Source organism: Semicossyphus pulcher, unplaced genomic scaffold (genome assembly GCF_022749685.1).
Source record: "Semicossyphus pulcher isolate SPU_LCO1_2020_fin unplaced genomic scaffold, fSemPul1.0.p SCAF_7, whole genome shotgun sequence".
Classification (NCBI taxonomy): domain Eukaryota; kingdom Metazoa; phylum Chordata; class Actinopteri; order Labriformes; family Labridae; genus Semicossyphus; species Semicossyphus pulcher.
Window position 1 is genome coordinate 7,357,680 of NW_027211748.1, and position 60,075 is coordinate 7,417,754.

A 60,075-nucleotide genomic window follows, 5' to 3' on the forward strand; every position below is an offset into this window, starting at 1 on the left:
CTCTGAGATGATTCAGTTGGTTGATAACGAGCTGATCACTCAATCCAGGTGTGTTAGAGTACAGAGAAACCTAAAACATGCAGGAAGGTAGCTCACCAGGAGCAGGGTTGGAGACCCCTGAATTAGACAGAGCCAATAGGTGACGACACACCAGGTCCTCCTAGAAATGCAGATACTCTTTATAATCTACACATTTTTAAGCACATTCAAAGGTTAAAGAAAGCCTTCACAACTCATGATCCTCTTACCACTTTTTTTTATTTTGGATCAAACTATAACCTGGTTACAATGTTCATCTCTAGAGCTAACTTTCATCAGGAACACACAAAAATATCTAAATGTCCCAGAAAGGGAACAATAAGTGCTTTTTGCTTAGAGAGGGACTCGACCAGACTGGCATTCACACCCTCCAATCCAAAACAGGAAGGCGAGCCTGGAGCTTTAAACAGGATGTCTGAAAACCTTTCAATATAATAAATATAAATACATCTGAGGTTTTCTACAGATCGTGAAAAGGACATGACAAAAATAGCTTTGCTTTCAAACTCAATCGGTCGCATAAATAAAGTGTAATAATAACATTAATTACAAGAGTGATGAGAACGTTTAAGCTTTGGGGAAACCAAAGGATGCCTGGCCCTGTGACACATAAGGCTCCGGCCTCTTCGACGTGTTGAGTTTGTTCTTTCTTCACAGTAGACGCACACAAAGTCGAGTACAATCTGAAGACGTGTCAGAAAGTGACCGGGACGTAATTTCATTTCTTTGGGGTAAAACTCAACACAGCTCTTGATTAATCAAATGGATGAGTCAAATTATTAACAGCTGATTGGCTCAAAGTTGACAGTCCTGCCTTTGTTTGACTTCATGAATCAAACAGACCAAAGATAATGCTTCCTTATAAAACCTCAGTCCTACGCACTATTTTCCTCACTGCAAAATATTTATGATAAATTATGAAAAGCAACTAATATTTCAGAGCAGAAATATCACTAAAGAAGAGAAACTGTCCATAGCTTGATGTGTAAGTTGTGTTTACTTAACAGCTGCGTTATGATGGCGGTAAAGAAAAAAACGTCGCGCTGCAGTTAGATAGCCCAACCTGTCCAGATTTGATAATTCACCGATGGCTTCTTCCTGAGAAACAAAAAAGAAATGCAATGGCGGAAGAAAATCCACTGAATATGATGAGAAATGGACTAAGAATATTGTTATTCAAAGCACACAAGTCTTTTAAAGTCCCAGCCGTAGTTTATAAATATGTAGCCTGACAGGCCGTAGAAGAAGGAGGAGGAGGAGGGGAGGTTGGTGTTGGTCATTCCTATCAGAAACAGAGAAGCCAGACCAAGAAAAGGAAGACCCGGCGCTGCACGTCTCTGTGGTTGTGGGTGAGTTTTTGGCAAAGAGGGAGAGGTGGAAAGCAAGAAGGAAGAGAGGAATGGACGTCACTCCATGATGGCTCGGTAAACGACGGGCTCGATGTAGTCCTCTCTGTAGCGGGAGTTGATGACCCGTTGTCTTTTCGAGGTCTGCTTGACTTCGTTCTGTGTGAAGAGCTCGAAACGCATGTCCGACGCCACCGACTGAGGACCAAACACAACGTGGGGATTAGAAATCAGCGATTGCTCTGCTTCTGCTATCAAACAAACAACACCCTAGCGACTCTTATTCTCAGCATTCAAGGTTCAGAGAGCTTCAGATAAAACAGGATTAAAGGTTACCATGCGTGACTTGACTCGTTTGGGCAGATTCTCGTCTAAAGTGTAGATGTCTTCACGTTTAACAGAGATTTGCGATCCATCCTCAAACTCCACCTAAAACACACACACGTAATTAGTAAGTAAACACGACAATATTAACTCAAATCATCTTCCCTCTTTAACCGATCACAGAACATAATTAGAGGAGAAACTGTGTAATTAGGCCGACTACATGAAAGCTCTTCACTTCAGGAGATCAGTTATTGATGAGTTAGCTCGTCTATCTTTAACGAGTCCCAACATTTTTTACTTTTAACCTCACAGACCTCCGAAATGTTGAGGTTACGGCGAACGACCAGCGTCCTCTGATGTGGTTTGCATGTGAGTGCCAGAGAGACAGAGAGAGAGAGACAGATAAAGGGAGGTTTACCAGGTACATAGGGATGGAGTGTGACGCTACAAACTTGGCTCCATATATCAACCCATCCGTCCACCGCACTTGAACGGCATCGCCTTCGCAAGGTGGACCGAGCCGGATACAGTCTCGGCTCTGAAAGAATGAAGAGGTCAGGATACACGTTAGATAAGGAGACTTCACTTATTATCTGATTTTTAGCTCTCACTGAGTTCATCTGTGTGCTTTTCTACACCTTCATCCCTTCACTTCTTTTGAACTTTCTAATGATTGGAAGCAAAATGTATTCACCTCGATGTCCTCTGGGAAGAGGTTGTCGCTGTAGGACCCGTCGTCGAACACGACCTCGTAGAAGATGGCTGTGGTCAGCTCCGTCACCTCGCTGTGGTAGTAACGGCCGTTTTTGTGTTTACAGATCACCCTCTGCCCCGCAGTCAGCTCTCGCATGGACGCCGTGTTGCGCTGGGAGAGAGACACGGAGCATTACTCTTAAGAGCTTATCACACCACAGCCATAAATAGAACATCAAGGTTAAGTGTTTGGTAGAGCACAAAGCGTGTAGAGAAACAAGCAGTCGGGATTAATCAACTCTTGTGACTGAAACAATATTTTGTCTGTAATGTTTACACTGTTCTTCTTCGTGGTAAAAAAAAAAGCACTGGAGTGTAACAAGTGAGGCTTTACACAAACAAGCCCAGACTTGTCATCACATAGCTCAATACCACAACAGCAGAGGAGAATGCCCCAAAGCAAGTTCCTCTTGCATAATGGTGTCGCTGCATATTTCTCGACAGGACCAAACAGATGTCTGTCTCCCCCAATTAGAGAATCACAGCAGCATGAACACGGACAAAAGTTAGAGTCCCTGTGGTAGTTTGAGCTCAGAGAAGTTTTCCAACTATTACTTTGTCGCAAAAGAGGAGCTGAAAGCTGAGATGCAAGGCTGATGATGCTGTTATCATGAATATCCTCTGTGTCAATAATCAGCAGTAACACAGAGAGACCTAAGCACCAAGACAGGTTCATAGGTTAGCGCTGTCGCCTCATAGCGAGAAGGTTCCTAGTTCAAATCCCGGTTCGGACATAGTGGACCTTTCTGTGTGGCGTTGGCATGTTCCCTCCAGGTACTCCGGCTTCCTCCCACAGTCCAAAGACATGCTCGTTAGGTTCATTGGTGGCTCTAAATAGCCCGTAGGTGTGAATGTGAGCGTGAAAGGTCGTCTGTCTCTGTGTGTCAGCCTGTGACTGACTGGTGATCAGTCCAGGGTGTACCACGCCTTTTGCCCATTGACAGCTGGGATAGGCTCCAGCCCCCCGCGACGCTTAAACAGTATAAGTGGTGTAGATAATGGATGGAAACTTAAAATGTGACTGCCATTATATTCAGAGGCGTTTCTAATACTCTGGCCCCCTCATTTATGTAAATAGGGAGGGCAAAAAATTAGAGACACATCTCAATATAATGTAGTTCAGTACAACAGCACCTTTAACTACGGCCTCAGTAATAAACATCATTGAACTTACACACTTCTGACTCTCAACAAAACAAAAACTCATCTTGATAAAAGCAGACTCCACGGCAGTGCTGTTGTGTTGAACTGCATTAGATTGTGCAGGTGTACCTAATGAAGTGGCCGGCGAGTGCATGTTCTTTATTTTATTCTATGCAAGTTCCTCGACAGAGAACTCCCATACAATTAATTTCTCATTAAATTCTATTTCTGTGTTTAGGGTTACGCACCAGAACAACCCAGACAAATGGGACGTTTGTGTAAACCTACCTAAACCCAGATTCTGATTCACACAAAGAGCTAGAAAATTCAGATTAACTGAGCAGCGAGAGGAAATGAAACCATATTTCAAAGTCCAAAAAAGCCCTGTGATATTATTTCAGGTCCCCGGAAAATTATAGAAGTCTGTGGTATCAGGTTTTTTTAATTAACTCTCTAAAGGATTCATGCGTGGCTTAGTGTTACTTGGCGTCTGACTGAGCTATTTTGGGCCTGCTGATTATGCCACCTTCCTGCTGCCGAAATCCCTTAAACTCTGATTCTACTAAAGGGAACGTTCCTGAAATGAGGAACTGCAATTGACCCTCACTAAGCTGTGTTTACACAAGGCATTCGCTTAAACATTAGTGCAACAGTGGAATAAAATATTCAAAGTAAGTATCACAAAAAAACACCCCAAATGTACACAGAGCTTAACAAGACAGTGAATGCAGACAGTGTGTGACCTGGGACTTTCCGCCTGACTGTGTTCCCGCTTGTTTACCTCAGGTATGTTGGGCGTCCTGTGTCTGTGGCAGGTGATGTAAACTATGAAGGGCCAGTCGTCTGGGTGCATGAGGACGCCGGCTGCCTGAGCGCAGGTGGGGTGAAACGCAGTGGAGCAGCGCCCGTGGGAGCACTGGACACAGCAGCCTTTTACGTCTCTCTTCATCCGTTTCCTGCAGTACGCACATTTCTACAATGACAGAGACAGGGGCGCGGAGGGGGAATAGAGGTCAACAGGAAAAATTACGAGTGGCAGGTTGAAGTAAAGGAAGCAGAGGGGGGAGAAAAGGGAAGAAAGGAAATAAGCCAAGTGGGGAGTATGAGAGGGAGGAAGAAAAAGAAGTTGTCAAAGGGAGTAAACACAGGCAGACCCAGACACAAACTGGAACACGCTGGAGGGAAATGATACAACTTCCTTTTGATAGTTTAATACACTTATGACACCATTTGTACTGATTTAGAGGTAGTGAACACATGATCCTTTGAGATAAGGACACACAACAATGGAGCAAAGACCAACTGTTGAACTTAATCCTGCATTGCTTCCAGAAGTAGGCGACTCGCTGACAACATAAGCAGGGCTCGATAAAGCACTGGCCCGCTGGTCTGGGGGTGCGTTTGTAACCCTTAGGGTGAGCCAACAGGATCCACATGCACACAGTGTATACAATATAGTAGCCCTTCTGCCACAGACTGCTGTGACTGCAGCGAGTCTTACCAGTCTGAAGCGTTGCAGTGGGATGGCAGAGAGGTCGATGGGGCACCGCTCGGTGATGTTGACAAAGCGAGCTTCCAGCACAGTGATGGCACACAGCACATGAACCCACCTGTGTGAACAGCAAACATGAGGACGAATCAGACCAAACAGTTCAATGTTCAGGGGGCAACGCCGGACAACACGCATTTATATCACGCTTCTTTAAACAGAAAAACAAAGCGTACAATTTAGGACTGGAACTACACACCTGTTAGAATGACATATTTACTGAATTTATTCTAATAAATACATATTTCTTCAAATGAAAAGAATCAGAACATTTCAGAGAATCACAAAGAAGTGACACATCTCCAGAACACAACAAGGATTCCTTTAAAACAAGCTTGTGTTCAGTCCTCAGTTAGACTGAAAGCACAGAAAACTGCTGTGACTACAGTGAGTCTTATCAGTCTGAACAGCGGCAGTGGGGTGGCAGAGCGGTCAATAACAGGAAGCAAACCTGGAATCAATAATTAATCTTAACTCAGTGCCCACTTGCTTACGATTTCTATAACCCTCTGCAGCTTGCTCGGTTCTCATGGAGTTAACTATCACTGCTATTTGATTACGTTTCATCCCTTGAGGAAGGTAATAAAATCCAGCTGAAAGCCCTTAAAAGCTACTAAAAAGAGCGCGAGACATTTTTGTCAAGGGTTGTTGTTGTTGACTATCTCTGAAGCTAAATACTGGTCATTTTAAACCTCATATCTTCACCACAGTCACTGCTGATGCAAAACAACAGAAAAAAGTGAAATAATATAATATAAAAAACATTATTTTACTTTTGAATGGCAGTTTATGTTGTAGCCGGTGTTTACAATAAGGGGCCTTAGCCATAATACTATCACATATCAACAATAACAACATAAAGTTCACTTTAGTGCAGCCTGTAGAAACAAACTTTTGTAGAAGTTGATACTGACAAACACTGTTTGTGTTTCTGTTATCAACAATAAGAAGAGGACGAAACAGTAGATCCCCTTACGCCATAAGGCCTTCAAGATAGAGAGCGGCATTTCCTGTCATATCAACACTGACGATCACAGTTAACCGCACACACAGCTACTGCTACTGGGGAGTCTGTGTGTACTCAAAGAGTGCACTTAGCTTGAGGGGCTCGACCCACCAGATGGATTTCAGCAGCAATAGACTGAAGTGTACCAACCAGTCAGAGCCGCCATGCCTGGGCTGTTTGGTAAACATCATAAATCCTTCTTCAGTACGTTCCTGGCCTTTTTTTCCCCAGGTTTATGAGCGTAACCATGACGACATTATCATGGAAAGAACAGGATCATATTTTCAATGAGAAGGAAAATGGGGCAAAGCTGAAAAGAGGGTTTTCTAAAAATCTACTTCCTTCTCAAAAAAAATTTCACTTCAACTTCCTGGAACATTTGATCTGGAAACATAAGACACCTTTAAACCACCGATAGATCATGCAAAGGTACTCAAAAGGCTGCTTTCCTAAACAAATAATTTATTAAAGCAACAGTCATTTACAAAGAAATTCTCACGAGTACCACCGTCTGCCCTGCAGTGATACTCTGCTCCATAACCATGCAACATAACCATGTAACAACGTGAGACAAAGCACCGTTTCAAATGAAACACAGCATAGTTCCCTCAGTAATTTGTGCTATGTAATGAATTTTATATCAGAGGACTCCAACAACTACTCAAAAGTCCAAACAAAAACCATCTTACTTCCGATCCTATGAACTCAAACCGTCTTTCTCTCTGCCTCTAACAGCTCAATGGCCTCAACACAAGCCTGACCCCTGACTGTCTAATGAATCCAAATCCTTTTCATTGTACATTTAAAAAGGTGCTTTGATTTCTTTCTGAAAATGTCTGTTCTAAATTAGGGACAAGCTGAGATTTAAGATGACTCCCAAACATAAATGATAAAACTTGTGTCTGTAAAACATCTCCTGGTGAAGCTGTTGACATCACTTACTTGTCGTCGTTGGCTCTCTGCAGAGCTCCGCCTCTCAGTGAACACAGACAGCAGTCCTAGAGGAACAAACACACATCAATGTGTTATTCTTTATAATATCAACTGACTCCTTGACCTTTATTACATCTAAATCATGATGTTTATGGTGTTAAGCTGTGTATAATCTATAATGGGGATTGCCCAATCTCTCGACTAGACCACACAGATCGCTATCAGCTATATAAAACTCTGCTGCTCCTTGTAACCAACTGCACACCTGGCGTGGCAGCTGTCTGAAACGCCTCAATGATCTCGCTTAAAACCTGAACCTAAGGTTCTGCACTGTGCATATGTGAACCGCAGTGTGGCATTTATAGACACACAGGAGCCAGCAGGTTCAGCAATACAGACCGAGAGTTCCTGTTTAATCAACAAACTTTGCTTCACAGTTTATAGAAATAACGCCCTAGGACAATAAAAGAATATAAAAGGAAACCCATAAAATAAATGTGATTCACTCAATACAGAAGGCAAACATCTGCTCAGACTATGAGGGAGAATATCATTTGATGAAGAAATCCTGAGCACCAGTTTATTTCTGAATCAGTTTATAACTTGGTTAATAGCTGGACCTATTGGAGGAAATCTGGGGCATTGTATGATCTAATGTAAATACTATGTTTATGGAATAATAAGATGTCTTCAGTAGAGATAGACCGATATGGTTTTTTCAGGGCCGATACCGATTATTAGTAGTCAAGGAGGTCGATAACCGATATTTGAAGTCGATATTCATTTGCAGTAAAAGTGAAAATATTGCAGTGTCTCACTGAAGTCTAAAGCAAAGCATTGCCCACTTGTGGTCAAAAGGTGTTTGTGCCCAAACTGGGCCACATTCCCAGAAGGTTTCCCCAACAACAATCTATTGTTCTGAGCAGACAGGAATGTTGAAAGCGGAGGAAATTTAAAGAAACATTTTACAAACATGGTTAAGAAAAACAAATTCTTCAAACAGACACAGACCGAGGAAGGAAACACTCTCACTGTCTCTGAACAAAGGACGCAGCAGCACGCAGAGCATAGTTTATTTGTCATGTGTCATGTGTCATTGTATTTAACTATAGCTGAGCACAGGGCTACTTTATGTGCTGCTGCTGGGTTACAGAATGGTTTATATTGTGCTTTTAGATTAAATTAAGAACAACATTAGGGGTTGCATTAGCCTCCTGACAGGATGCACTTGCACGTTTATTTTTGTTGGATAGATTTAAAAGGCAAACTAGAGCTGAAGAAAAACAAAGCCTACAATGATACTCACAATGCCACTATTGTTTTAGCTGCAACAACTGAAACCGACTTTAATTCCCTGCATTGGATTATTATAGATGATCTCATATCATTGCATGCTGCTGACAGTAAGCTTATTATTGATTATAATCAGTGACACTAGACTTATTGATGTTACTGAACAGTTCCCAATAATACTGAGCGACATAGCAAAGGGATACAACAACTTTTTTTTTGTTAATGATAAGCAGTTTTAATTATTTGTTTGGAAATAATAATTAAGTCTTATAACTAACCTCTGTGACGGCATCAGCTTCACAGCGGGCGCACAGCCAATCGTCTAGTTCCGCTCCGTCTCCAGAAACGCCATAGCAACCTGAAGAGGAACAGAAAGGACTCACACATTCACTTCTCACATGCTTCACATGATAGGCCGTGTTGTCTAAAATTAACTGGTTCCCTTTCTCGTAAAGTTATCATAGATAGCGAATACCATGTGGTCAAAACAATGTCATGCCTTCTTTAAATTAAAAAGTAGAACTCTGCACCCTGCTCTTATTTCCCTTCCTCTTTAAGTCTTAAACATTCACTGTACATTTGCAACCAGTGGATGTTTTCCAATGACATCCAGTCATCACAAAAAAGAGGGGTCTTACTGGTGTGTACGCGTACGCAGCATTGAGCACAGCTGACCAGCCGGCTGGTCCCGTCCTCGGCCACGTGAGGGTTGGACAGCTGCCCCTCACCGTCGTTCGACTTGCTGGTTTGAGTGTTAAAACACATTTCAGGGATGAGAGGCTTGGACCACTGGCGCCCCCCTGGACGGTTCACCAACGTCACACATGAGCTGGCACTGCTGGACTCGGACTTGAGGGAGAGAAAAGAGTCCAGAGGCTTGTTAGCAGATTATTGAATATACGTTTTATGTAAATATAACAGATGGATCCAATTGTATTCTATTATTAGTGAATTTAAAGCCCAATTTAAATAAAAAAGCAACATTTTATTCTGCAATAGATAATGCATTAAAGCTATAATTTAAGTAATGTCCCTGAATGATTGATCAGGTATTTTAGCTACATCAGAGTTGAGCTTTGATGGGCAGCAAACAGAGCATTAATTTACTTGATGTTTTAGTATATTATGTATTATATGCTTTGATATTTATAAACTTACGTTTTACTTTTTTTGCTTTACAACTATTGTAGTGTTCAAATACTTCTGCATTGCTATAGTTCTATTTCGAAAAGATAAATAAACAGATCGTGGAAAAATAACATTCATAACATCTGTAAAAACTTGCAGCTGTCACCTGGTGGTAAGTGTGGAAGAGCAGGCAGATGGAGCAGTAGGGGGTCTGCTGGCCCATGCTCTTGTTGTACTCTCTCTCTGCCTGAGGGTTATATGGCCGACACTGCCACAGCTGGGTCAGAGGCTTTGCCCACTCCTCTTTCTCCTCCTGCTCCACCTCCACATCTACGTACCAATCTAGAGACACACAGACATGGGGGAGAATAAAGGAGGAAGAGGAAGCGTCAGGATTCAAAGAAGTAAGCCGTGGTGAGTTCATCAGAAAAAAGGAATTGAAAGTAGAACATTTGGTAACTAAAAAAAACACCTAATATTTGTATCATTTGTATGCAGATGAGCTAAAAAGCTGCGTACCATCGTCACTGTGCAGCTCTCTGATTAGAGGGTGATGACGGGGCAGCTTGGGGAGCTGTTCCTGCTGCTGCTGTTTCTTCACTACTGACTTGCAGTACGATTGCTCTTCTGACACCTGCTGGAGAAACAAGAGTACAGCAAGACAAAACTTCAGCACATTATACTGTCAATGAGCATAACATTAGTTATAGGGCTGCACGATATTGGTAAAAGTTTTTGTTATGTGATATTCATTGTGATTTTAAAATATACAGGTAATTATACAAGATTAACAGTTGTTTTCATGTCCATATAAAAAATTAACGATCATACTTTTTATTATTTGGGACTTTGAACCCTTCCTACTTCCTACTTTCACCACACTTGGTTCAGACTGACATCAGCATGAAAAAGTAGAGGGAGTTGAGGAGGAGTGACACATTTCTTTATAAAACAAATACAAACAGACGTGTGGGCTGCAGTTGTGTTCAAATGTATGTTTAATCAGCGTCATCAGCACTGTGACAGTAGCCTTTTGAAAAGAAAGCTCACATCTCCTACTTCCTGGCACACACAACCTCATGCCGTGTGTGCTGCAGGTGTAGCCTCTAAAATTAAACACTCTGCGGCACTTCCGCTCCTTTTCTGTGGTCACAGCGTTAACCAGCACCAGAAAGATGTGCAGCTGATAACAGGAGCAGTCTGACTAATAGGACACCTCACATTAATGGAGCGTCGTTCGTCCACCCGACATGACCTGTGACAGCAGCAGCATTGCATGCTTGTTTACAGACAGGTGACACTACTGCACATCCTGCGATGTGACTACTGCACATGCGCACATCACAACTGCGACTGTTAAACCATATATTGTGCAGCCCTAATAAGTGATCATGAATTATCAGGCATATTGGTGGCTCTGTACTGGTATGCAAACATTTCCAGATACACAAAGGGTCCACTGATCCCTTTAAGAATTTGGTCACAGCTAGTAACTACTTACGTGATGATTGTGAGCGATCACCTTCATCTCATCACGCATTGGCTGCCTGACAGGAATGGTGTCTTTCAGGATGACAATGCCACTATCCGCAAGGGGGCATTGGTAACTCTGTGGTTTGAACAGCATCAATAACATTGAACACACATGGCAGACTTTTAGAATAACGTCTGATAAAGTTTGTACTGCCACCAGAGAGATTACCGAGAACTGTTCTGTTAGTGAGATTAGTCATAATGAAAACAGCATGCAGGAAAACAATGCACCAGTACAGAGCTGCCAAGAGTCCTGATCTTTTAGTGACTTCATGCACAAATAAAAATGAAGCAAAGAAATGCAAATATAAACTTAACAAGTTTATATTTGTTCAGGAGTTTATGGCTACAAGATATTTTGGATAAATTGGGGTTAGAAAAACTATTCATGCAGCGTAGACGAACACCTGTGCTCAAACATGCATACGTCACAGTGTACAGAGAGCCGACAATGACTAATAGATTAACATTATATTCCTGAATCTTTAGCATGAGTGTTAGGCGAAGAATAGTGCAAGTAAACACAAACAAATATAAACAGACCTTTCGCTTGTTGTTCTTTGGGGCGTTTGTCTCTGCTTTGCTCATCTCTCTGTGTTGTTGTGTTAGAGCCTGAGAGGAAGCACACTTGCTGATGGGATTAACTTCAGGCTTCTTCTCTTCAACCTTAACCTCCACAGGCATCGACATTTTAGGTTTCTCCTCCTTTTGGTCCTGCTCCACAAGACTCTGTGCTTCTGATCCGTTCAGTGCTGCTTTGGGAGGAACCATCTTTGATTCTGGCCGAGGCTCCGTCCTCTCACAGCTTGGCGCCTGAGGCGAGGATTGAACCTTTGTGTGCGATGGTGTGCAGGTTTTGTGCTGGAGATGACGTGGTTGATGCTCTCTGGCATAGCTGTGCACCTGCAGCTGTGTGTGCGGCTGCTGCTGCTTTTCCAGCGTGTAGCTGTGCACCTGAAGAGCATCTTTGGGACTCAGAGTCCTGTGGAAGAGCAGGCTGGCTACACCCATTTTGCGGGTAGGTGCAGCACCGACTTCTGACCATGACGGTGCCACTGAAACTGACAGATGTCCATTCCTGGGCTGGGAGAGAGAGGAGATTGCTGGGGCACGAGTCTTGGTATAATGGGGGGGACGGCTGACATCACCGTTGCTTTGGGTCAAGCTCCTGTGGAATGGATCCAATAAAGTGAGCTTGGTTGGCGTGACGACCAACTTCGGTGGGCCTGTAAATTAAAGCAAAGGAATTAGTTTAGATGTGATGGTGAAAAATGCACACACTCACAAATTTTATTTTAACAACAATACAATTCAAGGCTTAACTACTACCGGAAAACAGTAATGTAGGAAGGTGGTTATACCTTTATTTCTTTTTCCATCTTGTGACACAGTGCGTGGAGGTATAAGGCTAAGCCTGGGGCGCTTCCCATACAGCTCCACATCCTCGTCATCTTCATCCTTGGGAACAACCTCGTCAGGCACATCCAGACACACTCTGTGTCTTTTGGTCTCTATCCTCTGTGTCGCGCTGAGGGTTCACCGAACAGAGAAACAGAGCAGCTTATTAGAACCAGCCGAGAACTGATGACCTTCAACCCACTATCTTTCAACCGACCGACCGAACGTTTTTACTGGCACTATGTGAAAAACGGCGGAAAAACATGAAAAAATTGTTATGATGGAGGGATGAAAAAAGGAGTGATAGCACATAGAATGATAGCAATGCTATCATACATTTTACACTAGGGACATAGACCTTTATAAAAGTCACTATGACACATGGTCCCTCCAAACTGGCACAACGGCCAAATTCTGGGGTGTGGCTCATGGACTAAGAGGAGGTTCAACATCTGGCAGAGTCTTGTTCCCATAACAACCTGGACTTAAACACAACAAAGAAATTATAATTGACTTGAGGAAATCAAGGCACACTGAACACTGATAAATGGGGAGGAATTAGAGAGGGTTGACAGTTTTAGGTTCCTGGGAGTTCACATCACAGCTGACCTCACTTGGTCCACAAACTTCTCCCATCAGGTGGGGAAGGCCCAGCAGAGACTCAACTTCCTAAGGAAGCAGGCTCTCCTCCCACAACATGTGCTTATCAACTTCGATCCGGCCACCACTGAAAGCCTCCTGGCCTACTGCTGCACAGCAGAGGACAAGAAGGACCTACAACGGGTGGTGAAGGCGGCAGAGCGGGTGATTGGGACCACCCTACCACCCCTCAGTGACATTGGCCGTTCACCACTGGTCCAAAAACCCACTAACACCTGGCTTTTTTGCTTAATGGGAAAGGTTCCAATTGGCATTCAGGCCCGGGTCAAATGACTCTGCAGTAGACCCAGGTAATTATCGCCTTGGCTCCAATCGGCATTGATGGGAACACAAAACCTGTGTCTCCTACTCCTCTCCGGCGTGACGCTATGCTCCGTCAGCAACTTCTGCGACTCCTCGTCATCTCAGCTACAAATTCCTCCCGTCTCCGTCCGAGCAGCGCTCAAACATCGTAACAAATTTGTCTGCAACAAGTTTGAAAACCGACTGAATGAGTGATAGATACAATAAAGACCTAACCACCGTAACTGTTTACTAACCCTGTTTCGACGTTGTGGCGTCAGACGGTGACGCAGCAGAAAAGAGACCAAAAGCAGTGTACTCCACTGGCAATGGGAACAGAGACTATCTGCATTTATAAGTAAAAGGAAAAACCTGTGTCAACGTGCTAAATTTAGGTGGGAAAGGGGAATAATTTGTAACAGTTGGCTTGCTCTTAATCAAGCAGAAGCCCACAACAACCCATGTATCCAAAAACGTACATTTCAGTCCCTTAGATGGCAGCAATACACCTACAAGCTAATTTGCCGAAAATCAATTAAAATCAAAGAAGAAGACAACCATATATCCCTGCGTATTAATGTACAGAGGGAGGGCATGCACAAAAAGAACTCAGCCAGAAGGCAAATGTCTGGTTTTTAAAAAATATTCCCTTGAAAATGATTGAAATATGGCGCATCTTCATACTTTTTGGGCTTCGGCTTACCCAAACAGTGTGAGCATGAGTACTTAATCACCCTCTGCATGAGCCAAAACTATTCAGAACATAAACCATTTAAACAAAAACAAGACCCACCTCTTCCTCTCTCCGTCCTCCCCACAGCTCTCCGTCGAGTGATTGTTACTGTTGCTGGTGATGTCATTGTAGGACTCTCCCAGGAACTCCTTTGCCTCCGGGGTGGGCCTTGAGTGATCAATAGGTGCCACGTCTCGCCCTGCCAGCCACTGTTCATACCGATCTGGCTGGAATTTCTTCACAAATACGTCCATGGAAATCTTCACCATGTCTTTACGGCAGGAACACTACAGGAAGCAAAGGCACAAAAAGACCATGATCCAAATCATAACATGAATATACGTGTTTACATTATTAATAGCATGATTCAAGTGAAGGCTTTCTGTGCTGTCACTGCTCCTCACCAAAATTGCTTGCTTGCCGTACTCAATCCATCTCTCTGTGGCAAAGTTGGTGGATTCTGCACAGTTGTAACCATGGTTGAAACCAGCATGATATGCATAGGGGAAGGTTACCATGAACTCACCGGCCTCTTGGGTAATCTTAGGGACAGGTAAAAAAAATTATTACTTACTGCAATTTATACATTTGGCTTGAGTTTGGGGTATTGAGGTAAAAAAAAAGCTCTGTTTGAAACACAGAGGAATAAATACTCTTCTCATACCTTATCGAACGGGATGCCATACTTCTTCAGTATAGAGGGAGAGAGGAGAGTCATCTTGTGCCTCAAGAAGGCCTCACAATTTTGGGAACTACCAGGAAAGAACCCTAAAAGATGACAAGAGATAGATGTTAAGAGTTTATGGTGGTTAATAGCTTTATACCTTCAACACCTACAGAAAATATTTCACTGGTGTCTAACCTTGAGCCAAACGTTCCAATCTTTTCCCATGCTCTGGAGGAACACAGTACCTGGAAAAATAAAAATAAATGTATGCATGTATTATAAAATGTGTATTTTTAGATCAATATCACAATCATACAAAAACCTGCAAAAAATCAAAGGTTTAACAGTTAAATAAAAAGTTTGTGTCTTTACCATGATTTGGGCTCTCCAAAGTGCAAGTAGTTGATACTGTAGAGGTCCATGTCTTCAGTGTGCCAGGCAAAGGTGGTCTTCCACATGCCAAAGTACAAGTAAGGTGTATTAACACCCTCAATGGTGATGCCGCTTTCACGCTCAACAGTATCCAAAATGGTGTCCAGGTGGCAAATATTCCATTCTTTGATGTCCTACAGAAGTACAACAGAAAACAAAAGATCAACAAATCTTGAAGTGGTGTTACACACCATAAAGACCAGTGTTAATTACAGCATCCCTTGGGTGTCAGCTCAATGGCTACACAGACAGCAAAAGGTAAACCTATCAGTACTGATAAATATTTACTTCAGCAACAAGTGTCAACTCACATTGTCATACAGACTGCCGTTAACATCTGCCCCATATATGGGAGGATTAAATGTCACATTCTTCCAGTATTTCCGTTCCAGCTCCTCAAAGTCATCATAATGTGGACTGCAGAACCTACAATGGGAAATCAAAATAGTTAACTACCACCCACTCTATATATAAGTTTAAAGATTACTTTACAGGGTAAAAATGTAGATATAACATATTTAACAGAAAGCTTAAAAAGGTGTTAATTCTCACTTGTCACTGTTGGCAATCTTTCTGAACTCTCTGACGGTCATGGCTTTCTTCTGAATGTTGTATTGCTGAAAAAGGCCTGACTGGCCTGTCACCACCTGCTGAATGGGTGCAGGTATCACCAAATCGTCTATATCGTCGTAAGAGCTTCTCGGCTTCCATTCCTTTGGTGGGACAATCTTGAGAGAAGGGAAGACAGGAAAGACTGTGAGTTACTGATTTCTAAACACAGTTTGTTATTAAGATTCTGCAACAAAGCTTTAAGGGTATGTTTGTATTCATTTTGCTGACAAGCTAATGTAAACATGCTTGCAACGTATGGAGGAATTTTGCCTGTTGTTTGTTCAATCATTTTGGTAAAAAAAAAAAACATTGTAATTTTTGAAATTTGTCAGGGATCATTTTAATTTTACATTTATTCAACATTTTACGCTTCAAATAAATGAACACCAATAATCTAAAAAAGTGTGCACGTATGGCCTGTGTGAACACATGCAGTCCATCAATACTTACTTTTGCAAGGCCCGCTTTATGTGCTCCCTGGGACTCTATATAGGCAATGTAGCGGGTGAAGTTCTTGAATTCCTCAGCAGTGGGATAAAAAGTCATGATCCCCTTGGAACCATGGTTTTGGGAAACCGCATCTGACGCCATCCCAAAATTCAATAGCAGCTTCTGTTGATTGAGAATGGAGAAACAGTGCTATCATGATCTGACATTTCTTTTCAGTATGGTGTAAAATTTAATGAAAGCATTCTATGAATTTTCTACCCTTTCTACCCGACAACTTAATCAACTCGATCCTGCGTTTTAGAATTAAAAAAAAAATCACAATAAATAATTGATTATTTCTACTATTTATACTCTTAATATTGCCGTTTGTGAATAGTAGCTAAGGCATAACGTTACTTGAAGGTGTATACTAATATCGCACTGTTGTGTGTTACGTGTTTGTATGTTGTGTTTTCCCATTGTGGCGGGGGATAAGCGAGCCTGTGACAGGGCTGGGAAAAGCTATAACCTCCTCTCATTGGTTAAACCCGCGTCTCTTTAAGCGTCTCTTTAATTCGGCCCCTCTGTGGAAACCCAGTTAGCTAGCATTAGCTCATTTGCTAACTTGCTAAAGGAGCATGAGCTAATTCGTACTAGGAAGAAGCGTTGACACTTAGCATAGCATTAGCTAGCTACTAGCAAAGATGTTATGACTGGTATCAAAGTCCCACTTAGTTCTGGTAACCAACGTGACGGTGCAAATTACCAGTGAGAGTGAACGTGCCATCTTGTTGTCATGGTGTCGAAAGTGAACAATAATTATTCCAAGATAGTTAGCGAGTTCACGTTAGCACTGTTATGGGATGAGACTATTTCCTGAATAACAGAAACCACCATATCCAGATTCGAATAGTGTGCCGTTAGCAGACCTGAACAGAGCGCGATTTAACTTTCTCATAAAACTTAATAAATTTTAAGATTAAAGCTAGCGTATTTCTTGAAGCGCCGTTAAACAAATGTTTGAGATAAGTTTTGCAGCCAGCACAAGCACTGAAACTATCTTCACCTACCCAGTGAGAGTTATTTCAGGAAATAGACTACACCGACACCTAGCATCGACATGAGCAGTTCCGGCTAGCTTAGCCTTCAGTTAGCATTGTGAGTTAAGAAGCTAACATTATGGGACGGACGTGGGCTAACTCGACTTGCAAGTACTTACCAGCTGCTCTCGCTTTATTCAGACGTTGTTCCCTTGCGTTGTATATACCTATTACTTAACAGAAACGGCAGTTTTGAGCAGAAGAGAAGGAAGACAGCTTGCTAACTAAGCCCCCTGTGAGTAGATCACTATCCTCCATTACCACTTCTACGCACGCACACGCACCTAGGATTTTGTTTACCACAACACGCATGGGACACGCTCAGCCAATCAGAGGGCCGCTCTGATGGCTCGTCGTATGATGATGAAAACAATAGTTTTAGTTTTTTAAAGAGGGGTAATATGTTGTGCTAGTAATTAATCTATTTTTACTGATTTTTTTATGTATACTTATGGTGAAAAAAAAAAAGAATTATTTATGAACATTTTAACGTTTAACATCAACATTTGTATGCTATAATATTCTTTTAGTTTCTGTACTTTGCATTTAAAAATCACATGCAGAGAGTTTTTTCTTTTTATATTACCAGTCCAAAAAATGTCCATACATTTTGTACATACATCCAAATATTAGATTAATAGTTCCTATTCAACTCAACCATCCAGTCTAAATGATCACAAGGGAATCAGTTTCCCATTTCACTCAATGTCTTTGCCATTGACCAATAAAACTAAAACTACTGGGAATCAACATTAGCAATTAATATTGCAGAAAAGCCTAAACAACATTTACAAGTAGGCTAATTGATTACATTAGGTAGACTGTAATGACTATAGGCTAATAGATTGCATGTATTAAACTAATTAGGAAAGATAACATGATTAGAATAATGTTGCTGTATCCTGCATTAATCTAATGATGTAATTATCATAGTGGAAATAATATTGTATACCTACTTTCTTTCTAAGAATACCAGTAATTGTTTTGTGTAAATTGCACTACTGTTCATATGTATAATATATCTAATATTCTTGTAATCCTGTCACATTAAACACTCTCAACTATATTACTGCAAATGAAACAAAATGCAAAGCGAAACCACAAGTAGACTGTGAACATTGTTTTATTTCATGCCAGGAAAGGCACACTCATACACTGAATCCAACAGTTTTGATAGGCTATATAATGTTATATGCATCTACATTCAGGCAGTGCATATATTATGATTCCCTTGAATAAATGCAACAATAACATTAACACATTTTGTTAACCACAAAAAGATATAGCACATATGAGCACTGACAATTTGTATATGCACAATTTTTAGCATAAGAGGAAGTACATGTGCACCCTGTAGTCCATACAGTTTAACTGACCTTTCACACCAAAGGAGACACACAGTACGTTGCATCAGCAGCACTTGTTGGTTTTTGAAAAGTCCATAGAGAATATGTTTCATGTTTCTGAGGTGTCAGCTTATTTCAACTCTTTTTCTCTCTTTTTTCTTCCAGTTGCATAAGACCAGTCGTGTTGCATCCGCATTCTGTCAAAATGCATATATAACAGACCAGCATGGTGGGTACAAATGTCCCTTTTTTAGGGGACTTCCTCCTTTGGCTGACTTTAAGCTTTGGACACCCCAGTCCACCATCTTTTACTCATAACAGTATTTAACTAACCACCCATCAGAGAAGCACTACCAGAGCACACATAAGACTGTGCTTTAACTCGCACCTTAGTGTCCCATTATGAGACAAAGCAGCACCCACGAATGAATGTCTCTCAGCGATCATAATGCGTAGCTCATCCTTTAGTCTGACACTGTTAGATAAATAGGATGCACTGGAGAGTAGTAGGGCAGCACACACTTGTTTTGCATTTATCAGCTTATAGACAAAATAGCTTAAAGCGGTCAATACAACCACATTTTTCATGGCAGTTGCTGTTATTTCAGAATAAAGGCAAAATAATACTTACACTTTAAAAGGAACACTTTGATAAGAGAACAGTGCATTGGGAATTTTTCAATATGAGAATATATTGCGACTGTCTGACAGAACCCTTTGACCGTTTCATGTTCTGACTCATGCAGGGCCTCAGTACTTTGTATCCGTAGGATATTATAAACTATTGAAGAAATGGCTGCAGGAATAAAGGAGGAGAACCTTTTGGCATCCATGTTTGTTTACATCTGTTTTTGCAACCAGTTCACATAAATGTCTCATTGAAGATTATTTAATTTTCATGCAGCTATGACTTGATGGTTTGGTTACATTGTGCTTAACACAGACACACAGAGCTTTCTGATTTGATCTCAATATATGGCAGAGTTGTTGCTCATGGCTTTAATTTGGAAAGACATGAGCCAATTTATTGAAAATAGCTGTGATTGTTTGAGATGGTGTGTACAGCACATTGTATGGATGTGGTTAGGTGGCTGTGGCATAATGTCATCTATGTATGCATGTGGTGCAATTATTAGTTACATGTTGCATGTGCATTGTTGTATATTTAATGCCTTTAAACCATCTCCTACTACCTTCCAGTCAGTGTTTCATGATAAACTATTTTTATCAACGGTAAAGTTTTATTATTAGCTCTCCTTAACCATTGTACTGCACAATCCAACCTGTAATTCTTCAGTAAACTCCGTATTATTTTGCCACTTTCCAATAAAACAGATGTAAGACCATAATGTAAAGACAGAACAGAAGCTCTGCAGGACTTTACAGAATATTTAAGATAAAGGTGAGGCATTTCACACACCATTTCATGGATTTTAAGCTTTTTGCATCTCGCAGAAACATTTCACACACCAATCACAAATGGACACACCGTCCTTTTGATCCCCAGATATTGTGTGGTTTGCAAACATGACGAGATGGAGCACAGACTGGTATCAAAAGCGCAGCACAAACTGTGTATTTGCATCCATTCCTGTCATCTTTACGACAGTTCCATCCTTCTCTGGTTGGCACGACGCCTTAGTCCTGCTTTATCTTTGAGCACCAGTGGCCGTCCGCATCCTGAAGATGTGGCCCTGTTTATAACAGCTCTCAGCCTGGGAGCAGCCTTAAGAACACACGCCAAAAAAGGCCTTCTGCTGGGTTCCGTGATAAAACTAGACTCTCTGTTGGTTATTTGTCCAGAGACTTATTGACTTTCAGTGTGCGGAGAGTGTCACTGAGAGCAACTGTCTTCTCTGTGTCCGTCTTGCTGCAGTCTTTTCTGGACATATCGGGCTCCCATAGAAAGAATTCATGGAGGAGGGTGTTGACGGTGTCAGGACACTCCATCATGACCATGTGACTCCCCTCCTCGATGACTTTAAGGAATGCAAACAGGAGGATCTGGAAAGGAAGCAAAATGTGAAACATTAGGAAACATTTTAAATAAGATATCACACTTAAAAGCTCCTGTCAGGAGTTTTTCGCTGGTTTGAAACAGACTGAAATTAATTTTGATGCCTTTATATGACCCACAAAAGCAAACCAGACTATCAGGAACAAGACTGATTATTTCTATATAGTTATTTTTAATGCCTGAAACCGCTGGCATTAGGTGTCAGACAAACTGCACGCTGCCTTTGTTTACATTTTACAGGGCAAACATTTAAAGTGAGTGATACATGTGACTGTTAAAGAAAGCAGGATGAGATTTTCTGTTCAAAACCATCACTTAAGCATGAACAGGACAAAATCAGTAAAGAGATAAGAGGTAAAGCTTTGTCCACAGAGGGCGCCAAAATCAGTAGCTTTAAATCAGCACCTATAGATATGTCATACCTCTGCCATGCGCTGGTCCTCATCCATGGGCACAAACTTGTCACACATGCCATGGACCAGCAGGATGGGCGCAGTGAGCTCAGCATGGTAGACCTCGTCGCCCTCAGGCCAGTACTGTCCACTCATCATGGCTCGCAGGACAAACGGAGACACGTTGAAGGCGTTTCCCTGCTTCAACAGCTGCTTTTCTTTTGCACCCTGACGGGCAAATCCAGCTCTGAATGTCAGGAAAAGAGAGGATGAGTTACTTTTTGAAAGTTTTTCTTTGTCATATTTGAACAGTTCTCTAACATCAGAAAGCTTTTCTGTGCAGGGGTGTGTCTTAGGGGTGGCCTGGGGTGGCATGGGCCCCCCTTAAATCAGATTTTTCACCACAGGGGCCACCTTATTATCCTACACATCTATCTGCCGGTCAGAGGTGTGACTTACTTTCAAAAAAATTACTGCGCTGTGTTGCAACAGGCTGCTAGAAGCTTTTCGTTGCAACACATTTTTTGCTGGACCTGTACACCTTTTATTTAGAGATACGTCGTCTTTATGATTTCTTAAAGAGTCAAGCATTAAAGCTTTATATGTTGCCACTCTCTTGTGTTATTCTGCTATTTGGACAGGTATTTGTGCTCGACACATACGTCATGCCACCCCTTTATAAGTCAGTGCTCTAGTTTGGCAACACGTGTAAAAAAAAAACAGTCTGCACATGCCTCTGCTCCTGTTCTGTCAGTGGTGGGAGAAGTTACTATGACGTGTCACTGTCTCTGTTGTCAATTTTGGCACTATACAAAAGCAGATCTTACTTGAGGAAGCTCCAGGCCAGACAGGGAGACAGACAGTGCAGGACACAAGATGGCAGCTGGAAGATGGAGCACAGACTGGGCTCTAGGGCTGTGGGACCTCCTCCATTGATCATCACCACTTTATGGACCAGATCGGGATATTCGTGGGCCAGGAAGGTGCAAAATGACACCCTAGAGAAGGTAGAATGAGAAAGGTACAAACGTTAAGAACAGCATGTTCATCAGGCGACAAGAGCAGTGTGCCATCATTGCCAGTGTAGAACGATTATAACAAAAGTGCTCACCCATACGAGTGGCCGATGAGAATGTTGCGTTTACGGGCATATCTCTTAAAGATGGCACGAAGGTCCTCAGCGAGGGCATAGAAAGTATAAGCTGCTGCAATCTGCGGGGCGGTGCTGGCTCCGTGCCCCGCCAGGTCAGGCGCGATCACCTCGTAGCCCAGCCGAGAGAAGAAGTCCAGCTGGCTGCCCCAAATGTCCAGAGAGCCCCCAACACCGTGCACGAAGAACAGCGCTACATCTGAGTGCGTCCCTTTGCAGCTCGAGATGACCCTCTTTGAGTCGATGAGCACAGTGCGCTTGGGCTTGCGTCGACGGCGGCGAGGAGGTGGAGCAGGTTTCTGTTCCCCGACGGATGGAGGAACTGGTGGAGGAACAGGGTTGGGGTCTGGAGATGAGGGCATTTCTTTGTAGTCTGCCAGCTCTACCTCAACAGTGCTGCAAGGCTCCAGATCCCCGTCCTGACACTGTAGGATCTCAGAGTGCAAAACATCCCCCAGATTCTCAATCACCAGCTGGCCGTTGCGGTACACAGTGATCTTCCTCTTGCAGTGGACACTACTGCCAGAATCACTCTCACTGTTTGAATCCTCAGGGGAGTCGTCATCATCACAGTCGCCATCTGTCTTCTCCTTCCCTGCTACTTGCTCTTCCGTTACTACCGGCTGACGCTCAGGGATGATGTGGCGCACTCGCAGGACTCTCCCAGGTTTCACCTCCACAAACTCGAAACCATCAGAAGGCTCGGACGACTCCAGGGGCAGGACCAGACTGGCAGCCTTCCCAGTCAGGCAGCAGAGTATCCCTTCAGTGATGCTGGTCAGCATGGTGCTTCCCTGCAAACACAACATCACACAGACAAAGAAGTCCGTCATTTGGATGCTTCATTTCAAATTTAAACACAAGCTTAAACAGTTCCACCTTCATTTCCTGTCGCAGTGTTGGCAAATGTCAACAGCTCAACAGGAAGATATTGGTTCCTGGCGTGGCTCCTATTAAAATTGGACTCAAGCTGTTTCCAAGCAGTCACAAAGAAATGGTCGACTTTATCCTTTCATCAGAACACAGCCGGCATCGAGTGAAATGAAACACACCAACAGCATGAATGCTTTCAGTTAGAAACCCCCCAAACTGCTTAGTAAATACCAAATACCAAAGCTGGAATAGCTGCATCTCTTTAGTAAAGGTCTTCAGACACACTCACCTGGGTGACTCAGCAGCTTAACATTCAGGGAGTCCAAGTTCAAAAGCACACATGTATTAAGAAGCATAAAAACAATACTCCTGCCGAGCTGTGGTTTCAATGTCAGAGAAGACTGACCATTCACATGCTGACCTAGACGTCTGCTATTAATAACGCTTCCTTTTCACATGGTCCAAAGAACCAGGATGTATATAAATAGAAAACGCCACTCAGAGGGCATGACTGTGTACATGCCTATGAAGTGTATGTCTCATAACAGCATGATAGTTTTTTTCCAAGCTATTCTTATTCCATTGAAGATGAGCTCAAAGTTAAGATAATCTTCGTTCTCCTTTCCAGGTTTAATCACAGAGAAACTGCATAAAGACAATTGTGCAATAAAGCATTATTCGTCTTCTTTTTATAGTCTAACACAGGCGGTTATCTCCAAGAAGCAAAGAGACTCGTCTACATGGTAAGGCTTTAGTGTTTGCTGGTTACAGTGTAATATTCATGCTCCCTACTAACTCTGTTTAAAAAGGTTAACATCTGCAGTCATTCTTATATAATCAGCATTTGAAGGGTGTCTGGGCTCAGCCTTAGAGATAAGGCAAGGAGCTAAGACATCCGGAGGAAGCATGCGCAACTCCTTCGTATCGAAAGGAGCCAGTTGAGGTGGTTCGGGCATCTGATCAGGATGCCTCCTGGGCGCCTCCCTGTGGAGGCTTTCCAGGCACATCCAACTGTGAGGAGACCCCGGGGTGGACTCAGAGCCTGCTGAAGGGATTATATATCCCACCTGGCCTGGGAACGCCTCAGGATCTCCCAGGAGGAGCTGGAAAATGTTGCTAGGGAAAGGGACGCCTGGGCTAACTTGCGTAGCTTGCTGCCACGGCAACCCGACCCCGGATAAGCGGTAGAAAATGGATGGATGGATAGTTGTTATTACTAATATTAGACATATTTCCACCATTATTATTGGCATTGTAACCTTAGATCTGTGTTGTTTGTTGTTGCTGTGTGCACGTCACCCCGTCTCCCTGTCACCCTGTTTGTCTATCTGTCTTTCTCTATCATCTCTGTCCACCTGCATCTCCATCTATCCCTCTTTCTCGGCCCATCCAGTCATGGCAGATGGCTGTTCACGATGAGTCTGTTTCTGCTCGAGGTTTGATTGAATTGATCAAAATTGATTGATTGATTAACGGCATCTTGAGATGCTGCCAAAAGACAACATTAATGAGTGCTATGAATTTCCTTCACTATTTTAATACTCATAACTGTGACAAGAGGGAATAGTTTACATTTATTCATCTGAAGTGTGTTTAATGAGGCAAAAATAACTATTTGGTTCTACTTCCCTTTAGATACATCTTCGTATTCTTTGTGTATTCATGATTAAATGTGATGTATTGATGATTCACTCTACAGTTGTCATAGTTTAGTTGTGTTCCACCTGCTTTTGCTTACAAAGTAGGTCAACAAAATGAGGGCTTGTATAACAACTCCATTAAGGTGGCCTAATGAATGAATCAGACTTTGCACACACAGTGCTTCTGAGGTCCAGCACTGAGAGAGTGCATGCAGCTTGTTTATCTGGCGTGAGTCTGCAGCTGCACAGGAGGGTTCCTGTGTGCATGTGTCTGTGCGTGCGTGCGTGCGTGCGTGCGAGTATGTGTTGTTGTTGGTGGTGGCAGGATGGTCTGAAGGTCAGAGCGTCAAGTGCTATCCAGTTGCACCGAGGAGCCAAGTGAACGTTGAAAAGAGAAGCCTGTTTCTCTATAACAACAAAATGGAGCATCGACACAAAGAGAAGAGACTCTACCGCAGCTCAGCGGCCTGTCTTCAAAGCGTCATTTTATTCTTAAAATGTGCTACCATCACAAGGATGAATAATCTATCTATCTATTTAGAATCAATCAGTCGTGCTACATCAGCTACAAGTGCTCCACGATGAGGGAAAGTGCTGGTGGTAAACAGCAGAGATCCCACTACCCCCCTCATTAACGCACAGCACTAACTGCATCAGCACCGATCAGCAGCTCATTTCAGTCAGGGGTTCTCCTCCTGACCTACTATCCATCAGGTCAACCAGGCTTTGAACATGGCTCAGGGGCACGAGTTAAACCGTGTCTGAAACCCACAAACCCTAAAGTCAGACAGTCTGAAGGTTAATCAGCCATATTGTGTTTTTTGTCTGCATTGCAGAATATGTAGGTTGATATGTCTGCGTAGTCTTACAGTAACACACATTTGGAACAGAGCGTGCTGCTCTAGTTCCCCACACGGTACAGTACGGCCCAGCCTGGCATCACATCTGCATATTTATACGCATTTCTACAAAAATTAGACCCTTTCAGCAAACTTTTCGTTAAAAAGGCCTTATGCTCGAATAAACCTGCTTCTGCACCATAATGTGAAGCTGCAAACCGCAATAGTAGGCTCCGTATTTCAATAATTTGACGTAAATAATTGAATATCATCACATATCAGGTTTCAAAATAATACAAATGCGCAAGTGTTAAATAGGCCCAATTTACCGCGTCACATCATAAATATAAACGATCAAAAACCTGAGGCTTGCACAGAAAAGCCAATAAATGCAACGCTCCTTTATTGATAGATTGATTATTATTTTTGCGCTGTCACAGGACAAATGCATGCAGCCGTTATTGATGCGGTTGGCCGGCTACATGTCGCCCAATAAACATCAATAATAAGCTAGCACAATGCAATAAAAATGTATTCTTACCTGCAAAATTAAGGATGATTAAGGTGGATTGGAAATCTGCGCCAAACGCTGACAGTCAGGGCCGGAGAAACCGAAGAGAGAAAAACGTTGCATTTGGTGCAACAATTTGTCTACGCTAGAGCTGCTGCAGAACAGTCCACGCGTCTTATTAGCCTCATTACACTGCTGTCACAGAACAAGGATGGGCTTGGATTGATTATAAAGCACGCATCTGTAAAAGTGCGCCAACTGCATCCCAATGAGACACCCATTACGATAAAGAACGGCAATGTTATTTTCTTCTGTCCTCAGCATCCACTGCGCACTCAGGCCAGACCCTGCCCAGCCCTGCTGCCCCTGCATCCGCAGCAGACACCGCGATCTTCGGGCATTTTCGCTCCTGAGTGGCAGTGAGGAGGGCGAATAGAAGACAGCACCACACCGTGAGGAGGCCAATGGGAGAAGCTTGTTTCCCTGTTGCCAAGGCTGAAAGAAAAGCAAGGTGCGTGCGTGGCTGTGTGTGTGCGCGCGCGTGTGGGAGGCAGAGGAGAGTGACAGAAATGATAAATATGATAGTCCAGCTTTTTATCTGATTCATGGCAATTATCATGCCTACATGTGTGATCCCATTTCAGGGCCTACACATGATTTTAGACTGTCTTACCTGTGGTTTTATTAACTGACACCAGAAAACATGCTATTGCAGCTAAAGAGAGACATGACCTTTAGATTAACCAATAAGATATACGATGTGCCGTCTCCCTGTATTACCCATGAACTTTTATTTACAAAGAGTACCACTCGGACAGTCCGTGCCTGTCACAGAATGACCAGCTGTGACGTTTGAGGGGCGGAGAGGCAACAACTGTGTACTGTGTTTGGCAACAATTACCATTAATACTGGTGTTTAAATAAAATGCTTCAAAAATCAATTAAGCCAACTAACATGAGAGAAATCTTGTATTTTATTGTGAAGAGAATTTCTCAATCTCTCAAACATAACATTTTGAGGATATTGTTGTCATGTAAAATGTTGATTTTCTAACTGTGTATTAGTAAAAGGGCAAAGATGAGATAGGTGTATCACCAACAACCACATACAAAATACAGAACGGTGTTTCAATGGTCATTTAAATGATGGAAGGAATTATTAGCATACTGCCTTTCTCGTTTTCTAAATTAATATTTAGTTATGTTGTACACCTAATTGCATTACACTACACCTTGCTGTAATGTAATGCAAATGAAAGCGTTTATGGTTTATAGTTTACATTGCTGTAAAATCCAGCAGTAAAGGGTTCTGTACATGCTGTTGGGTGTTAAAAGAGGATTTAAAGAAACACAATCAAAGTAAGCTCCTACATATTAACATCTTTATTTGGCCTTTGACTATGGAGGGGAATCCCATGTAGGTAGCAGTGGGGCACTGACTCGAATACCATTGAACTTACAGTAATGTAAGGAGAAGTGTACACAGACGTTTGTTCCAAAGCACTATTAAACATTTTATACCCTGAGTACTAGCTCTCAGGCAGAGCATCGTCTCAGACTGTACACAAATCCTATTACTTGCTTTGTTCAGTACCAGCCGTCTGGCAGACGCTGTCCTCAAAATGACTCTTACTATGTGAGCCGTTACCCTTGACAATAAAACGTTATATAGATGAAACACGGTGATAACGGCCGGTAAAGTGTTTAACCTGTAGAGCTCTACGCAGGGCAGGAATGTTAAACTAATACAGCAACAAGCCTTTCTATTGGCTGAATGGTCGGAGCCAATCATTGTGCTTCGTATACGCAGGCGGTTCGCAGACCTGTGACATTCACTGAGCCCATGCCTGTGTCAACTGTATAAATATCTCAAAATGAACGTTATACTGTCGTCTTTTCCCCGGCTGCGCGGAATAACCCATTTAACCAGGTAACAGAGTTCACGTATTTTCATGTTAGATAAACGGCAAAGCTAGTCTTGTTTATTTACGATGATAACATTGGCAAGCTAGCTTAGCAGTGCGTTAGCAGCGTGGCTAGTTTGTCATGCAAATAGCAATATTAATTTGCCTACAGACTGTACATTATATGTAGTTATGTGATGTCTCATCCAACTATATTTTAATGATAGCGTTTCAAACCAAGCATGAACCGAGCATGATGCAGCCTCATGGGCATATCATTAGCTATCAACGTATTTACAATAAAGCAAAATCCAAAATTTCTTTTGTGGTTCATGCTCATGAAATGACATCGCTATGCTCAATTACAGGCTGAGAATACCACTTTTATGTAATTTAAAGACAAGTAGCAGTTAAGATTAGTATTGACCCTATATTGTACATAAACGTAAAGACTGTGTTGTTGGTAGAAAACAATGCAAGTCTTTTACTTATTTTGTTTGTATGTGTAAACCTACTTGGCAATAAAACCCCGATTCTGATTGTGATTCTGAAGTGCGATAAATAAACACATATTAAAGTGTGTATTTAAGCTATAACTTACAGTTCCTTTGTCTATTTGCTCCTCAGCATGTTTTACACAGCACCTGTGTTTGCAACATGTCCCTCCTGAAACCTGGATTATTGCAAATGGCTATTCTTTTTCACCTAATTGACACAAATGCAAGTGATGGAAGGCTCCATCTGAAAATAGACAGAAAATGTAAACATGCTGAGTGAGAAAGTGTGGCATGTTTGCATTGGATATTTTTACTTCTTTAGTGTGATTCATGCAGTTTGTGATTTCTTTATTGTTTGTGCTATTGAGGAAATTGTGATTGATTGTGCAGCCCCAAACCTGTGTGTAATCAAAATCTTATTGTAGCAAAATAGTTGAGAACAAAATGTGTGTATGACATTCTTTATCTGTGCTCTTTCAACAGCACCCCTGTCGGGAAACTTGCTGTAACCGGAGCCTCTCACCTTAGATTATTCAGCAACTGGATTGTGCCCAAAGCAGCAGCAGGGCCTCAGGCTTCCAGATGTGGGCCACTTTCTTCACAAGCTGAAGGTTCAGGAGTATTCCAACAGCTTCCCTGGCAATACCAGCAGGTTCGGACAAGGAAAAGAGGCACGGAGTACCAACCAAAGAACATCAAGCGCAAGAGGACCCACGGCTGGATCAAAAGGCTCAGCTCTCAAGGCGGCATCGAGGTGCTTCTACGTCGCATGTTTAAGGGACGTAAATCCCTCTCACACTGAAGATCCCTGATTGAAAACTGAGACTTTCAGGAAACAGACATTGATGTTGCTGGCGGTGCTCTGCAGAGAACTTGAGTTTTGGAAGATGGTAATACTGGATGGGGCTTTCATTTGGCACCCAATGCATTAATAATGGGTGAGGGAATGAAAACTGGCCTTTGACAAACAAGCTTCTTTGCCAATAGTAAAAAGAAGCCTGGCAGTTTACCCAGTTATTCTTGATCCATAACATTTTGGTCATGATTATGTGGGAAAATATTTGTTTCAAAATTGTATCTTCAAAAAGTTAGACCGTTATCTCAGTTGTTCTCAAATGAAAACATCAGTTCTATTTGACTTGGAAATTAAAACTATCCTTGTAGAATTTACATGCATTTGTGATTGAAAAATAAACACCTGTGCTTTTCAAAAGATAAAAGAGTTTGTTGCGTAAAGAGTTTCGGCCTAAAGAAGTTTTTCTTCAGCTACAGGCCGTATAAATTGGGCTTTTACTGTACAGGAGCTTAGGAAAAAGTTACCTGTCTTCTGTCGTCGGATATTGTATTAAGTCTTGCAGGTTAACCCAGAGGTTTAATTTATATACCAAGAAATGATTCAATATGAGAAGTTGTAATAACTAAAATTACACAAGTAGAGGAAATAGAGGTATTCATTTATTACATTATATGGCAAATAACATGCACAATATTTATTACAATAATTTTCAAAGGTAGCATTCTCACTTGAATAATATGCAGCTAAGTCACAGATTTAACCATTACATAATTAAAGTCACTATTTCAGCATGTGTGTAAAGGCAAATGTAGATAATACAGTTCTACATATACCAGTCTACTCCAGTTAGTAAGTGTTCATTGTGAATGAACACTTAAAACCAACATATACACCGACATATAGATTAGAAATACTTGAGTGAACCACCTGTTTAGTAATAAGTCATTACATTTAGACATACTGTACATTGAGAAGGACATAATGCTGAAAGTATGCGTGTTGTTTTCATCCCACATGCCTTCTTGTATTGGGGGATCGGCCTGTTACATAATCATTTTTTAGCAAATCAACGCATTGGATTTCCTCTCTCGTCACCCAGCCACCTCTGTTCAACCAATCAGGTACGTGGGATCTCAGGAGGTAACCGCCCCCGAACAGACGAACAACAAAAATGGAGTTGTGAGCTAGTAGCAAGTTAGCTTACAAAGGACTTTCAGTTTTGGTTTTCGTTTTAATATATATACTTGAGGGCAAGATTTTAGCTGATTTACAGAGTCGAGATGACATAAGGCCAAAGTTGTACGTAGTTTATGTTTTATAGAGGTCGTAAGAAGCTGTCGAGCGGATAAACAAACCGGTGTCTTGGCTACGACAAAGACAACAAGGCTTAGTGGCTAGCTAGCTAAAACAGGAGCATCTGCTCGTTCTCACTCTCGGCGTGTTTATCTAGCTAGTTCTCAAAGGAAGAGTGATACTCGGAGAGACATGGAGAAGGTACGTAATGAACTGTGTTCTTTATTAAGTCGTCTATGTATTGGAGTAGTGGTAAAGTAATTCGTCGTTATTGGCTTCGACGGACAGGAAGCAGCGTAAATACACTCATAAAATTGCTGCCACGTTATCTAGTTGAATTTAACGAGGAGTCTTCTGCTTTCCATTTATGTCGCATTGCATATTTAACGTTGCCATTCAGGACTTTATGTGGGAAGCTCGGGGAAGTGTTTCTATTCATATCTTTCTTTTCTCTTCTCAGGGAGAATTCCTGAAGGGACTACCTGTCTACAACAAAAATAACTTCAGCAGGTTCCATGCAGACTCTGTATGTAAAGCATCAGTAAGTTACCTTCTTTGTCCTTAAAATGCAGAAATAACATCATGTTCTAAGGCCACGTTTTTATTTAGGTTCATATGGTACTACTTTGTGGTACTCTGTGTAGACTCATGTGGATTTCAATATTGTTTCAGAACCGTCGACCATCTGTGTATCTTCCAACCCGAGAATATCCATCAGAGCAGAGTGAGCATTGATCTTTGAAATATTAACACATCAGCTCACTTTCTTTCAAAACTGATGTAATAGTTTTGCACATAATCCAGGAAAAGAGTATACCTCAAGCAAACATTAAATCTTTTTTGTTTTCTTTTGCTTAGAGCTTCGTATTGGTCTCAGTTTCAGCCTTAAATTTGTTGACATTTCCATGTAGTTATCTTTTAACATGTTTATCACGTTTAAATTCTCCATAAGAAGATCAGAATTGCATTTTTACTTTTCCATACCTTTTGACCCTTTTGTTTCCTATGACATAATCATTGTCTGTGTTGTCTCTCCTCAGTCATAGTCACAGAGAAGACAAACATCCTTCTGCGGTATCTTCATCAACAATGGGACAAAAAGGTGAAGGTTTTAATGATTGTTGTTGTAATGGAGGAGAAAGTTGAAGCTAATTTAATCATTTAAGACTCTATATGTCTTCTTCATTGTTTGTTAAATGTGTTCCTTTCTTACTTGATCAGAATGCAGCAAAAAAGCGAGAGCAGGAGCAACCAGAAGGGGAGAACACGGCGCCGCCACGGAAAATCGCCAGAACAGACTGTCTGGAGCTGAATGAGAATTCATAGATTGCTGTGCTGTCGATGCACATCCAGCAGAGACTGACCTGTACAAAGAACATGCACACACAGATGCAGGAAAACGTCTGCAAACCCAGGCTTTGACACTGAAGCACACAAGGATCGACACATTTCAGACCACACCGACATGACACATATCCCAAAAAACACTGGTCTTAATGTCTGTATTTGACTTCAGATTCCTCTTTAACCAAAAAAAAACGCTTTCCCTCACTTTATTTACGACTTTCAACCAGTATTTTCTTTTCCTCCAAGAAACTTCTGCCTCAGATTTTAGTAAAATAACAGGCGTCTACCTCCTTAATCCTCCACCCCTCTGATATTCTTTCACTTTGGCTCACACAGGTTTTTTTTTTAAATATGCAAGGAGTAAATTTGTTGCTTCTCTGCAGCTCCTTAAGGGTTTACAGCTGTCGTTATTCATATCATCTTTGAGATATGCATGTTTTTATGTTGAGTCTGTATATGTGATTAAGTGACCATCGTTTGTGGCTCGTGCTCCAGTAGGAATTTTTATTTTGAAGCCGTAATGACACTGGTGCTTTAACATTTATTTGAGTTCATCTTTTATGTGATTACTGTTGTTGCAGTAGCTGAAAACAAAGTGTTTTGTTGCTTAAATTTAATTATCCATTCGGGGTTTGTTATGGACTGAAAGGAAGGAAATGTTGTGATTTGTTGCCTTAAGTGGAAAAAGCATGGTGCCCCCTGGTTTTACATCGTTTCAGGTGAAGAAGAACCACTGTGTCGAGGTGGTTATTAGCATGCCCCTTAATCAGGACACCTTCAAGCCGATACAGTCGTATACCAGAGGATGTTACCTGTTTATGTTCAGCGCTACCTTCAGATGTTGTGGCCATTATGTTTGATGCTTATCAGTGTGAAATCACCACTTTATTTGTGAGTGCAGGGTTAGCGCAATATTTGATTGAAAGGGTGATGACTACAGGCGATCAGCTGACCTGATGTGACTGCTGTCAGTCCTTGTTATAAACGTGCCATTCACAAGGCTGGTTAAAGGACGAGTGTTTTGACAGCAGGGTTTCTGAACACAGTGTTTGTTTGCTGCTTAAGCGGGTTAAGCTTATCATGATGCTCTCAAGTCTTTTATGTACTGTGTGTAAATTGTGATTGTTCTAACCCTTTTATCAGGTAACAAGAGAACGACTCAGATGTTTTTGTTCCCCAAGTAGTCAGCTGTGTTGTTCACTTTGTTGAGCCAATTTGTTCTTTCACTCTCGAAGAATTCAAATCAAATCGTCCCAAACTGATTTGCTTTGCACCTTTTAAGAAACATCACGTTGCACAGTGTGTTTGAGACATTTCCTGTAACGTTTGGCACCATTGACAGTTCAGTCCATTGATGTACATTTTTACTTATTCACAGATTGGTTTTCAGAGCTTACAGAGTAAATGTTGAGTTTGGCTTTTCGTGTAGATTTACACAAAATATTCACTTTAATTTTCTCAGTTAAGATTTAAGCCACAAACATGCAGTGTTTTATGTTCCCGGCCTTTCGTAGAAGAGTGGGCTAACTAACTTTGTTATATGGTTTGTTTTCCATCACCTGGTTAAGTTTTGAATGTGTTTCTTGTTCAATGCTTTGCTTTGAGTTTATTGTATAAATGTAACATTAAGATCGTGTTCTTGTATAGATTGCACTGTGACATACAGTAAAGCCTGTAACCCAGTAAGCAGCTACTTTTTTAGTGTTATTTAAAATATTGAGTGAACAAACATGCCGTATTCTGTGCCACATGGTCGCCCAGTTCTCTGTAACAAATCAGTGAATGCTTCTCTTGATGGACGTTTATTCAAGTGATGTTAATTTGCATTATATTAAGTACATTCACTAATTTATGTAGTAAAATAATTCATAGAAAATCAAAGTTAATAAAAATAGAATATTTTTTTATGGTCACAGTGAATATAATCTGACCTATTGCAGAAGAATACAATGGCTTTAAAAGTGCTTCACAACTGAAAAGACGTGATGGACGTGTAATGCATGCACATGACGCAACATGCGTTCAATACAGGCATCAGAGTGAGGATGGGGATCTGCTGTTCACGTCGCTGATGCTCAGGGCTTGGCTTTTTATAAACAGATCCTTCACATCGATGTAATCTGTTCGGGTGCTGTTAGAAACCAGGCAGTCATGCAGTATTTTCTCCTTATATGAAGGTTATTCAATCCCCACCTCACAGAGTAACACGTACTGTACATATTTATACATGGAAGCTGGATAATCAAGTGTTAATAGATACAGTCGAATACTTTGTGCCGAGTAAGTTGCATCAATAGTGAAAGTCTACCGCTCCCTTACACTACATGTGGTCCGTGTGACTAACGTCTTCTCCTACAGTACAGGTGTATCACTGTCTGTTTACATTGCTCTCAGTTCATATTATTACATTGGTATTGTTAAATAGTTATTAACTCTTAGAGCCAGAGTTTTCCACGTCAGTCAATTGTCTTGATTCTCCTCTCTCTGACTCGTTAGAGGGCAGCTCCTCCTGCGTTGTGTTTAAGTCAGCTCTGTTGGGCTGAGCGTTAACAGGCTGGCTCACTGTTTGTGTCCCGTTCACACACACCACAGTCCCCTCTGATTTGCTGAAACTGAACAGCTTCCCGGGACTGAATGTCCTGTTGGGGGACTGTGATCTCTCCTGGCCACAAGGGGGAGCTGAGGAAGCCACTGTCGACCCTGGTGTTGCTCCAGCTGCCACAGCCGGCTCCTTTTTCACCTCAGGCGACTTTAAGAACTTCAGAAATCCCGGCAGCTTTGCCTCCCCTCCCGTGGGGGACTGAGCCGGTGAGCGCGATGTGCCGGAGGAAAACTTCCCCTGCAGAGGGATGATCTGTTTCAGCTTCATCACGTTGTTGTTTCCCAGCAGAGAGCTGGGTCTCTTAGGCTTGTCTCCCGGCTTGCCCCCTGTTGTTTTGTCATGGTGGTGCTGGTGCTGGGAGTCTGACTTGTGGTAGTCGCTCTCCTGGCGGGCTTCAGCCTGCAGCTCAGCCTGACGCTGGAGCTCTTCTTCTTCACGTCGGCGTCTGAGCTGCTGTTGGAAGTGCTGCTGGGCCTGCTGCTCGTGCTTCTAAATGGGGGGGCGTGTGTTAAAACATTGACAAAGAGGAGGAGAGAGACGGCAAAAGACAACGAAACAGAGAGAGAGGGGAGAACACTGGATAAGGAAGTATATAAATTAATGTGAGGAAGCAGTCCTACAAAATACAAGGTTGAACTGTTCAGATCAGCGTGTTTACTGAAAATAACTTCCTTTAGAGATGTTCAAATATTATTTTTCTTTCATTCCAATACCTAGACTTAGAGTCCAACACTGAGTACACTTCTGATACCACTGTGATAAAAATAATATACATGTAATAGTTGGAAAGTAATGGATTGCTAACAGTTTGGTAGCTTTGCCTAACATTACACTCTCAGCTAGCAGGGCACTATTGCTGTTTCGTTGACTTTTCTGGGGAAGGTGTGGTATCAGATCGACGCACTGACTTGCATACCTGTCAATACCCAATACCTGATTTTAGGCCGATACTGATACTAATACTGGTATTGGTAAACCAGTATCGGTATCGTATACTGGCATCAAAACAGCCTTTAATCAAACTTAACTAAAGACACCACTGAGACACCGGCCACTGAAGTTATTGAACACTACAGACAAACTTAATCAAACACATACAGTTATTTCTTTTGGGCAGTCAGAAAAGGGTTTCACTGCTTTACACGTTTAGACAATACACACTAATAAACCAGGGGACACAAAGGGATACATATGCAGAAATATGATATAAATTGCACAAAGTGCAGCCAGCAGCAAACCTTGCGTTGGCCGAAGGTCTTTCAAGCTATGATACAACTATACCTTGAAAGCTTCCCTTCGTCGGTACTCTAGCTTGGCCATCTCTTCTGCTACCCAGCCAGGGATATCAGGGATGGCCACATGGATGATGTACTTTAGGAGGATTGCAAAGTGCTGAAAACCACCGAGACCACAGAGGGACAGGCTCAACACACGGTCACATTGAGGCACAACAACTTCCTGCTTTTTTACACATCTCATACACATATCAAAAACTCTTGTGAGGTTTTGTGTTAATCAATATAAATGATTTTGAAGGTTACAAATTCACAACAAATAGCAGGCCATGCACAATTTTACTTCTTTTCTATAATTAAAAAACAGCCATATGGGGAATAAAAGTGCTATTCTTCTATTAAAACTACAAAACACTACAAACCTGCAGTTACCGCTCACACTACACTTCATACCTCCAGTAAGACGATGGAGATGATGGTCATCTCAGGACTCAACCAGGGGAACAGACGCTGCAGCTGGCCACACTGACCAATCAGGTAACAGTTTACTATAATGGCGATCAAGCCCATGGCTTCCATTGCAGTCTGATGTTGAAATAAAGAGATTGAGACATTCAGACTGTGTACGATGCAGCCTGGAAGCCACCGCTGACATTTTCCACAATAAAACACACTGACCTGCCATTGTCCGATGTTCTCCACCCTCTGTCCAAAGGGTCTCTGCAGGCCGGTGCAGAGCTTCAGCGCGTCGCTGCGGATCTCGATGATGTTGTTGATAAGAGCGCACATGGCCGCCAGGGGAAACGCGGAGGAGAAGAGGACGACGTACCCGAACTGAATGAACATTTCCTGGTAGTCCTGGAGCGTGTCCTGTTGGGAGCATGGAACATATTTTCACGGGAATTATGATGTAACTTTGTTTATAGACCATTTTGTATGATGCAGAATAGTTCAGGAAAATGTCTTCACCTCGTACGTCTGCATACAGCTCTCAATCTCAGCCTGGCTCAGTGTGACAGTTTTGGGTTCTTCTGGTGGATCGATCCACGACTTCTTCTCCTCTTTCCCCTCACCGACGTTCTTTCTTCTCTGACAGAGAGAGTCAGATTCCTTTGGAGAGGACACAGTGGCATGCTCCTTGGTCTCCTGCTTAGGTAAGAATTAGACTACAATACTTTCTCTAGTGCAATCGAAGACATCTTAAACTCGAATTCCTAGGACCCAAAACCCAAGTGGTATCGAAATGTTGTTATAATTAACGTATATTTGTGGCAATGGAGCAGGTGTGCAGGTTTGCCTTTTGTTGTTGATGCTGTTCTGATTGTCCTGCACCCACGTGATGTGTGCATAACTGCTCTCCTTCAGTGGAAATGATACAGCACAACAAAGCAAATAAATGAGATGATAATTCATAATAGGAAACAGACCACATACTTGACTCAGCGATTCACAATCACTGTCCTCGTCACAGCTGTCAAAAATGCTAGATGGATCCATCCCCTCCTCCACCAGCGTGGGACTGTCCTCCAGGAAGCTGTCAAACACCGGCTGCGTTTCTGCCGCCACGTCCTGGTAGTCGACCTTCTCCGTGAAGCTGACTTTACGCTGCTTCAGATTGCTGTCACTCATGTCCCACTCTTCCTCCGACAGCCTGAATCCGGCTTTCAGATCCCCTCGTCTCCTCGGCTCTGGGTTTCCATTAGCTGTGTGACTGACGGGGATTCCTCTGGGACCAAGGAAGGAATAGGCCATTGAGGCCTGGGCCTTTCCCAGAGCCAGACGACCGTATTTGAGTATGATGGCTTGGAGGAGCTCCCACAGCACCTTGGGGGTGAAGACGCCCAGCTTGTTCTGCTCGTATAGATAAGGCTGGAGGACCTCTTTGATGTTCTGTAAGAACTGGCGGAAGATCAGTAGAGTGGCTAGCATCTGTGAGGAGAAGCACAACATCTGTTACTGTGCTGAGTTCAAGAAAAGACTCATGAACACTTTCCAAAAGGGTTTCAAACAAATAGGTCTGATGTAGATAATCAGTCTGACTGAGTGCAAAAATACCAGTTTACTTCCTGCCATGATCCAAGAATCTGACACCACCCAACATTAAACACAGACAATGTAACTTAACATTTTACCTCCAATAAATGAAATGTGGATCCATAATCAGTTAAACAATCCCCCTTTCTTAAATAAAAACATGGTTTTGCTGCTAAAGCATTACTTCTGCTATGACCGTTAGCCTAGGCTAGTTAGTTCAACTTTCATTATTGGGGCTGTAAAAAGAGCTTTAATGTGCATTTAAAGACTATTTTACCTACTGTGATAGCAGAGCGTTACAAAGCGAAGGAGGACATCATTAGCCAATGAAATGTTAACTACGTTAGTTTGTTACAGGTTTCGTAACGTACATGGCTAGCATTATGTAGGCCTACAGTGTAGGCTAATATAAAGTTATTGTGTAGCTGGTCCTGGATGCTAATTGATGTGTTTAGTTTGGTGTTAGCAGCTCTGTTCTGCTTCAGCCAAGGCTTGTCAAGACAGAACTGAGCTTGCTTAACACATCAGTAAAATCCTTATCTAAAAAGTATTTTCTCCTATAAAATTAAAATCAAAATACTGTTTAAATTACCAGACAAGTATGTTAGCTAAGTAGCTATACCGAGTTAAACCAGCTAGCTCTTCAAGAGCTAACAAACAAGCTTTACGCTGCTATAAAAGAGCAAGGGTTCTTTAACATTCATTAACTGGTGAGGCTGCTGACTTTTAGCTATATCTGTTGCCATAAAGTGTGTATTAAAAACCTCTTTACAAGATTTTATTTTTCAAACGAGTCGACTAAAAAACACTAGAGACTGAAAGTGACAGTTGCTAGCTAGAAATGAGAAGCCTCCTTTTGTCCCCCTAATTTAGAAATCAAGGAACCATTGTTTTGTAATTACAAAGGATTTTGAGCGTTAAAGTGTCAACATTATCATTGTTGGCTGTGTATGTGCCTTGTGGGAATTGAAAGCTTGACAGGCTGACGCAGTAACTGTTACTAAGGGGAAAAAGTCTGTTGCCAATTTATAGCAAAAGCTACTGTCACTTTAAGACCAACATTTTGTATTTGGTGCTTGTGATACTGCCAGTGGTTGTTGTCACCTCCTTGAGTCGCTCCATGTCCTTGAGGTAGAATCCAATGTAGAAAAGGCTTAGGTAAGAATTGATGAATTCAAACTGTGAAACAATGACAGGAAGCAAACGTTACAGGAAGTCAAACATTCGATCAGAGGATTGTCTCTGCTCTTCCCCAAAACAGAGGAGGAAGCGTGACTCACAAAAACCATCTTGATGATGAGATTATTCTCATAGGCACTCTGAAGTCTGTAGTTCTCTGGATAAAGAAATAAATACAAGAGGAGCATTTATCAAAGTGCATCTGAATGACAGTAAAAGGTTTTTTATTTAAGTGCCTCACTGATCTCCAATAGATTAAGGACAGGGGCTTTCTTTATGAGTACTTAGGTAGCATAAAAATAAACACAATCAACCTAAATTACAATCAGAAGCATTTAGATGTAATTTCTTTAAGTGTATATTTAGTGTCACTTACCCATGTCATTGAGCCAGTAGGCAATCTTCTTATACACTTCGTCACATACTGTCACAGTAAGGGCCAGAAGTATCTTAGGAATGAATCTTGTGATACCAGGTAGCTCCTGAATCTCCATCACCACTTCCTGTAAGGTGCATTAGAGGCCTGATAAATATTTAATCAGTCCTATTCATTCAAATCTGCTCGCCCAAATCCCACAGCTATTTATAAAGGGCTATGTAATAAAATGAGAAGAGGTATATCTGAATGTCTTTACTTACATGTGTTCGAACTAGACGGTAGTTATGGATGTTGAGTTTTTCTGAGCTGTGATGTAGCTCCTTCTGCCTTGCTGTTATTTAACTGTTGTGTTTTAATGCCGTTTTCAGTAAGAGCTGGTTTAAAATCTCTATTTGTATATATCTGCCCCAGATAATATCAGCTCTCTTCATTAAACTTGCATGCTGTGTTATGAAATCAGACCTGCAGTTCCAGGCACAGGAGCATGGCGAGGAAGACAAAGCAGAGGCAGAGGAGGCAGATGGGCAGGCTGACCAGCCATCTGAACACAGCTCTCTTCCAGGGCGGGTAGTAGAACTCCTCGCAGCCTGTTATGGGACTGCAGCGCTTCACTCCCTGCAGACAAAGAGAAAAACACAGGCAGGAAAAGTATTAGAGACTCTATTCAAAATCACAATTGCAATCATGTTATTTAGATGACAGACTAGAAATGTTTGTGCTCCAAAATAGCTGCTTTTTGTTCAGACAAAGGCAGCTGTTTTGGCAGACAAAACGCAGCTATAATTGTGAAAAACATTTAACAATGAAATGCCGATTTGTATTTTGAGGTAAAATTTTAATCTTGATCAGAGTTTTAAAGCTGAACTTTCTACACCAACAGCCATGAATTCAGACTGAACATTCCCATTTTGTGGCATAGCATATTCCCTATTCCCTATACGTGGTGGGTAATCACATTCCTGTTGCCAGAATTCCCTCCACAAAACATTTGCGCCCAACGTGGGGCTCGAACCCACGACCCTGAGATTAAGAGTCTCATGCTCTACCGACTGAGCTAGCCGGGCCTGATTACTCTTTCTCCCATGTGTTGCTTTCAAACTTGTCCCCTCTGGCCCCCCTCCCTAAAAACTTCTATTCACTCAGCTCAACAGGAGGTGGGCAAGAGGTGGGGGGTAGGGTGGGAGAGAGGCCTCCCTACCACCCCCTCTTCCCTTCCCTCTGAGAACATGCGGTGAGTGAAGACACGCTACTCCTGTAAACATGACCGCGTTTCCTGGTATTGTGTGCGTATTCAGTCACTGCGGGGTTGCGCAATTGCTCACTGATAAAACCAGAAAGACAGGGAAGCTTCACCTGAGAGTGAGACTGAAATACATTTATGATACATAATGTTTCTGTTGAAGTGCGAAGCTTTTAAGGAAGTCTACGTACAAGTGCAGGTGAATGTTTGGCGGTCAGGCCGAGCAAATGCAGCAGGAAGTGAATAAAAGGCTTTGTACACCCACAACAAAACAATGCGGCTCTTTATCCATGCGTGCAGAGATTTAGTAACACTCCTTACCCTGAACTGTGGTCTAGGCTCCTCCAAGGACTCTGCGGGGGTGTCCAAGGTGCCCCACCTGTAGGCCAGCTCTGCCTCCCGCCTCTTCCAGCGCTCCAGAAACAACGTCGCCCACACCACGTTGAAGAGGGCGAAAACAACACAGCAAATATCCTGACTGGTCTGCGAGCGAGAGAGAGAATCAAAAGATACTTGAGAACATTTTATGATTCTGTCATGCTGCAACACCATTAATGAATGTTTTCTTGTGTAGGTGCTGTGCTGCTTCAGCTTGTTGTAAAACCCTCTCTCTTATCTTTTACAAAACACACAAAGGACATCACATAAATCAGGACAGGCAACAAATTAGACATCAACATCTCTGTTAGATCCTGACATCCCTGGCATAAAAGAAAATTGTGGATGACAGAACAAACAAAGCGACATCAGAGCAGAATATTGTGACAGTCGTTTTAAGAGGCATATTCTGTTAAAGAAAAAGGTTTTGTGTACCTGGTCGGCCTCTGCGAGTATCCAGAGCAGGAAGCCGATGACAGCAGGGTAAAGCATGGAGTTAGTGTAGAAGCCCAGCCAGGCAAAATACATGCCGATCTTTACCCCAAAGTAGTCGCAGATATCATCTAAAAAGCAGATAATATTGTAAACAACCTAGAGAAGAAGAATCATCATGTCTCAGCTCACAATGTTTTATAGGATTAGTGAAGGACACTTGGTATGAAAAGTCAACTTTTTACTTTCCTGCCAAATTCTCTTTAAAATAAAATGTTTATCTTTCGTACCCAGAGGCTGCCTCTCACACACAGCCTGGACCCACGATGTCATCAGCTGGTTGAGGATCCTCTGCTCATGGAGAGGAAACATCTGATGGATCACACCTCGAGCTACCAGCTCCGGTACTAAAGAAGACACACATGTAAAACATACACAAAGTATCTAAGAAGATATCTGGACACTAATGCCCCGTGTCCACAAAGCGCCTTTTTCTGAGCGCCAGCATCTTTTCTCAATTGTTCCTGATGACGACAGAGCGTATGCAGCCGCCTAGAGAAAAAGCGCGGCGAGTCTTTTGTCAGAGCGCTCTGCCTTTATTGTGCGGCTACTCGGAGCGCTTCGAGTTGAAAATCTCAGAAAGGCGCTGGTGTCGTCACTGCCGCTTTTTTCAGGCAACCAATCAGATTGGGCACCACTCGTCACCATGGTTACCACCAAACATGGAGGAGCGACTTGTTTTGGCCGTTTCGGTCTACCTGGAGCTAGATAGAGACCGAAAGGTCTATTTGTGGGAGCAGATCGGCACTAAATATTGCTGGTAAGTGTGCTTTTATCTCCCCATGCGTTGTAAGCTTAGTGTTAGCTTTGTAGTAAGTGAAACTTATTGTTGTCATAGAAACAAAACCTGTGTGCAACGTTTTTTCTCTCACTGCACAAGCGCTTCATCCCAGCGCTCCCCAGCGCCCTGCCAGCACTTTCCTGCCAGAAAAAGGCGCTATGTGGACACGGGGCCTTAGAGATGCAGCTTCCCACCAACAGCAGAAAAGTTAATCTGATTATAATTGTATAAATGTAATGTTAACTGAAGTTGTGATGTCTTTAAGATAAGGATGAAAAAGAGAAAAAAGGGTCATAATTGATGTCTGCGTACTGATTGGCTGTCCCTCCAGGAAGTGAATGTTGTGAAGCACCTCCCCTTGTTTGGCTCGCAGATTGTCCAGCCAGTACTTTATGATGCTCTGACGCTCCTGAACACCACCACAGATATGGGAAGAAAAAGAAGAAATAGCTCATAACAAGAGAAATGTATTTACTTTTAACTGAAATACGACTGCAAAACACAGACCAAAAGAATATTTAACAACAGACCCAAACTAACAGTGTGTATGATATTAACCACACCCTCTCACCTGAGAGGTAAAGAAGCACAGCTCACTCTCTATGTTCTCATAGATGTTGTCCTCCTCGCAGGAGAAGCGCCGCATCCCGCCTCCAAACTGCGGTTTTACGGCCTTGTACATGCCCATCTGCTCCGCTCCGCGCAGTAAACTGAGGTCGAGGACCAAATGAGCAGCGGGATTAAATATGATGCAGCACAAATACTAAAACTGATGGAGGCTGGACCGCAGATGTTTGGTGGATTAAGTGCAATGAGGGTACACAAAACAAACTCACGCACACACAACTGTAACTGATAACTGTCAGCTTGGATTTTACATTTTGCTCTTCAAGGAATAGTTTCAAAACAGTAAGGCCGAGATATGTTGTTTTCTAATGTTGTACAAATCGTAAACGTGAGAACATCACCCCTATTCTGGCTCCCCTTCTCTGGCTCCCTGTGCACTTTTCATCATGAACTTATACATCGTTAAATGGGCTAGCTCCAATCTTTCATCAAGGACTCTCAGATCTACAGACCAGTTGCTTCTGGCTGTGCCAAGGTCAAAGTTGCAGCTCAGGGGTGACATGCTGTGTTCAAAATCGGATACTATATACTACATGCTGTGTTCCGCGGTAGTACGTAGTACGGAGCTGTTCAATGTATTTTGCAGTATGCAACGCCAGGCGCCAGTTTCTGGGTTTTGGAAAGCAGAAGTAAACAAACCCCTTTCTGCTCTTCTGCTGCCGTCTGCCATTTCAACTGCCATTGTGATGTTTCAGCGCTTTGCATTGTGGGATACAGTAGGTAAGTATTTTTTTGGCATACTGTAAATTTTGTTTTTGTTTGCATACGAAATACTATATTTTGGCCAAATCAGTACGTACTGCTAGTGTAGTATGGCATTTTGAACACAGCCCAAGCCTTTGCAAAGCAACATGTTCGGCTGTCCCCCACACTGCCTGCTGTTAAATCACATCTTTATTACTTTTTATTTCCTATTGTTCTTAACGCTTTTTACAATTTTATTGTCCTTTTGTCTTTAAATTGGCTCTTTAAAGTGTTTTATTTATGTTGATTGTACAGCACTTTGGTCAACTTTTGTTGTTTTTTAAATGTGCTTCAGAAATACATTTGGACTGGAAATAAGATAAACAAGGTTTAACATCCCGCACTTCCACTCTTTATGCTACGCTAAGCCAATCAACAAATGTAGTGCTAACATCACGATTATTGCAAAAACATTAGAATTTGAACCATTTTCTCATCAACTGCATTATGATACCTCCAGAAATGTCAAACTTCTTCTACAACTTTTTCAATAGGTTTAAAACTAGAGCATCTATAACAAACTACACAACAGGTGTTCTCACTCTCTGTATTACCTTTACCTGCTGTGCTGCAGAGATGTTCGTAAGCATGCAGATATACATGCATACAATAAACACATGCTTACTGACATAAAGCCTTCATACCTTCTTCCCTATCTTTGACATCAAATTTCGTTTTTTACAATTTAGACATCTAAAGTCTTCTGCAGACTTACAACATTACGTTGGGTAAATACATTTGATCATTATTTGGTGGTTACCATAAACCAAGAGGAATAACTATTAGCAGCCTCAGGCCTCACTGCTATTCCATCCTCAGTCAAGAAATAAAGGAACCAGCACAGCAAATCAACGGCTGCTTGAAAAGTGAGGAGCCAAAATGTTCTCACTCAGAACAGTTAAAACAAAGACACAAGCCACCCACACACTCAGAACACACACACACACACACACACACACACACACACACACACATACAGTCAGAGTGTTAGTTTCAGAGTCTTACTTCTCGAATGTCGTCGTGATGAAGAAGGCGTGCGTCTGGGCGTGTTTGTGCTGTCGAACCTGCATGCTGACCTGTGGGATTCCAACACGAATCTGGTTCAGGAGCCACAGCAGAGTGTGGTCGTCGATGGTGTCTGCAGGGAGGAAAAGTTGTTTTAGTTTGTTCTTGGTGGCAGACTTTAATCACTTAGACAGCTCAATTTACATACAGCTTGGTGCATTAAGAGGCTGGACTGAGCCCATTTGTCACTGTGCTGACAGAAGGGCAAAGAAGCAGTGGGGAGGGGGTGACAATAAAAGGTCACTACCATTAAATCCCTGTCTACATATACCATCACTAACAATGGTATATAGGCTGAGAAGACGGGCTATAACTCTGACTGATAACAGCACGTCGCAGTAGCAGTTTTACCTTCATATCTTAATCTTTATTTGAACACGAATGGGACAGTTTGACACCTGACACAATGAACGGCAGGTTTTAAATCACTTACGTTTCTTCTTGTTAATTCAAAATTGTAAAAAACACAAGTCATACATAGGCCAAATGTTAGTTAGCGGCATATGTTAGGTATGTATTGTAAGAGGCCTGTCAATAAGCGTATCGTTGCTGTCGGGTGGAAACCTCGTATCTCCAAAAAGCACAATTTTACAGGATTTAAAAAAAAAATCTATTTCTTTAAGACGTAAAGAGTGACCAATAGCATTAAATTATGGAAAAAATATAAAATAATGAAATATGGAGATACAGTGTTTCTGCCCCATAGCGACGATATATAACTGGTTACTACTCACTATTATACAACAGTTTGTTCAGACCAAGTAATCTGATTGGATAAGAGGCGTTCCATGAGTGCTGATATAGAGAACAACAGCACTGGGACTTTTCACTCTGTGTATCACTCAACATTACAGCAGGCCGTGTATGTCTACATTAATCAAGCTGGTACCTCTGAATCACACAGCAGACTCTTATTTCACTGGATAGATTAAAACAAACAGATAAATGTACACGATAACAAACAGCTGATCTGTGGTAACCTGGAGACACAGAGAGCAGGAGAATATTTGGGTTGCTTGGCAACAAAAGTCCAGTTTCAGTTAAGTTTTGGAACTAGTTGAGTTGATGGAGCAGAAATAATCTGTTGATTATTATTTTTTAGTACTATGTGCTGCTTGTGTAACTGTTGTATAAAAGCAATGTCACAGTGGAGGTCGTGATGTTATACTGAATATCAGCACGGTTGTGATTGTCTGCCGCCGAATCACAGCTGTGAGGATTTTCAGTACATCACTCCCTCTCATGTGATAGTGCTTAATTCATTCTGTCACTCAGGCTATATGTTGACTGCCATATGGTGATGGACAGCTAATAAAGGCTTGATTTTAAGATGTCTGCACACCGTAAGAAGTTATAAAATGGTAAAAGTTTGGCTGTGAAATGTGTGGGAGTTGCAGAATAAGTTGAAACAATTGTTTTAAAGTACGTTAAGCTATTTCATAAAATATGCATTGCTATTACAAGAGGAACTGTCTCCAAAAACCCTGATAAAATACGCCAAACCAAGACTCTGCATCCCAGAGGAGGAACAGCAGCAGCGACGTTAGACGAAACAGGACACACAGTGTACAGCTTGTAGGAAAGTCTGCAGCATTGATGGTAAAGTGCTGCTGCAACACCCGAATTTCCCCCCTGAGGATCAATAAAGGATTATCTTATCTTATCTTAAAAGCTGTCACATAAGCGACAGCATATCCAGCTCCTGTAAATAAAGGCCATTATAGTTGTGTGTTTGCATGCAACTTAATACGCAGGATGTGTTTGGTACTTTATATGTGTTTATGTAGTTTACCTGTCTGAGTCAAACTGCAACTGTAAATTCAGATGCTTCTATTTCAATTTTTAATGCGACAACTGCAGCTCCCTAAAAGACACTGCAGGACAGGCTGGTGTTTAGATACAGGCACAGTAAATGGACTGGATTTATTCGTCCCTAGAGACCATTTAAAGTCTCACTCATGCGTCTGAGTGGCTGGCTGACCACCAAACACATTAGATGAGGATGCACTGTTCTCTGTACAGTAGGGGATTCGTCACAGGGAGGACGGGCTGGAGTGGAGCTCACTGTACCTGGGAATGTCATCAGGATATCACAGTTTTCAGTGGGCACCATCTTCAGCCACGACTTCCGGGACATAATGTAGTGTCTGGCCTGCAGGAGACGCTTCCCAAACAGTTTATCTAAAAGGACACAAAAGAGCAGCGGGGTGAGTCAAACTGAGGTTAATAAAGTTAAAATGAGGCCTCGGACAGAGAGAAAGATGGACAAGCAGCTGGTGATGAAGGACACAGATGACGGGGTTAGTCATTAGTCACACTCTGCTGGTCTTATTTCTCTCGCATATTCTCTGTCCTTCCCTGTTTTTTTGCTCTGTCACTGAGACAAAAAAAACAGAAATATCCAGAACAATTGTTCAGCCAGCGTGAAGGTTGACTGGTCACATGACTCCGAGCAAATTCAATGAGCTCTAAACAAACAGATGATCTCTAAACGGAGCGTTGAGCAAACAGGCAGCAGAAAACTCGTTTTTCAAGTCTGCGTCTAAAAGCATTAGATGAAGGCAGAGCAACAGGCGTTAACTGTAAGTAGTGTTATCACACACAATACAGTGTAAGATCTGAGGTCATCAGTTTTACTCTTCTTCTTTCACACGTTGGTTCTCACTTTGAAGTCACACTCTCTGTCTGACGCAGGAACAACGGCCCCTGACAGCCCGCAGACTTTGTTGTTCACTGAATCTTATTGTGATAACCTCTAAGTACGTGTTCAAGATCAGGTCTTCACATGCTGCGCAGCGGCATTATCACAACCTTCAGCACGTCATACTCCTCTTATTAAGAGCTGACACTGCTGCTGTCACCTCTCTGTTGTTTTAGACCAGCATGCCGACTCAGTGACTGATAAACAAATGTAATAGACTGCACTTATAAAAGGAAACAATGCTGCAGGATGTTGTTCCATGTGCAGCAGAGCAGCACTGCTGATGAGGGCGTTTATCCATTTTTATTACAATTTGATGACATGCATAAATCACTGAGCAATTCTAAAGGCTTAAATGAGTTTGATTGTGTGGTTGCTTGTGTCTATATGACATAGTGTGTGTGTGTGACATAATGACATAACCCCCGCTCTGTCACAGGCACTGAGTGCTTTCTTGTCGTTCATGTGCTGCATGTTTCTGAATCATCTCTATGTTTCTCACTGACATAACTGCTCATTAAGGCCACTAGACCTGTAGATGTAGATGTGGTGATTTATCTGTTCACGGCAACATTGCTCTGTATGAGGCAGCTTAATGACCTTCTGCAGTAGAGCTACTGTACACTGAAGAACTACAGTATGCTGTATGTACACTAGGCAGCTGTGGCTCAGTGGTAGAGTCGGTTGTTGATCCCTGACTGCTACAGTCTACATGTCCAAGTGTCCTTGGGTAAGACACAGAACCCCAAATTGCTCCCGGTGGCATAGCCATCAGTGTGTGAATGTGATGACTGATTTGACAGTTTGGTACTTCACGTAGCAGCCTCTGCCATCAGTGTGTGAATGCGACATGTCGTGTAAAAGCAGCTTTGAGTGCTCACAAGACTAGAAAAGCATTCTATAAGTACAGACCATTTACTAGACTTGTATTTATTCTTGCGTCTTCAAACAGTTGGCGAGCACCATAAACACCTTCCTTAAAGCTTGATAACATGAGCTATATGTGGGCCATAAACTGATCGTCTACTACTGTGATTGCATCATGTGATTTTTCTAAAGATAGTTGTCGTATTACAGAAATGCTGCATAATTTATTTAGCTTGACTTATGTTTAGCCATAAATAAACAATAAACATTGATCTGGGGTATAAGTAGGTTTAGATATACTGTATATATTAACCATATTGATTTTGTCATATATATTATATAAGGCTTTTTCAATTGGTGGCCCATGGGCAAAATCCGGCCTTGAAAAGCTCCTGTGAGGAACTTTTGGTTTGTGTTGATTTTGGCACCCCCCTACCTCTTATCTCTTTGCTGATTTTGTCCTGAACATGCTTAGGTGGTGGTTTTGAACAGAAATCTCATCCTGCTTTCTTTAACAGTCATATGTAGCACTCACTTTAAATTTCTGCCCTGGAAAATGTAAGCAAAGGCAGCGTGCAGTTACTTGCTTGGTCTGACACCTACCCCTTGCCAGCAGTTTCAGGCATTAAAAATAACTACATAGAAATAATCTCACTTGTCGCTGATGGTCTGATTTGCTTTTGTAGCTCATAGAGAGACATCAGAATTAATTTCAGTCTGCTTCATAACCAGCGTTTATTCTGGCTGAGCAGACAGATATAAGTCGAGTCAAACTGCATAAAAAAATGTTAAATGCAACATTGTGTTTATTCAAAAAACAAACATCTTTCATAGATTAAAAGGTGCATTGTTAACAAATCTACATCCTCGCTCCACAGGTCTGATATAGGAAATGTTTTTCGCTTTTTCAAACCTGACTCTAATTCTAAATACGTAATTAAAAAGGCCTTTAGTTGAGCCAGGCAAAAAATAACATCTATAGATACATGACATTATGAATCTCTTGCTGATCAAATTCACTCTCAGCATTATTGTCAACATTCACCTGCATCCTGGGAATTACCCAGTGTGCTCTTGAACAACCGCTGAGGATGTTTTGTAATCTTTCGCAACCTTAAAGTGACGTGGTCATCAGCAAAATCCTCATTCATTCTCTAATGCTCGTCTTAATTACTCTTGCCAGGCCTATTATCACACTAATACTGTTGAAACAGATGTAGAACAGGGACTAGAAGTCTAATCTTTCAAGATAACATCAGACTTGTTTAGCACTGCTGGCTGACTGAATGTTTAAAGGTCATTTTTTATATTTTGTGAGCCTATATCGCCTGTACTGATCCATTTCAATGTGGTCAAGATTTTCTCCAACAGGTTTAATGCGTTTGCTTTAAGCCAAGAGGCAAATCAAGCCATAACTGCAGTGACATTTCAGGCTAAGACTATTTTAGGTTTTATGGTCATATCCATCATATCCAGATGACCAAACATGTGTTTGACTCTCCTCTTTGCTGGATGAGCCTAAAACTCAACAACTCAGTGGCCCAGAGATAAACTGGGGGCCTGGAGAACACCACGGATAATCCTACTGATGCTTAATTATCCTTAACATCCTCACCAAGACTAACCATAACACTGGTTATTTCCTTACTCACCACTGAGACATCTCTCCTGTAAAAATGCTCAAGTCTCCAACACCTATGAGGAAGCTGACGTCGGATCCTGCAACACAGTCTTTGCTCACTTTAAAGTCTAGTGTAGCAGAGCCCGTCAGGACATGCACACGACTCCTGCATGCACCTGTGGACCTCTACAGCCGGACTACAGCCGTCTCTTCCCGGGCCTGTGTGAATCAGAATGCGCACAATGAAAAGACGCACTAAATGAAACCCCAATCACAGATGATTGACCTCTTTAATATCCTGTGAGTCATTCAGTGAAGTCTATCTAGCCGATAATGACTGCACCATATCCATGCACAGTAGCCTAATCTCTTTTATCCCCATCCTGTATGTTTTTTTCTTTTTGCAAATGAACTCAAAATGCTTCCTCGTGCACACGCAGGACACAGACTGTACATCATTTTACACCGTTTTCCTGTCACTCACCGAGCACTCCGGACGGTGATAAGGACGTTTGCTGCTGCTGCTGGTTGTTGGTTCTGTCCTGCTGCTCGATTGGCACCGTCCTCTCCATCCTCTCCCCTGCCCCGTCGCTGTCGTCGACGTCTGCGGTGCTGCTGCTGCTGCTACTGTTTACAGCAGCGTCGGTATCAGCTGCTCCGGTGCCCGCCGCCTGCATGCTGGTGCGTGTATGTGTGTGTGGTGGGGATGGTGGGGCTGCACGAAGTACTGTTTTTATTGCATGGCTGATGCATGTAAAAGGGAAAGCCCTCAGTGTATCTGATAGGTGAGGTGGAGGAGGAGGAGGAGGAGAAACATGATCATGGCTTCTACACGTTACGCACACCAGTCGTGACTGAGTGACGACAGAGTGGAGGGGAACACCGCACAGGCTGCAGCTATACCAACAGTGACATAATATATAGCTGTATATGCAGAGATGCAGGTCGGTCAATCGACCATGCATTCGATTATATTGATCAGGATTAATCAGTGTAATGAGTGAGATGCAGTATACATACACATTTTCTAGCTTCTATGCGACTCTAACAGTGTTTGAAAGCAGACTTTGTCTGTTACGTTTTATTTTGCTAAAATTGATATTTATTGGTCTATATTTTCATATATTTGTATGGTTTATGTTGCCTTTCCTACGAAGTAACTTCCATAGTGTCTCAAATTCCTGTAGGTTGTCTGGTTAGTTCTAGACGAACTCTACAACCTGGAGATAGGAGACAGGAGAAACAGCTAGCCCGACTCTGCCCAAAGCCACCAGCACTTATATAGCTCACAAGTTAACATCGTATACCTTGTAAATCTGTTAAAAAATAAAAAAAAACTGACTGTTAAAACTAAACAGGAGGTTGTCATGGAACCAGCGGAAACTCCAGGAAGTAACTGCACCCGACCACAGAGTTGCTCTGTTAAACCCCGCATAAAACCAAAACACACAAGTTGTTATTTTTATACTTTAGTCTGTGTATAGATTTTACAAACAAGATTGTAGGCTAGTGGTAGACTTTGTTCCACTAAGCCATGCTAGCTTTGCCCTGTTTACAGTCAGTGTGCTAAACTAAGCTAGCTAACTGGCTGCTGACTGGAGCTTCAAATTCAACATAAACAGAGAGGCATCAATCTTCTTGTGTAACTCTTGACGTAAAATGTATAACAATAGCCTATTAAAGAAGCTGCCAAACTATTAATTAAAAACAACTCATAATGTGCTCTGGTTGGCTAATTATCTAAGAAATGTGTAACTACCAAATTTACATGAAGTGAGGTACAGCTTTCTGGGATTATGGGGCATCTGGGTGTTTCCTGGTTGGTAATCCAGTCTTGAATGTAGATCTTCAAACTCATAATTCATGTAATAAACTTCAGTAGCACATAATGCTATTTTCTCATCCACCTTGAAAGTCAGAGTCATTGCTCCCATAAACTGTTTACATTTCATTTCAGAGCACAGGACAAAGATTGATGTAAATATCAGACAATTTGATCTCTAAATAAATCTGCCTACTATGTCAACAATCCCTATAGACATGCATTGTCTGCATAGACTGTATTTAACAAGTGGATGTACCCTCTTGGATTTACAAAAAAGGAAAGCCAATGAATGGTGTCTTAAACCTGCATTCTTTCTAATGACCAGCAGGGGGCCACTGCACTGGTTGCAAGAGGCCATACTGTACAGAAGTGTAGCAGAAAATGGCCCAACTTCTCATGTCTCTTTTTAGTTTCAAGTGTTTTTCAATAAAGCATCATGTTTTGTTTTTTTAATTATTGTTCTATTTACAGCAACATAGAAGATAAGGCAAGGTAGCTTTAGGGCGAAGAAGCGTACCATGCTTCCACCCTCCAAAAGAAACAAGATGGTGACAGACAAAAGAGGCTTCAACACTGTACAAACCAGTGGGTGATGTTGGCTACATCCACTTCTTATACATAATCTATGATTGTCAGGCGGCCATTTCCCCATAACGGCATCTTAAAAACTGTTTGAAAGATAAACAGCTTGGAGAGCTTATTGAGAGGGTAATCATAACACCATATGGTTCTGTTTTTAATTCAGCATGTCTCATTTTCCACCAACAAAACAAATAAAAAATGATGTGTAAATGTTTTCTCTAACAGGACCAGGGAGACGGTAATTTGATTTCTTGGGATGAATTACTCATTCACGCCTTCTGCTTGGCCGCCAACCAAAGGCTCTGCTGTCGGCCTGTCACAGGTGCTCGCTGTCAAATCAACACTGACACTTTAAATTCTCCCTCAGCTCTGCCCGTTTGTAGAGGCTGCTTCTTTGCTTTGAGCCCTGTTAGCAGTGACGACAGAAGACTGGACTGTAGATCACTGGGACTGAATTCTGCTTCAACAGCAACTGATTATATTATTAACCAACAAATTCAGCTTGTCTAACATAGAAATTTAACCCAGTCATAACTCATTAACTTCCCTCCTATTTCTGTTTGGAAATACACGTCTTTGAACACTAGATGGAGACACTAGGCAGTTTAACACCAGCAGGGAAGGGTCAGGTTGCTGCAACATACTACTTGTTTTGATCCATCGCACTTAAATTCTTTTCGTTTCTTTTTGTTTTACATCTCACAAAATTTGATGTACACCGAAAGGTTAAAAATGTGCTCCTTAAAACAATGGTTTAACGGGAAAAAAGGTACCACTCCTCAGGATGTGCTAGGACACAGAGAGGTTTGAGCTTAAAGGTCAACGTTCAGGACACAAAACCGAAACTAATCACGCTCTCTTAAAAGTAGGATAAGAGCTAATGAAAAAAGACACTTAAAGAAAGAAAAGAAAGAAAGATAGTAATTTGTGTTATAATAGTTAAACAAACTGAAAGCATGGCAGTAGTTGTATTGCGACACTGGCTCTCTGAGAGACCTGGGTTCTCCATAGAGCTAAATTCTTCTGGTTTTACTTTGTTTAACTCAAAATGAAGAGGTACCTTTAAACAATATGTTCATTTTTATATAACTCATTGTGAGAATAAGTGGATAATAATAAGTGCAGTGGCTGTTAGTCTTTCCTAGTGGATCAGTAATATTCTCTAGGTCCCTGCCTTTGGTGTAGTAACAGTAAAGCTCAGTTAGTGTATGTGATGGAGAATCAATGACACAGATCAACAGGACACTGTACACCAGGGGTGTCAAAGATACGGCCCGCGGGCCAGATGCGGCCCGCCAGGAGGTCTCATCAGGCCCGCGAAACATTTTGGGGAAGGGGAAGAAAAAAAAAAAAAAATATATATATATATATATATGTATAATATATATATATATATATATATATATATATATGCCTATTTATGTTTTTATAGAGAGATTTTTATAGATATATATACAGATAATTTGAATTTCATTTATCTGATCAAGATATTAGGCATGAGCTGCCCTCACACTGAGGTCCGCTGGTTGAGCCGAGGAGCGGTGCTCAGACGCTTCTTTCAATTACGCACAGAGATCACTCAATTCATGGCACAGAGAGGAAAACAAGTGGCAGAGTAAGATAAGCCAGACAGGGTAACGGGTCTTGCTTTTTCAGTGGACATTACAGAACATTTGAATGTGATGAATGTTAACATGCAGGGCCGCAACAAACTCGTCACAGAGTACTCCGACAGCGCTCGTGCTTTCCAAATGAAATGTGCTCTGTGGCAGACGCAGCTGTCCCAGCACAACCCAGCCCACTTCTCCTGTCTAAAATCTGTACCTGTGGATTACCAAAGTATGGACACGTACAGGAACACACTGTTGGGGCTCATAGCCGAGTTTAAAAGTCGATTAACTGTCTTCACTCAGCTGGAGAGGGATTACGCACGTGAGAGAGGAACTCCGAATGGAGCTGATCAAACTGCAGTGTAGAGCAACGTTCAAGTATGAAACTTCATCTGATCATTTGAACAATCAAAGACAGCATTTGCATCAAAGGTAGTCTGTATGTTTGGGACAACATATGTATGCGAGCAGGTATTAACGTGAGGGATGAAGTCCAAACTGCGCAGTCGGCTGACGCACGGACATCTGAGGGACATAATGAAAATCGCCACCGCTCAGAAACTAGTTCCTGACGTCGACAGGCTGGTGGAAGTGAAAAAGTGTCAGGTGCCGACCAGTAAGTGAAAATGTGAGTGTTCCTTTTCCTCAGTTTCAGTTTCACATATACTGCCGGCCACAAACTTGATTGGCAAAATCTCTCCCTCTCTCTTCCTCTCTCTCGTCACTACACCCTGGATTCCACAGGCCCTGATCCCAGGGCAGCTGGTTTAACCCCGATATCAGGTCGGACTTTCTGGACAATGGGTGGCTTTGGTTTTATAGCCTTAACCAGCAATATTTAAAATGAATAATTAATGAATCACAATGAGATTTAAACATTAAATGTATTGTTGTTTAGAGTAGTGTAAATAGGAAAAAGTTTACTATGCCACTTATTGTTACACTTCCCTGTTGTACAGTATTATTATGTGCTAGGATTGTGCTAGAACAAATTTACAAGAGTAAATGAAAACCCAGTTTACTAAACTGGATAAAAAAATGTTATTGATACAACATTTGAGGAGGGGGAGGTAAGTTAAAGGGAGTTTGGAGAAGGGAGGCACTCAGTGGTGGAAAAGTACACTTTTGAATTCTTCATTTTATGGAACTTCCTGCTTCTACTCAGCAAGAATTCAAAGGGAGATATATTAGCCTACTTTTTACTACATTGATAAGTTAGTAACTTTACATATTAAGACATTTTTCACATAAAATGTACAGGTGAAGCTGAAGCAACTCACTGGCCACTTCAGTAGGTACACCTGAAAAATCTAATGTAATCCAGTACAGCAGCTCAGCCATAAGATTTGCTTTTATGTTGCCTGTAATGTACAGGCTTTTTTCTAAGCTGTCATAGAGGTGTTAATTCAATCATATTTCAGCGTCAAGCTCATAATTGGTGGTGGGGCTGTACTGAGCTGCATTATATTCAGAGGTGTTCCTAATACTCTGGCCCCCTCATGTATGAAAATAGGGAGGCCAAAGAAATAGAGACACATCTCAATATAATGTAGTTCAGTACAACAGCCCCTTTAACTACGACCTCAGTAATAAACATCATTGAATTTACACACTTCAGACTCTCAACAAAACAAAAGTCAACAAAAACTCATCTTCATAAAAGCAGAATCCATGTCAGTGCTTGTGTTGAACTGCATTAGATTGTACAGGTGTACCTAATGAAGTGGCCGGTGAGTGTATGTCGATAATGAACTTTTCAGATAGGTGCTGGTGCCGTCACTGACGTTTTCACAAGATAAGATAGACTTTATTGATCCCCCAGTGGGGGAAATTCACTTGTTACAACAGCTCAAAATAAAGGACGGGGTAAGATAAGTGATGGATAGAAAAAGGCAAGACAAAAAGACAATAACATTCAATGATAATATTATTAATAAATATATACACTATGTTCACATTTCACTTATTGTGGATGGTTTAGTTTTTGTATAAAAAACAAATGCACCAAGTCAAAAACACACAAGGTGTGTATCATGGTGATATGGTTGATGATAAGTAAAGACATACAGTACTGCAGAATAAATAACAACTGCACATGAGAAGTAATTGCACATACATAATTGCATGGTATGGATCAGGTAATAAAAATGCAGAAGTATATGTACCAAAGTATGATATTATACTATAATAATATGTTACAGTAGATATGCATAGATAGAGAAACAGTGTAAAGTAGCTGCCATGTAGTGACTGATGGAGTATTGTGATCAGACAGTGATGCTGATGTTATAGAGTCTGACTGCAGGTGGGATGAACGACCTACGGTAGCGCACCTTCTTGCAGGGTGGGTGTCTCAGTCTGCTGCTGAAGGAGCTGCTTAAGGCCCCCACAGTCTCATGCAGCGGGTGAGAGGGGTTGTCGATGATAGATGTCAGCTTGGCTAACATCCTCCTCTCACCCACCTCCTCTATGGAGTCCAGGGGACAGTCCAGGACAGAACCAGCCCTCCTGACCAGTTTGTTCAGTCTCTTCCTGTACCTCTCTGTGCTCCCTCCTCCCCAGCAGACCACTGCATAGCCAATTGCAGACATCACCACAGTGTCATGAAATGTCCCTAACAGAGGGAACTCAGTCTCCTCAGCAGGTGCAGGCGACTTTGGCCCTTCTTGTACAAGACGTCTGTGTTGTGTAACCAGTCCAGTTTGTTGTAGGTCTCCACCCTCTTGATGTCCACTCCCTGGATGTTCACCAGTGCAGTCTTGGGTGTCTTCCTGCAGAAATCGATAACCATCTCCTTCGTCTTGCTGGTGTTGAGCTTAAGATGGTTAAGCTCGCACCAGCCGACAAAGTCTGCGATGACCTCCCTGTACTCCTTCTGGAGGTGACAGCTCCTAGAGTTGTAACTGTGATCTGATGCTTACAGGGTGAAGAGAAAGGGGGACTGATCCAGATTAAATGTTTTGAACAACTAGGCCCTGATTTTTTCATTCAGTGACATCAAGTTTTCATACCAGATACTAAGACTACTAAGTACCCTTGGATACCTCACATGTACTACACATCCAATACTGCAGCTAACCGTCGGGTTGCTCATACAGGTCACTTCTCTCAAGACCTAGCATGCCAAGTCAAAGCTTGTGCCTACTTCCATCAGACTCATTAAATTCTAAGCTAGTCTGGGTGCTTGACCCTAAAAGTTTCATGCTGATTCAAGCTGTGGGAGAGCTCCAAGTTGTGAGTCGTGCAACTTTTTCTAAGAGTAAAATGAATAGGGCTTTTACTTAGCTCCCAATTTGCTACATTATTAGCGCTCTAAAAAACGCCTTTGATAATTAAAGATGCTTGTAGTACTTTAGGAAGTCCAGGAAAAAATGTATGGGCAGATTTTTATGGTATGTTGACATCACGTGTCAGCTTTATGACCACAGGAATCCCTGTAAAACTGAGGCAAAAATAGGATTGGCTGCTCAAACACAGGTTACATGATGTCAAACTCTCTTAAAGCAATTAAGCTGAACCATGTTTTCCTCCATAACTGTTTAAGAGAGAGAGGTCAAGGTGGAAGTCAGGGTCGCTCTGAAGAACCACAACACAAAAGAACGTCGGTGCAGGGGTATGTTTTCCCTCCCAGCTGTTTCCAGCGTTTACCTCACCCCCCTGAACGTAATGTAGTATCCGCACAGGAGAAAGGGTTTTGCCCCCAGATGTCTTTATCAGCCTGGGCAGCTATGGGACCGCGGGAGGCCCAGCAGATAGGAAATGCAATTAGAAGTCACAGTTTAGGAGGAACATTAGCAGCGGCAGACAAAAGAGGTCACAGTCCTGCAATCCCAGGTGAGGAAGGAGGTCGTAATCATGAGCACACGGTCCCTTTCCTGCATTAGGAGGAGGAGGAGGAGGAGGAGGAGTGGGAGGGAGGGAGGTGGCTGGGCAGACTGCGACACTGTGGCCCCAACTCTACGTCTGTGGTCTCAGTGCTGTCCACAATACTGAGGGTCAATATCCGCAAAGACGCCAGTGATGTTTAATCGTCTGTGGAAGTCATTTAACCTTCAACATACTGGATGACCCTGATCCCAGTAGCACATTGGACCTTAATAATGACCTACATGAAAAATAAGAACAAGTATGCATGGACCAACTAATAGCTCTCCAGACAGTACTTAAAGATGCTGTCCAGTTTTGTATTGAATAATATAACCAAGCTTGACTTCTGAATCCATTTGTGTTCGAGGCAGTATTGCAAAGTTATCATAATATAGAACTAAATGATTGTTCTAGTTGTGTGATTTTGAGACACATGTAACACTCCCTCTTTGAACCTTTGTGTTGCAATGAAAAGCTGATATACACAATAATACCCTTCCTTTTAAAGAAAGACAAAAGAACTATACCTCCGCTGTTCTGTTGTCAGAATTGTTTTTACAGCAAACAGACAACGTGTTAATATTTTCCATACTTGTTCATATTTTTCCGTACGCCATTCCCCTGCAAGACTCGTTGCCCATGGTGGCTGGCATACCCCCCCACACACACACAATAACATGTGCGTCTTGATCATGAATTATGTGCTATGACATTTCTAAGGAATTCCCCTTATTGTTTTTTCAAAGATCACAAAAACCCCCCGAAAAATTTCCACATAGAACTTAATAGAAAATCGACACAATCAGCCCAACTACCTGTATTTGAGGACAGACAGCGTCGCCATACTTTTCCATACAAAGATCATTTGAAGTTTAAACAGGTCTCAAGACTTTGGACTTTATGTACCTGAAGGGTCATTTTGATAGCTAGCATGGCTTTTCAGAAATTGCAGGTTACGTTTTGTTACACTTTCAGACCGTTACAGATTTTACAATGAGTGTGTGTTGCACGGAATGTTCCAGCCAAAGTGGTGATGTCATCATTGGAGTGGAGAGCAACTTTAAAATATCTTCAAGCACTTTTTGCTCTACAGCCCACAATTTTTACACCACACATGGAAATCTTATTTTTTTCGCTCTCATACAATTTTGAAGCAAAATGAATTTAAAATTTTGACATTAAAAGCTTCCAAGCAACAGGAGCGCCGACCAACTGCCTATCTGCTCTAATGTTAAATGATACAAGAAATGTCTCAAGCAAACCACTTTGCAGCACTTTTTTATTTTGCTGCCAATGTCTCATTTTTAACAGTACAGACATGAAAACTATATCCACGCGGTCAGCAGACTCTCCTGGTCCAGAAAATATCCTATTCAGCCAATAGCAGTTAAAAATACGCCTTTTATTGAGGTTAGTTTTCAGCTTTCTCTCTCTTAAATCTACTGTCTCTTTGTTGTCATGAACTTCAGGAACCTTCAGTAAAACAGTTCAGAACTCAGAAAGAGTTAGGGCCCGATCAGACAGAACGTGTTTTGCAGGCTGTAAAACGTGAGGCGCACCGCCCTGCCTTTTTTGTTGAAGCCTACGGTTAAAAAAAGAAAGAGCAGCTTGCTGCACCTTTTTTTCTGCTGTTGTTAAGGCAACTACCAGATCATAAGCTGTCATTAACCTAACCGTTATATTGTAAACTGACAGAGGGCCCGCCTCTCCTTTCATCCGATTGGACAATCAGAAAAAAACGCCCATGACGTTGGGAGCTTTTCAGTTAGAGTTGAAGTTTTTTCAACTCGAGGCGCTCGGAGCGTTTCCTCAAAAACGTGAGGCGCACAGAGCAGAAAACAGCGAGGTGCTCTGCAACGCAAAAGCAGCCCACGAAAGGCGTCCCTCTCATTGAAAACAATGACAAAAAAGCCACCCCCAGCTGCTAAAGCTCGTTCTGTCCTTATAATTTAATTTAACATTGACACATTTATAATAATATTGTAGCTTTACAGTTAAAAACATTAATAAGTCTAAGATTTTGGGGGTTTGCTGGTAAAATAAGAAGATAAAGCATTTGAAATAATTTCTCCTTGCCTTCAGCAATTACTGTTGCTGTTCAATCCATGTTAAGTCTTGTTAACTATACCAGGATATTTTCTGTTTGCTGTAGATTGTTGTACTGTAGGATAAACAATACATTCTGTATCAAATAGAATTATTCTGTGTCTACTTACTTCCTGTCCACTGTGTCATTTGTGTACAGGGAATAAATGATGAGTCGACAGGAAAATGCACT

General features: G+C 42.0%; 5 protein-coding genes and 1 non-coding gene across 11 annotated transcripts; 2 read left to right on the forward strand and 4 right to left on the reverse strand.

Moving 5' to 3' along the window:
* Positions 1 to 239: 239 nt before the first annotated feature.
* kdm4ab (lysine (K)-specific demethylase 4A, genome duplicate b) lies at positions 240 to 17,605 on the reverse strand. Of its 3 annotated transcripts, none has more exons than XM_069684856.1 (23): positions 17,483 to 17,605; positions 16,285 to 16,446; positions 15,775 to 15,950; positions 15,534 to 15,648; positions 15,163 to 15,356; positions 14,986 to 15,035; positions 14,788 to 14,891; positions 14,528 to 14,665; positions 14,184 to 14,410; positions 12,412 to 12,578; positions 11,594 to 12,276; positions 11,019 to 11,126; positions 10,037 to 10,151; positions 9,684 to 9,859; positions 9,028 to 9,238; positions 8,668 to 8,747; positions 7,106 to 7,161; positions 5,110 to 5,218; positions 4,390 to 4,581; positions 2,407 to 2,577; positions 2,131 to 2,250; positions 1,722 to 1,814; positions 240 to 1,583 (listed from the first exon to the last, which is right to left on the reverse strand). In XM_069684856.1, the coding sequence occupies exons 2-23, from the start codon at positions 16,423 to 16,425 to the stop codon at positions 1,446 to 1,448; spliced, it is 3,564 nt and encodes a 1,187-aa protein (XP_069540957.1). In that variant the 5' UTR covers positions 16,426 to 16,446; positions 17,483 to 17,605; the 3' UTR covers positions 240 to 1,445. The 3 variants fall into 3 exon arrangements, with proteins under 3 accessions (XP_069540957.1, XP_069540956.1, XP_069540958.1); XM_069684855.1 differs by having other exon boundaries at positions 10,037 to 10,154; XM_069684857.1 differs by lacking the exon at positions 11,019 to 11,126 and having other exon boundaries at positions 10,037 to 10,154.
* Positions 17,606 to 18,468: 863 nt separating this feature from the next.
* Positions 18,469 to 26,435, reverse strand: LOC138611052 (protein ABHD8-like). Of its 2 annotated transcripts, none has more exons than XM_069683938.1 (5): positions 26,162 to 26,435; positions 22,230 to 23,062; positions 21,946 to 22,116; positions 21,149 to 21,365; positions 18,469 to 20,713 (listed from the first exon to the last, which is right to left on the reverse strand). In XM_069683938.1, the coding sequence occupies exons 2-5, from the start codon at positions 23,051 to 23,053 to the stop codon at positions 20,501 to 20,503; spliced, it is 1,425 nt and encodes a 474-aa protein (XP_069540039.1). In that variant the 5' UTR covers positions 23,054 to 23,062; positions 26,162 to 26,435; the 3' UTR covers positions 18,469 to 20,500. The 2 variants fall into 2 exon arrangements, with proteins under 2 accessions (XP_069540039.1, XP_069540040.1); XM_069683939.1 differs by lacking the exon at positions 26,162 to 26,435 and adding an exon at positions 23,431 to 23,503.
* A 1,518-nt stretch (positions 26,436 to 27,953) lies between these two features.
* Positions 27,954 to 29,729, forward strand: mrpl34 (mitochondrial ribosomal protein L34). The gene is made up of 2 exons (XM_069685439.1): positions 27,954 to 28,061; positions 29,016 to 29,729. Exons 1-2 carry the CDS (start codon positions 28,006 to 28,008, stop codon positions 29,332 to 29,334), a joined length of 375 nt encoding a protein of 124 aa, XP_069541540.1. The 5' UTR covers positions 27,954 to 28,005; the 3' UTR covers positions 29,335 to 29,729.
* Positions 29,730 to 30,510: 781 nt separating this feature from the next.
* Positions 30,511 to 33,875, forward strand: LOC138611425 (DET1- and DDB1-associated protein 1-like). Its single transcript, XM_069684527.1, has 5 exons — positions 30,511 to 30,822; positions 31,082 to 31,162; positions 31,294 to 31,345; positions 31,662 to 31,723; positions 31,843 to 33,875. Exons 1-5 carry the CDS (start codon positions 30,814 to 30,816, stop codon positions 31,945 to 31,947), a joined length of 309 nt encoding a protein of 102 aa, XP_069540628.1. The 5' UTR covers positions 30,511 to 30,813; the 3' UTR covers positions 31,948 to 33,875.
* Positions 33,755 to 50,672, reverse strand: ano8a (anoctamin 8a). 3 transcript variants are annotated; one of them, XM_069684525.1, is made up of 18 exons: positions 50,398 to 50,672; positions 46,795 to 46,905; positions 44,665 to 44,797; positions 42,860 to 42,998; positions 42,601 to 42,697; positions 41,738 to 41,854; positions 41,451 to 41,578; positions 40,959 to 41,120; positions 39,860 to 40,012; positions 39,395 to 39,521; positions 39,120 to 39,175; positions 38,944 to 39,018; positions 37,240 to 37,734; positions 36,775 to 36,915; positions 36,484 to 36,675; positions 36,259 to 36,390; positions 35,852 to 35,962; positions 33,755 to 35,059 (listed from the first exon to the last, which is right to left on the reverse strand). In XM_069684525.1, exons 1-18 carry the CDS (start codon positions 50,588 to 50,590, stop codon positions 34,397 to 34,399), a joined length of 3,225 nt encoding a protein of 1,074 aa, XP_069540626.1. In that variant the 5' UTR covers positions 50,591 to 50,672; the 3' UTR covers positions 33,755 to 34,396. The 3 variants fall into 3 exon arrangements, with proteins under 3 accessions (XP_069540626.1, XP_069540625.1, XP_069540627.1); XM_069684524.1 differs by having other exon boundaries at positions 36,775 to 36,951; XM_069684526.1 differs by lacking the exon at positions 35,852 to 35,962.
* trnak-cuu (transfer RNA lysine (anticodon CUU)) lies at positions 40,389 to 40,461 on the reverse strand. The gene has a single exon. It is a non-coding gene; the product is annotated as a tRNA-Lys (tRNA).
* Positions 50,673 to 60,075: the final 9,403 nt, after the last annotated feature.

Coding starts and splice junctions, on each gene's coding strand:
- kdm4ab (XM_069684855.1), bottom strand. CDS start 16,425: ATGGCGTCAGATGCGGTTTCCCAAAACCATGGTTCCAAGGGGATCATG. Junction 12,277..12,411: donor AGATGGAAAAAGAAATAAAG/GTATAACCACCT, acceptor TTTAATTTACAG/GCCCACCGAAGTTGGTCGTC. Junction 2,251..2,406: donor TCTTCCCAGAGGACATCGAG/GTGAATACATTT, acceptor TCATTCTTTCAG/AGCCGAGACTGTATCCGGCT.
- LOC138611052 (XM_069683938.1), bottom strand. CDS start 23,053: ATGCTGACCAGCATCACTGAAGGGATACTCTGCTGCCTGACTGGGAAG. Junction 22,117..22,229: donor CTCATCGGCCACTCGTATGG/GTGAGCACTTTT, acceptor TACCTTCTCTAG/GGTGTCATTTTGCACCTTCC. Junction 20,714..21,148: donor AGGACCAGCGCATGGCAGAG/GTATGACATATC, acceptor CTTCCTTTCCAG/ATCCTCCTGTTTGCATTCCT.
- mrpl34 (XM_069685439.1), top strand. CDS start 28,006: ATGAACGTTATACTGTCGTCTTTTCCCCGGCTGCGCGGAATAACCCAT. Junction 28,062..29,015: donor GGAATAACCCATTTAACCAG/GTAACAGAGTTC, acceptor CTCTTTCAACAG/CACCCCTGTCGGGAAACTTG.
- LOC138611425 (XM_069684527.1), top strand. Junction 31,163..31,293: donor ACTCTGTATGTAAAGCATCA/GTAAGTTACCTT, acceptor ATATTGTTTCAG/AACCGTCGACCATCTGTGTA. Junction 31,724..31,842: donor ATCAACAATGGGACAAAAAG/GTGAAGGTTTTA, acceptor TTACTTGATCAG/AATGCAGCAAAAAAGCGAGA.
- ano8a (XM_069684524.1), bottom strand. CDS start 50,590: ATGCAGGCGGCGGGCACCGGAGCAGCTGATACCGACGCTGCTGTAAAC. Junction 39,522..39,859: donor TCCTGTGCCTGGAACTGCAG/GTCTGATTTCAT, acceptor TGCACCTTACAG/GAAGTGGTGATGGAGATTCA. Junction 37,735..38,943: donor ACATGGAGCGACTCAAGGAG/GTGACAACAACC, acceptor TTCTCCTCACAG/ATGCTAGCCACTCTACTGAT.